Here is a 72,089-nt window from a genome sequence, read left to right as displayed (position 1 = left end):
TTATGGACATTCTGTGTTCAGTTTAGACATTTCTCAATGAGAACATGGCTAGAATAATGGTAATCCAATTCTTTTCTTTTTGGATATTGGGTGTGGCTCTTTGGAAAAAGAAACGACTAAAGGATTTTCTAAAGTCACTTAAAAGATTTAAATGCCCTAATTCCATTTAAAATTGATAGAAAATATATTTCCCAGTTGCATATGTTGCTTCTAAAATGCACCCTTTAGCTTATCATGAATCCACCAGCCGTTGCAACTGAATAAGTGCACAATGTAATTATGGAAAATCACCCTGATAAAAGTCACTGAGAGTATGTGCAAGATTCAATCTTAAATGCAAATGGACGCTATTAGGATATCTCTATGGTAAGAAAGAGATGGAGTCGAAATGGACTTACCGTGTTCACGGAGGAGATGAAGTGCAGGGAAGTGTTTAGAAGAGTCCTGAGATGTGAGCACTTTTATACAGTTTGTAGGACTGCCTGAAGGATCTGAGATGCCTTTTGAGAAGGAGGTCCTAATTAGTTACCAAACAAACTTGACTGCCTTGCTAAATCTTCCTTTTGATGGAGCTGTTTTCCTCAGGGTTTCAGATTGTTGGGCTAATCTCAAAGGGTGTGACATTGTTGCAGTCTTCATCTTTCTTTCATCTAAAAATTGTACAAGCCAACTGCATTCCTCATGTCATTCCACTGACTTTCTTGATGCTGCAATGAGAATGAATGTCAAGGTGTTTCAGAGCTGTGTCACTAGTACAACTGTCTGTCATGAACAGGAATCCAGTTTTTTCCTTTCTATTCATGCTGGTCGTGGCTGGGGCATTGGGCAGTGCATTTTGTACCCGGTAGGAAGGAGGGAGGCATTTTTGTGCACTGGGTCAGATCCAGTTTCCTTTGTAATCAATGGGAAGCATTCTATTTCTTTCAGGACCTTTTATCTGAAATTTCCCCTTTGTCAGGAGGATAGTACAATGCCTATGGACATTTTGAGTCCAACTTGAAACTTTCAAACTAGGATTTATCAGGGACTGTAATGGAGCATTGGCTTTTGTGATGACCCTCTGCCCAGGGGAGAATTTCTCCTTACAGGGATTTAAAATTAACCTAAAATTGGACCTCCACTTGTGGCACCAACTCTAAACAATTATCAAAAGAACATTAAAAAAAAAGCCAGAATGAGCCTCTGTAAGAGTTACTTTTGGGGTTAGTGACAGATGTGGAAGCCATGGTTGATAAGTGTCCAGTAGGATTCAAGAGATGGAGATTAGTGTTTGGCATGAGTAGTCCCAATTATTGGGGGATATTTCTGACTCTGCCAATCTCTCCCTGTCTGACCTTGACCTTCACCTTAATGTGCCTCCATTCACCTCTGTGTAAAACAGGTATAATTATATTTTGAAAGCACTTCACAAACACTTTATATGGCCAAAGAGACATACTGTATTATTATAGTAGCAATAACTTTTTACTGCAATTACATGTTCCAATATTCACTTTAAAAATGCATGTCAAGATCTCAGATGTCATTCCAGTACTCCGTTCGTCATTATGAGCTCCCTCCTCCTCAAATGGAGGCCCTTTGATTTTTTTGAATGTAGTTTTGTTTTCTCTTGTTCATATATTTTAAAGTTAAGGAATTGAATCTGAGCTAGTGTAGACCACCACAACTCCATCAACTTCAATTTGAAGAAAGGCACTTTACCGAGACGAGGTTAGAGAAAACCTTGCGTGGAGTGTATCTTTCTGTGCATACTCTGCACCTCCACCCCCAACTGTGTGAGTAAAATCAGACTGACCATGTCCACCAAGATGAATAACGCTAGATAAGTGATCTGAAAAGATCTAAGTGGCAGGTGCTTTCATATGATTTAGAAAGGACGTGAGATGCCCTTTTCTTTTGATGAGGACCTTATTAACTACGGAACCAATCTTGTTGCATGCATAACAACTTCAATGAATGTAAATGTTTTCCTCATTGTTTGTGGTTATTAGTGTAAAGCTACAATTAATGAAATTGTAATACCCAAATTATAATGCTGTATATCATGGCCTGGGTAGGGAGGACGTGAGAGACCTTGCCATGTATGTTTTGAGGTGACTCAAGCACTCGGGACTGGGCGTCTAACCCAAAGAGGACACCCTCAATATTATAATAATGAAACCCTTTGCACTTATAAAATAGTAATGAGTGTTTTTGCAATGCCTTGAAATTCATAATCCTGAGGAAGCCTCACATGTAGCATAATTGTTGTTATCCCTGTTTTATACGCAGAGACACAGAAGCACCTTGAGGTGAAGATTACACACTGAATCCACTTAAGGAATAAGTGAACATTAATTCCAAGATATGCTATAAAATGAAGCCTAACTATAACCTCAGCAAATTGACTGGTGCATGGAAAAGTTCCATCATCCCGGTAGATGGACAAGATGGAAAAATTCCTCTTGTAAAATATAGGCTTTGAAAGTTACTTTCATGGGTCCCCATGCCTTTTCTGTCCTCTACTCATTGCTGTGCATTGAAGGTGACTTTCATTGCAGAAAGAGGTCTTGCTCTAGAAAGCCATGAAGAGTGGTACCATGTGGGGTGACAAGCCCTCAGTCAGTAGCTACGCGCTGCAATGAGCCATGGATTAGGCCGTACCAAGACTGCAGAGGGTTTATCTGCCCACCACTGGCTGCTGTGACTAACTTGGGACCAATTGTCAGCTCTTTTCCTCAGGAGTGAGGAGTTTTAAGATGAAAGAGAGGTCCAGAGCTTATAGTGCATGTCCTACCATATGGATTTAAGAACAAACTAATCCTCAAAACACGGAGGGAAAAAATACATCCGTTGAAGGGGTTACACAAAGTTTGTTTCATAACTAATTAGACATACAGGAACAAAGGTTCTGTCTAATCCTCAAGGCTGTCTACAAAACTTTGTAAAAAAAAACACTCATGACTCAGAGGTCTTCAAATCACTTCTTTAACTCATTCTCTTCCATGAATTGGAGAAGTCATATTTGACTCACTCTCTCTACGATCTTTGAGATAATGTCTTAGCGTGTTAGTTTTAATTTAGGACGGAATCTTGCAAATACACTCTGGGATTCTTAACAGAGTTAAGGGGTTTGTTTGGTTCTTTTCCAATATCTTTTAGTCCATTCTAAAGCTGCAGGAATTTTTTTCTTGAGGCTGAGAAGTTCAGGCTTGAATTTTCAGAGCAAGACGTGCATTTGTAACACTAGATCTTATTGATTTCAGTTGGAACTTGGGCATTCAAATCCCATAGGTAGCTCTGAAAATTCTCACCTCCAATTTTTAATTTAGGGTTTAGGAAGAAATTCCCTACGTTTACTCCATAAATGACAAATTAATTGTTCTTGTTCCTTGTGAAGCAGTTGGCAAGTGACATTCATTGCGACAGGACTTCTTTGAGAAGTTAACAGATATTTTAGACAAAGGAAAGGCAGAGGATCTAATTTACCTCAATTTCAGTAAGGCATTTGATATAGCTCCACGTGGGGAATTATTAGTTAAATTGGAAAAGATGAGGTTCAATATGAAAATTGAAAGATGAATAAGGAACTGGTTAAAGGGGAGACTACAACGGGTCATACTGAAAGGTGAACTGTCAGGCTGGAAGGAGGTTACTAGTGGAGTTCCTCAGGGATCGGTTTTGGGGCCAATCTTATTTAATCTTTTTATTACTGACCTTGGCACAAAAAGTGGGAATGTGCTAATAAAGTTTGCGAATGACACAAAGCTGGGAGGTATTGCTAACACAGAGAAGGACTGAAATATCATACAGGAAGATCTGGATGACCTTGTAATCTGGAGTAATAGTAATAGGAAGAAATTTAATAGTGAAAAGTGCAAAGTCATGCATTTAGAGATTAATAACAAGAATTTTGGTTATAAATTGGGGACACATCAGTTAGAAGTAACAGAGGAGGAGAAGGACCTTGGAGTATTGGTTGATCACAGGATGACTATGAGCCTGCAATGTGATACGGCCGTTAAAAAAGCTAATGAGGTTTTAGGATGCATTAGGTAAGATATTTCCAGTAATGATAAGGAGATGTTAGTACTGTTATACAAGGCACTGGTGAGACCTCATCTGGAATACCGTGTGCAGTTCTGGTCTCCCACGTTTAAGAAGGATGAATTCAAACTGGAACAGATACAGAGAAGGACTATTCGGATGACCTGAGGAATGGAAGAAGACTCAAAGAGCTTGGCTTGTTTAGCCTAACCAAAAGAAGGCTGAGGGGAGATATGATTGTTCTTTGTAAATATATCAGAGCGATAAATATCTGGGAGGGAGAGGAATTATTTAAGCTTAATACCAATGTGGACACAAGAACAAATGGATATAAACAGTATGCTAGGAAATTTAGACTTGAAATTAGATGAAGGTTTCTAACCATTAGAGGGGTGAAGTTCTGGAACAGCCTTCCAAGGGGAATAGTGGGAGCAAAAGACATATCTGGCTTCAAAATTAATCTTGATAAGTTTATGGAGGGGATGGTATAATGGGATAGCCTAATTCTGGCAATTAATTGATCTTTGATTATTAGCAGGTAAGTAGGCCCAATGGTCTGTGATGAGATGTTAGATGGGGTGAGATCTGAATTACTACAGAGAATTGTTTCCTGGGTGCTGGCTAGTGAGTCTTGCCCACATGTTCAGGGTTTAACTGATCGCCATATTTGGGGTCACGAAGGAATTTTCCTCCAGGGCAGATTGGCAGAGGCCCTGGAGGTTTTTCACCTTCCTCTGCAGCATGGGGCATGGGTCACTTGCTGGAGGATTCTCTGCACATTAAGGTCTTTAAACCAAGATTTGAAGACTTCAATAACTCAGACATAGGTTAGGGGTTTGTTGCAGGAGTGAGTGGGTAAGATTCTGTAGCCTGCATTGTGCAGGAAGTCAGACTAGTCGACCGTAATGGTCCCTTCTAACCTTAAGCCTATGAATCTATGACACTGGATTGGTTGGACTAGTCATCTGTTCCAGCATGTTATACTGATACGTTCTAATGTGCAGAGGTAAGGAAAGCTGCAGCTCGTCATCTGGTCTGACTTATTGCAGCACCAGTGAAATCAGTGGAATAGCACAGATTTGCACCAGCTGAGGAAGTGGTGTTTAATATTTTGGTTTTATTTGAAAAAAGCCAAACACTTTCCTTTATCCATCAGCAAGTACTCATGATGCACTAAAGTTTACAGACCAAAGCACCACATTCTGATGCTGGACTGAACTTATTTCTATGTAGAGGCTATATGCTAATAAAGAACCTGGTATTGTTTATTGTATCCCAACCATTTTCTGTGTTATAATTTTTTAATGGACTGAAAATCCAACACATTAATGACAGAAATTTTATATAATTATACTAGTTAGAAAGAGGATTTTTTCGGACAAAGACAGTAACAAGGATTCACTAGGGCTGGTTCCGTTGGTCACTAAGGGTAAGTAGGGCAAGAAGACTAAAAGCAGAGTACGGGAGCAGAGTTGGAGACACGAAGAGAGGGGCTCGGTCTATCTGTGTTACTCTCTTTCTCTCTCTTGCCCTCTCTTTAGGTCTCTACATGACCTCAATTGTGTTTTGCCTTAGTTGAGACTCACCAAGGGGAAAAAGTAATTGAGAATGGTGGCAAACAGGACTTGTTTGTGAAACTCTACAGCTGCAATCAAGAAGGCAAATTGTGTGTAAAATACATCACCTTGGAGCTGGTGATAGGATATGGCCCTTCGTGAAACCATAGAGAGAGAGCATTTCTTTCTTACTTGCTTCTTGCTTTCGTCCTTGTTTTCTTTTCTTTTGAAAATTTCTACTCCTGTTTAGTTCAAATTCAAATATATGTTACATTATACTACAGGTCTTATGGTTAAAATTTCTCCTCCATTCATTATCTCTTCTAAGAATGAAAGGCTTCCATGTTGTTAGGCCAAAAGAGTGTGCTAGTTTTGGACATCTCCACAAGGGTAGGGCACTTGCAGCTAGGGTAAGGGTTCCTATGGGTAGGGCTTACCGCCCTAGGGTTAGGGTTACTAAGAGTAGGGCACTTAGAGCTAGGCTTAGGTTTCCTATGGGTAGGAAACCCCTCTCTAGGGTTTGGGTTCCTCTGCTTAGGGCATTTGGAGCTCGGGTTATGGTTCCTACTGTTAGTGTGGCCCACCCTAGGGTTAGGGTTCCTATGGGTAGGGCACTTGGGGCTAGGGTTAGGGTTCCTACGGGAAGGTCACTTTGAGCTAGGGTTAGGGTTCCTATGGGTAAGGTGCTCTGCTCTAGAATTAGGATTCTTATAGGTAAGGCGCTTGGAGTTAGGGTAATGGTTCCTACGGTTAGGGTGCCCCACTTTAGGGCTAGGGTTCCTCTGGGTAGGGCACCCCACCATAGGGATAGGGTTCCTAAGAGTAGGGCACTTGGAGCTAGGGTTCTTTTTCCTATGGGTAGGGCTTCCCGTCCTATGGTTAGGGTTCCTAAGGGTAATTGGAGCTAGGGTTAGGGTTTCTCTGGGTAGGTCTTCCTGTCCCAGGGTTAGGGTTCCTAAGGGTAGAGCACTTGGAGCTAGGGTTAGGGTTCCTATGGGTAGGACACCCCACCCTAGGGTTAGGATTCCTATGGGTAGGGCATTTGGAGCTATGGTTAGGTTTCCTATGGGTGGGGCTTCTCGCCCTAGGGTTAGGGTTCCTAATGGTAGGGCACTTGGAGATAGGGTTAGTGTTCCTATGGGTAGGACACCCCACCCTAGGGTTAGAATTCCTATGGGTAGTGCTTCCCGCCCTAAGGTTAGGGTTCCTAAGGGTAGGGCACTTAGAGCTAGGTTTAGGGTTCCTATGGGTAGGGCCCTTCGAGCTATGCGTATGGTTCCTGTGGGTAGGGCATCCCGCCCAAGGGTTAGTGTTCCTATGTTTAGTGCACTTGGAGCTAGGGTTAGAGTTCCTATGGTTATGGCACTTGGAGCTAGGGTTCTTTTTCCTATGGGTAGGGCTTCCCACCCTATGGTTAGGGTTCCTAAGGGTAGGGCAGTTGGAGCTAGGGTTAGGGTTCCTATGGGTAGGACACCCCACCCTAGGGTTAGAATTCCTACGGGGAGGGCTTCCCGCCCTAAGGTTAGGGTTCCTAAGGGTAGGGCACTTAGAGCTAGGTTTAGGGTTCTTATGGGTAGAGCACTTCGAGCTATGCTTATGGTTCCTATGGGTAGGGCACCCCGCCCAAGGGTTAGTGTTCCTACATTTAGTGCACTTGGAACTAGGGTTAGTGTTCCTATGGTTATGGCACTTGGAGCTAGGGTTCTTTTTCCTATGGGTAGGGCTTCCCGTCCTATGGTTAGGGTTCCTAAGGGTAATTGGAGCTAGGGTTAGGGTTTCTCTGGGTAGGTCTTCCTGTCCCAGGGTTAGGGTTCCTAAGGGTAGAGCACTTGGAGCTAGGATTAGGGTTCTTATGGGTAGGGCACTTGGAGCTAGGGTTAGGGTTCCTATGGGTAGGGCACCTGGAGCTAGGGTTAGGGTTCCCACGGGTAGGGCACTTGGAGCTAGGGTTAGGGTTCCTATGGTTAGGGCACTTGGATCTAGGCTGAGAGTTCCTATGAGTAGGGCTTCCCGCAATAGGGTAGGGTTTCTAAGGGTATGGCACTTGGAGCTAGGGTTAGGGTTCCTATGGGAGGGCACTTGGAGCTAGAGTTCAGATTACTTATGGGTAGGGCTTCTCACCCTAAGGGTAAGGGCTCTTAAGGGTAGGGCACTTGAAGCTTGGGTTAGGGTTCCTATAGGTTGCGCTTCCCACCCTTGGGTTAGGGTTCCTAAGGGTTGGGCACTTGGAGCTATGGCTAGGGTTCCTATGGGGAGGGCTTCTCACCCTAGGGTTAGGGGTCCTAAGGGTCGGCACTTTGAACTAGGGTTACGGTTCCTATGGGTAGGGCTTCCCTCCCTAGGATAAGGTTTCCACTGTTCCTGCATAACTTAGTAAACCTTGAAGCCTGTTATCAAGAAATATTGAGCACAGATGTCTCCCGTTATCTTTAATAGAATTTTTGAATAATCAGCAATCCAGAAATATGGGCCTGAGCCTCTCCTGTCAAGCATCTAAAATTAATGGCTCATTTAGAAAAACATTTTCTTAAATGTTTCCAGAACAAGGACCATTGTTATATACGCTGATTCAGCCCAGGTCCAATTGCGTTACAGCTTGAGCTGATCATGAAACACTATCACTGGAATTCAAATGATCAGGTTTTGGAAGGCCTTCCAATTTAACAATGAAGAAAGAAGAATTAAGTAGTTATTTTAAATGGGTAGATTGGCCGTATTAGGGCATTGTGAAAGGCTCATTCCTCAATGGGAAAGGTTTCTTCCTCAGCAGTTCAGGACTTTAATGCTGCAGCTTTAAATTGCTCTTGATCCTCGAGTATCTCAAAGGAGAGGGATGAGTTGGGACATGTCTCTTTGTGATGTGGACAGAACGGGGCTTGCAGAAAATAGAAGAACTGAGGAAAAGAGGAAATAGAGACTGAGATAGATTTACAGCAATTGTTCTAGTTTCAAGGATATCAACTCTTACGCTTCAGGGTATCCTCCAGTAATGTAGGTTAGATCTAATTGATGGGGGATAGTGAAAAACTTCCTTTATGGGAAAGTGACCCTATACCTCTCTTCTCCTTTGTTACTTGCAACTCCCAGTAAAACCTCTGGTACTGACCGCTGATAGGGGGGGATAGGATTGCTCTTTATAAATATATCAGAGGGATAAATATTAGGGAGGGAGAGGAATTATGTAAACTTAGTATCAATGTGGACACAAGAATAAATGGATATAAACTGGACACTAGGAAGTTTAGACTTGAAATTAGACGAAGGTTTCTAACCATTAGAGGAGTGCAGTTCTGGAACAGCCTTCCAAAGGGAGTAGTGGGGGCAAAAGACATATCTGGCTTTAAGACTAAGCTTGATAAGTTTATGGAGGGAGTGGTATGATGGGATAGCCTAATTTTGGCAATTCATTTGGCAATTGATCTTTGATTATCAGCAGGTAAGTATGCCCAGTGACCTGTGATGGGATGTTAGATGGGGAGGGATCTGAGTTACTACAGAGAATTCTTTCCTGGGTGCTGGCTGGTGAGTCTTGCCCACTGCTCAGGGTTTAACTGATCACCATATTTGCGGTCGGGAAGGAATTTTCCTCCAGGGCAGATTGGCAGAGGCCCTGGAGGTTTCTCACCTTCCTCTGCAGCATGGGGCATAGGTCACTTGCTGGAGGATTCTCTGCAGCTTGAGGTCTTCAAACTACAATCTGAGGACTTCAATAACTCAGACATAGGCTGAGGGTTTGCTACAGGAGTGGATGGGTGAGATTCTGTGGCCTGCATTGTGCAGGAGGTCAGACTAGATGATCATAATGGTCCCTTCTGACCTTAATGTCTATGAGTCTAGAGAGAGGCCTGATCATCTATAGAAATGTCTCTGTTCTTTTGTTCCAAAGAGTAGTCCGGAGGTATGGTCTGAAATTGAAGAGTAAAGTTGAATTGCCCTTAAATAAAACCTGTGCCCAGATGGTTGTATCACCCGTCACCAGATAAATTTTATGACATGTTCTTGGAAGAGACAGGCTGGTCTGGATAATTTTTTCCTTTTGTGTTATCCAATCAAAAATTTGATTATTGGAAAATATTCATCTTCTGGGGGCTGAAGGACACAAAAAAGTTGACAAAATGTGTAGATGAAAATGTCATTTTTAATTTGCAGTTCCTGCAACATCGTGCCACGATAGACCCTTAGGATGTCATATATATGGAGTGTAATGAGCAAGAGCAACCTCAAAAGCCATTAGACTCTTATACTATATAAACTTGTGGAATTAAAGTTGAGAAGAGCTATCTAGTGAACAGCCAAACCTTCAAAGCACTCTAGAAGCAAAGGCAGTCTGTCTCCAAAGATACTCTGCCATTCAACAGGTCGGGACTTGACTTAACCATGCATTAACCAAGCAATTTGCTGGCCAATTTTCTTTTCCTTCTGAAAACCTGGGTGATTCTCCTGCAAAGAGTCACACCTTCGCTTACCATGAACCAATGATTGGTCTTCTTGAAACCAAAGTAAAAATGTACATTCTTTAAGTGACAATATATAAAAATCATTTCGTGAAAAGACACTTTGCTCAACCAGGTAATGAAAGGAGGAACTCTGGCCCTGTGCAGAAGGTTTGCATAATCCTATGGATCTCTTCAAGGGCCGGATTCACTCCATGGCTTTCAAAGTTGCAACTTGACATGTGCCTGGTGCTGCCTGCTCCACAGAGATGAATTTTTAAACAAATAGGGAGAAACAAGGAGGACCACAAGACTGATATTATGATGCTGTATAGTTTTTAATGCGAATGAAATTTGCAATACAAAATTGCAGGAAGAAATAATACAGAGCAGAGTGGGCAGGTTCTCCATTACATGTCTGCCATAGCATAATTCAAAGCGAGATGTTTATGATACATATTGTTGGAAAGTATAGAACAAGTCGGGTCTATTCTCCTTTATTTCATGGATATTCGTGTGGGATTAACAGGGCCCACAGTATCCAACTCAATACTTACGGCCGTATCCCCCATAACTGCATAATCCCCCATAACCACCTAATCCCCTGTAACCGTAACCTCCCCCATAACCACACAGTCCCCCATAACCTCCCCCATAACCACACAGTCCCCCATAACCAGAATGGCTCCCATAACCACCTAATCCCCTGTAACCGTAACCTCCCCCATAACCACACAGTCCCCCATAACCAGAATGGCTCCCATAACCACCTAATCCCCTGTAACCATAACCTCCCCCATAACCTCCCCCATAACCACCCAGTCCACCATAACCACTTAATCCACCCAGAAGGCCTCCATAGCTGTTCCACCCCCCCGAACCGAAGGAGCCTCCATAGCCAGATCCGACCACAGGTGCTCCAACAGCTCCCACTTCACTCTGCTGAGGAAAACTGCTGAGAATTGGTCCTGGGAAGGTTACGACAACCGGTGGTGGTTTGATGAAAACTTCAGAGTCAGGGCACTGCCTAACGCACGGCTCATTGCAGCTGCCAGACACTGGACTGGGACGGGCCACTCCGCATTCTGGATAGCACAGGCTGGAGCAAGACATCTTTCTGTGATGGAGGTAAACCTGAAACACCCAACGGGAAACAGATTAAAGAGAAGGCACAAGTGTCAGTGGAAGAAAGGCTTCAAAGCTCGGTTACTATTGTAGTGAGATCTACAAGGTCCCGAGAGAGAGGAGGAGGGGGAATGGACTTAGTCCTTATGTTCATGGCTATTATTTCTTCTAGTTCCGCTTTCTACGCCTCTTCTCCTCTCCCACTAAACTTCCCTCCCAAACGGCCTATTTGAAGTCCTCTCAACGATTGTGTCTGAAAAGCACCAACTGGAATCAGTGTAATTATGTCTACCATGGACAGCTGGGATTCTGTCTTCATTTTAGACATTTCTCAATGAGAACATGGCTAGAATAATGGTAATCCAATTCTTTTCTTTTTGGATATTGGGTGGGGCTCTTTGGAAAGAGAAATGACTAAAGGATTTTCTAAAGTCACTTAAAAGATTTAAATGCCCTAATTCCATTTAAAATTGATAGAAAATATATTTCCCAGTTGCATATGTTGCTTCTAAAATGCACCCTTTAGCTTATCATGAATCCACCAGCCGTTGCAACTGAATAAGTGCACAATGTAATTATGGAAAATCACCCTGATAAAAGTCACTGAGAGTATGTGCAAGATTCAATCTTAAATGCAAATGGACGCTATTAGGATATCTCTATGGTAAGAAAGAGATGGAGTCGAAATGGACTTACCGTGTTCACGGAGGAGATGAAGTGCAGGGAAGTGTTTAGAAGAGTCCTGAGATGTGAGCACTTTTATACAGTTTGTAGGACTGCCTGAAGGATCTGAGATGCCTTTTGAGAAGGAGGTCCTAATTAGTTACCAAACAAACTTGACTGCCTTGCTAAATCTGCCTTTTGATGGAGCTCTTTTCCTCGGGGTTTCAGATTGTTGGGCTAATCTCAAAGGGTGTGACATTGTTGCAGTCTTCATCTTTCTTTCATCTAAAAATTGTACAAGCCAACTGCATTCCTCATGTCATTCCACTGACTTTCTTGATGCTGCAATGAGAATGAATGTCAAGGTGTTTCAGAGCTGTGTCACTTGTACAACTGTCTGTCATGAACAGGAATCCAGTTTTTTCCTTTCTGTTCATGCTGGTCGTGGCAGGGGCATTGGGCAGTGCATTTTGTACCCGGTAGGAAGGAGGGAGGCATTTTTGTGCACTGGGTCAGATCCAGTTTCCTTTGTAATCAATGGGAAGCATTCTATTTCTTTCAGGACCTTTTATCTGAAATTTCCCCTTTGTCAGGAGGATAGTACAATGCCTATGGACATTTTGAGTCCAACTTAAAACTTTCAAACTAGGATTTATCAGGGACTGTAATGGAGCATTGGCTTTTGTGATGACCCTCTGCCCAGAGGAGAATTTCTCCTTACAGGGATTTAAAATTAACCTAAAATTGGACCTCCACTTGTGGCACCAACTCTAAACAATTATCAAAAGAACATTAAAAAAAAAGCCAGAATGAGCCTCTGTAAGAGTTACTTTTGGGGTTAGTGACAGATGTGGAAGCCATTGTTGATAAGTGTCCAGAAGGATTCAAGAGATTGAGGTTAGTGTTTGGCATGAGTAGTCCCAATTATTGGGGGATATTTCTGACTCTGCCAATCTCTCCCTGTCTGACCTTGACCTTCACCTTAATGTGCCTCCATTCACCTCTGTGTAAAACAGGTATAATTATATTTTGAAAGCACTTCACAAACACTTTATATGGCCAAAGAGACATACTGTATTATTATAGTAGCAATAACTTTTTACTGCAATTAGATGTTCCAATATTCACTTTAAAAATGCATGTCAAGATCTCAGATGTCATTCCAGTACTCTGTTCGTCATTCTGACCTCCCTCCTCCTCAAATGGATGCCCTTTGATTTTTTTGAATGTAGTTTGTTTTCTCTTGTTCATATAGTTTAAAGTTAAGGAATTGAATCTGAGCTAGTGTAGACCACCACAACTCCATCAACTTCAATTTGGAGAAAGGCACTTTACCGAGACGAGGTTAGAGAAAACCTTGCGTGGAGTGTATCTTTCTGTGCATACTCTGCACCTCCACCCCCAACTGTGTGAGTAAAATCAGACTGACCATGTCCACCAAGATGAATAACGCTAGATGAGTGATCTGAAAAGATCTAAGTGGCAGGTGCTTTCATATGATTTAGAAAGGACGTGAGATGCCCTTTTCTTTTGATGAGGACCTTATTAACTACGGAACCAATCTTGTTGCATGCATAACAACTTCAATGAATGTAAATGTTTTCCTCATTGTTTGTGGTTATTAGTGTAAAGCTACAATTAATGAAATTGTAATACCCAAATTATAATGCTGTATATCATGGCCTGGGTAGGGAGGACGTGAGAGACCTTGCCATGTATGTTTTGAGGTGACTCAAGCACTCGGGACTGGGCGTCTAACCCAAAGAGGACACCCTCAATATTATAATAATGAAACCCTTTGCACTTATAAAATAGTAATGAGTGTTTTTGCAATGCCTTGAAATTCATAATCCTGAGGAAGCCTCACATGTAGTATAATTGTTGTTAACCCTGTTTTATACGCAGAGACACAGAAGCACCTTGAGGTGAAGATTACACACTGAATCCACTTAAGGAATAAGTGAACATTAATTCCAAGATATGCTATAAAATGAAGCCTAACTATAACCTCAGCAAATTGACTGGTGCATGGAAAAGTTCCATCATCCCGGTAGATGGACAAGATGGAAAAATTCCTCTTGTAAAATTTAGGCTTTGAAAGTTACTTTCATGGGTCCCCATGCCTTTTCTATCCTCTACTCATTGCTGTGTGTTGCAAGCTGACTTCCGTTGAAGCAAGAGGTCTTGCTCTATAAAGCCATGACGAGTGGTACCATGTGGGGTGACAAGCCCTCGGTCAGTACCTATGCGCTGCAATGAGCCATGGATTAGGCCGTACCAAGACTGCAGAGGGTTTATCTGCCCACCACTGGCTGCTGTGACTAACTTGGGACCAATTGTCAGCTCTTTTCCTCAGGAGTGAGGAGTTTTAAGATGAAAGAGAGGTCCAGAGCTTATAGTGCATGTCCTACCATATGAAGTTAAGAACAAACTAATCCTCAAAACACGGAGGGAAAAAATACATCCGTTGAAGGGGTTACACAAAATTTGTTTCATAACTAATTAGACATACAGGAACAAAGGTTCTGTCTAATCCTCAAGGCTGTCTACAAAACTTTGTAAAAACACACATGACTCAGAGGTCTTCAAGCCACTTCTTTAACTCATTCTCTTCCATGAATTGGAGAAGTCGTATTTGACTCACTCTCTCTACGATCTTTGAGATAATGTCTCAGCGTGTTAGTTTTAATTTAGGACGGAATCTTGCACATACGCTGTGGGATTCTTAACAGCGTTAAGGGGTTTGTTTGGTTCTTTTCCAATATCTTTTAGTCCATTCTAAAGCTGCAGGAATTTTTTTCTTGAGGCTGAGAAGTTCAGGCTTGAATTTTCAGAGCAAGACGTGCATTTGTAACACTAGATCTTATTGATTTCAGTTGGAACTTGGGCATTCATATCCCATAGGTAGCTCTGAAAATTCTCACCTCCAATTTTTAATTTAGGGTTTAGGAAGAAATTCCCTACGTTTACTCCATAAATGACAAATTAATTGTTCTTGTTCCTTGTGAAGCAGTTGGCAAGTGACATTCATTGCGACAGGACTTCTTTGAGAAGTTAACAGATATTTTAGACAAAGGAAAGGCAGAGGATCTAATTTACCTCAATTTCAGTAAGGCATTTGATATAGCTCCACGTGGGGAATTATTAGTTAAATTGGAAAAGATGGGGATCAATATGAATATTGAAAGGTGAATAAGGAATCGGTTAAAGGGGAGACTACAACGGGTCATACTGAAAGGTGAACTGTCAGGCTGGAAGGAGGTTACTAGTGGAGTTCCTCAGGGATCGGTTTTGGGGCCAATCTTATTTAATCTTTTTATTACTGACCTTGGCACAAAAAGTGGGAATGTGCTAATAAAGTTTGCGAATGACACAAAGCTGGGAGGTATTGCTAACACAGAGAAGGACTGAGATATCATACAGGAAGATCTGGATGACCTTGTAAACTGGAGTAATAGTAATAGGATGAAATTTAATAGTGAAAAGTGCAAAGTCATGCATTTAGGGATTAATAACAAGAATTTTGGTTATAAATTGGGGACACATCAGTTAGAAGTAACAGAGGAGGAGAAGGACCTTGGAGTGTTGGTTGATCACAGGATGACTATGAGCCGGCAATGTGATATGGCTGTTAAAAAAGCTAATGAGGTTTTAGGATGCATTAGGTGAGATATTTCCAGTAAAGATAAGGAGGTGTTAGTATTATTATACAAGGCACTGGTGAGACCTCATCTGGAATACCGTGTGCAGTTTTGGTCTCCCACGTTTAAGAAGGATGAATTCAAACTGGAACAGGTACAGAGAAGGGCTATTAGGATGACCTGAGGAATGGAAAACCTGTCTTATGAAAGGAGACTCAAAGAGCTTGGCTTGTTTAGCCTAACCAAAAGAAGGCTGAGGGGAGATATGATTGTTCTTTATAAATATATCAGAGGGATAAATATCAGGGAGGGAGAGGAATTATTTAAGCTTAGTACCAATGTGGACACAAGAACAAATGAATATAAACTGTATACTAGGAAGTTTAGACTTGAAATTAGATGAAGGTTTTTAACCATTAGAGGGGTGAAGTTCTGGAGCAGCCTTCCAAGGGGAGTAGTGGGGGCAAAAGACATATCCGGCTTCAAAACTAATCTTGATAAGTTTATGGAGGGGATGGTATGATGGGATAGCCTAATTCTGGCAATTAATTGATCTTTGATTATTAGCAGGTAAATAGGCCCAATGGTCTGTAATAGGATATTAGATGGGGTGGGATCTGAGTTACTACAGAGAATTCTTTCCTGGGTGCTGGCTGGTGAGTCTTGCGCACATGCTCAGGGTTTAACTGATCGCCATATTTGGGGTCACGAAGGAATTTTCCTCCAGGGCAGATTGGCAGAGGCACCACATTCTGATGCTGGACTGAACTTGTTTCTATGTAGAGGCTATATGCTAATAAAGAACCTGGTATTGTTTATTGTATCCCAACCATTTTCTGTGTTATAATTTTTTAATGGACTGAAAATCCAACACATTAACGACAGAAATTTTATATAATTATACTACTTAGAAAGAGGATTTTTTCGGACAAAGACAGTAACAAGAATTCACTAGGGCTGGTTCCGTTGGTCACTAAGGGTAAGTAGGGCAAGAAGACTAAAAGCAGAGTACGGGAGCAGAGTTGGAGATACGAAGAGAGGGGCTCGGTCTATCTGTGCTACTCTCTTTCTCTCTCTTGCCCTCTCTTTAGGTCTCTACATGACCTCAATTTTGTTTTGCCTTAGTTGAGACTCACCAAGGGGAAAAAGTAATTGAGAATGGTGGCAAACAGGGCTTGTTTGTGAAACTCTACAGCTGCAATCAAGAAGGCAAATTGTGTGTAAAATACATCACCTTGGAGCTGGTGATAGGATATGGCCCTTCGCGAAACCATAGAGAGAGAGCGTTTCTTTCTTACTTGCTTCTTGCTTTCGTCCTTGTTTTCTTTTCTTTTGAAAATTTCTACTCCTGTTTAGTTCAAATTCAAATATATGTTACATTATACTACAGGTCTTATGGTTAAAATTTCTCCTCCATTCATTATCTCTTCAAAGAATGAAAGGCTTCCATGTTGTTAGGCCAAAAGAGTGTGCTAGTTTTGGACATCTCCACAAGGGTAGGGCACTTGCAGCTAGGGTAAGGGTTCCTATGGGAAGGGCTTACCGCCCTAGGGTTAGGGTTACTAAGAGTAGGGCACTTAGAGCTAGGCTTAGGTTTCCTATGGGTAGGAAACCCCTCTCTAGGGCTTGGGTTCCTCTGCTTAGGGCATTTGGAGCTCGGGTTATGGTTCCTACTGTTAGTGTGGCCCACCCTAGGGTTAGGGTTCCTATGGGTAGGGCACTTGGGGCTAGGGTTAAGGTTCCTACGGGAAGGTCACTTTGAGCTAGGGTTAAGGTTCCTATGGGTAGGGTGCCCTGCTCTAGAATTAGGGTTCTTATAGGTAGGGCACTTGGAGTTAGGGTAATGGTTCCTACGGTTACGGTGCCCCACCTTAAGGTTAGGGTTCCTATGGGTAGGGCACTTGGAGTAGTGTTAAGGTTCCTACGGTTAGGGTGCCCCACCTTAGGGTTAGGGTTCCTATGGGTAGGGCACCCCACCATAGGGATAGGGTTCCTAAGAGTAGGGCACTTAGAGCTAGGGTTAGTGTTCCTAAGGGTAGGCACTTCGAGCTATGCTTGTGGTTCCAACGGGTAGGGCACCCCACCCAAGGGTTAGTGTTCCTATGGTTAGTGCACTTGGAGCTAGGGTTAGAGTTCCTATGGGTAGGGCACTTGGAGCTAGGGTTAGAGTTCCTGTGGGTAGGGCACTTGGAGCTAGGGTTCTTTTTCCTATGGGTAGGGCTTCCCGCCCTATGGTTAGGGTTCCTAAGGGTAGGCACTTTGAGCTAGGATTAGGGTTCCTAAGGGTTGGGCACTTGGAGCTATGGTTAGGGTTCCTATGGGTAGGGCTTCTCACCCTAAGGTTAGGGTTCCTAAGAGTCGGCACTTTGAACTGGGGTTACGGTTCCTATGGGTAGGGCTTCCCTCCCTAGGATAAGGTTTCCACTGTTCCTGCATAACCTAGTAAACCTTGAAGCCTGTTATCAAGAAATATTGAGCACAGATGTCTCCCGTTATCTTTAATAGAATTTTTGAGTAGTCAGCAATCCAGAAATGTGGGCCTGAGCCTCTCCTGTCAAGCATCTAAAATTAATGGCTCGTTTAGAAAAACATTTTCTTAAATGTTTCCAGAACAAGGAAATTGTTATATACGCTGATTCAGCCCAGGTCCAGTTGTGTTACAGCTTGAGCTGATCATGAAACACTATCACTGGAATTCAAATGATCAGGTTTTGGAAGGCCTTCCAATTTAACAGTGAAGAAAGAAGAATTAAGTAGATATTTTAAATGGGTAGATTGGCCGTATTAGGGCATTGTGAAAGGCTCATTCCTCAATGGGAAAGGTTTCTTCCTCAGCAGTTCAGGACTTTAATGCTGCAGCTTTAAATCGGTCTTGATCCTCGAGTATCTCAAAGGAGAGGGATGAGTTGGGACATGTCTCTTTGTGATGTGGACAGAACGGAGCTTGCAGAAAATAGAAGAACTGAGGAAAAGAGGAAATAGAGACTGAGATGGATTTACAGCAATTGTTCTAGTTTCAAGGATATCAACTCTTACGCTTCAGGGTATCCTCCAGTAATGTAGGTTAGATCTAATTGATGGGGGATAGTGAAAAACTTCCTTTATGGGAAAGTGACCCTATACCTCTCTTCTCCTTTGTTACTTGCAACTCCCAGTAAAACCTCTGGTACTGACCGCTGATAGGGGGGGATAGGATTGCTCTTTATAAATATATCAGAGGGATAAATATTAGGGAGGGAGAGGAATTATGTAAACTTAGTATCAATGTGGACACAAGAATAAATGGATATAAACTGGACACTAGGAAGTTTAGACTTGAAATTAGACGAAGGTTTCTAACCATTAGAGGAGTGCAGTTCTGGAACAGCCTTCCAAAGGGAGTAGTGGGGGCAAAAGACATATCTGGCTTTAAGACTAAGCTTGATAAGTTTATGGAGGGAGTGGTATGATGGGATAGCCTAATTTTGGCAATTCATTTGGCAATTGATCTTTGATTATCAGCAGGTAAGTATGCCCAGTGGCCTGTGATGGGATGTTAGATGGGGAGGGATCTGAGTTACTACAGAGAATTCTTTCCTGGGTGCTGGCTGGTGAGTCTTGCCCACTGCTCAGGGTTTAACTGATCACCATATTTGCGGTCGGGAAGGAATTTTCCTCCAGGGCAGATTGGCAGAGGCCCTGGAGGTTTCTCACCTTCCTCTGCAGCATGGGGCATAGGTCACTTGCTGGAGGATTCTCTGCAGCTTGAGGTCTTCAAACTACAATCTGAGGACTTCAATAACTCAGACATAGGCTGAGGGTTTGCTACAGGAGTGGATGGGTGAGATTCTGTGGCCTGCATTGTGCAGGAGGTCAGACTAGATGATCATAATGGTCCCTTCTGACCTTAATGTCTATGAGTCTAGAGAGAGGCCTGATCATCTATAGAAATGTCTCTGTTCTTTTGTTCCAAAGAGTAGTCCGGAGGTATGGTCTGAAATTGAAGAGTAGAGTTGAATTGCCCTTAAATAAAACCTGTGCCCAGATGGTTGTATCACCCCTCACCAGATAAATTTTATGACATGTTCTTGGAAGAGACAGGCTGGTCTGGATAATTTTTTCCTATTGTGTTATCCAATCAAAAATTTGATTATTGGAAAATATTCATCTTCTGGGGGCTGAAGGACACAAAAAAGTTGACAAAATGTGTAGATGAAAATGTCATTTTTAATTTGCAGTTCCTGCAACATCGTGCCACGATAGACCCTTAGGATGTCATATATATGGAGTGTAATGAGCAAGAGCAACCTCAAAAGCCATTAGACTCTTATACTACATAAACTTGTGGAATTAAAGTTGAGAAGAGCTATCTAGTGAACAGCCAAACCTTCAAAGCACTCTAGAAGCAAAGGCAGTCTGTCTCCAAAGATACTCTGCCATTCAACAGGTCGGGACTTGACTTAACCATGCATTAACCAAGCAATTTGCTGGCCAATTTTCTTTTCCTTCTGAAAACCTGGGTGATTCTCCTGCAAAGAGTCACACCTTCGCTTACCATGAACCAATGATTGGTCTTCTTGAAACCAAAGTAAAAATGTACATTCTTTAAGTGACAATATATAAAAATCATTTCGTGAAAAGACACTTTGCTCAACCAGGTAATGAAAGGAGGAACTCTGGCCCTGTGCAGAAGGTTTGCATAATCCTATGGATCTCTTCAAGGGCCGGATTCACTCCATGGCTTTCAAAGTTGCAACTTGACATGTGCCTGGTGCTGCCTGCTCCACAGAGATGAATTTTTAAACAAATAGGGAGAAACAAGGAGGACCACAAGACTGATATTATGATGCTGTATAGTTTTTAATGCGAATGAAATTTGCAGTACAAAATTGCAGGAAGGAATAATACAGAGCAGAGTAGGCAAGTTCTCCATTACTTGTCTGCCATAGCATAATTCACAGCGAGATGTTTATGATACATATTGTTGGAAAGTATAGAACAAGTCGGGTCTATTCTCCTTTATTTCATGGATATTCGTGTGGGATTAACAGGGCCCACAGTATCCAACTCAATACTTACGGCCGTATCCCCCATAACTGCATAATCCCCCATAACCACTTAATCCCCTGTAACCGTAACCTCCCCCATAACCACACAGTCCCCCATAACCTCCCCCATAACCACACAGTCCCCCATAACCAGAATGGCTCCCATAACCACCTAATCCCCTGTAACCGTAACCTCCCCCATAACCACACAGTCCCCCATAACCTCCCCCATAACCACACAGTCCCCCATAACCACCCAATCCCCCATAACCAGAATGGCTCCCATAACCACCTAATCCCCTGTAACCATAACCTCCCCCATAACCACCCAGTCCCCCATAACCTCCCCCATAACCACCCAGTCCACCATAACCACTTAATCCCCCATAAAGGCCTCCATAGCCGTACAATCCCCCCAAACCGAAGGAGCCTCCATAGCCAGATCCGACCACAGGTGCTCCAACAGCTCCCACTTCACTCTGCTGAGGGAAAGTGCTGAGAATTGGTCCTGGGAGGGTTAGGACAACCGGTGGTGGTTTGATGAAAACTTCAGAGTCAGGGCACTGCCTAACGCACGGCTCATTGCAGCTGCCAGACACTGGACTGGGACGGGCCACTCCGCATTCTGGATAGCACAGGCTGGAGCAAGACATCTTTCTGTGATGGAGGTAAACCTGAAACACCCAACGGGAAACAGATTAAAGAGAAGGCACAAGTGTCAGTGGAAGAAAGGCTTCAAAGCTCGGTTACTATTGTAGTGAGATCTACAAGGTCCCGAGAGAGAGGAGGAGGGGGAATGGACTTAGTCCTTATGTTCATGGCTATTATTTCTTCTAGTTCCGCTTTCTACGCCTCTTCTCCTCTCCCACTAAACTTCCCTCCCAAACGGCCTATTTGAAGTCCTCTCAACGATTGTGTCTGAAAAGCACCAACTGGAATCAGTGTAATTATGTCTACCATGGACAGCTGGGATTCTGTGTTCAGTTTAGACATTTCTCAATGAGAACATGGCTAGAATAATGGTAATCCAATTCTTTTCTTTTTGGATATTGGGTGGGGCTCTTTGGAGAAAGAAACGACTAAAGGATTTTCTAAAGTCACTTAAAAGATTTAAATGCCCTAATTCCATTTAAAATTGATAGAAAATATATTTCCCAGTTGCATATGTTGCTTCTAAAATGCACCCTTTAGCTTATCATGAATCCACCAGCCGTTGCAACTGAATTAGTGCACAATGTAATTATGGAAAATCACCCTGATAAAAGTCACTGAGAGTATGTGCAAGATTCAATCTTAAATGCAAATGGACGCTATTAGGATATCTCTATGGTAAGAAAGAGATGGAGTCGAAATGGACTTACCGTGTACACGGAGGAGATGAAGTGCAGGGAAGTGTTTAGAAGAGTCCTGAGATGTGAGCACTTTTATACAGTTTGTAGGACTGCCTGAAGGATCTGAGATGCCTTTTGAGAAGGAGTCCTAATTAGTTACCAAACAAACTTGACTGCCTTGCTAAATCTGCCTTTTGATGGAGCTGCTTTCCTCGGGGTTTCAGATTGTTGGGCTAATCTCAAAGGGTGTGACATTGTTGCAGTCTTCATCTTTCTTTCATCTAAAAATTGTACAAGCCAACTGCACTGCTCATGTCATTCCACTGACTTTCTTGATGCTGCAATGAGAATGAATGTCAAGGTGTTTCAGAGCTTTGTCACTAGTACAAATGTTTGTCATGAACAGGAATCCAGCTTTTTCCTTTCTATTCATGCTGGTCGTGGCTGGGGCATTGGGCAGTGCATTTTGTACCCGGTAGGAAGGAGGGAGGCATTTTTGTGCACTGGGTCAGATCCAGTTTCCTTTGTAATCAATGGGAAGCATTCTATTTCTTTCAGGGCCTTTTTATCTGAAATTTCCTCTTTGTCAGGAGGATAGTACAATGCCTATGGACATTTTGAGTCCAACTTGAAACTTTCAAACTAGGATTTATCAGGGACTGTAATGGAGCATTGGCTTTTGTGATGACCCTCTGCCCAGGGGAGAATTGCTCCTTACAGGGATTCAAAATTAACCTAAAATTGGACCTCCACTTGTGGCACCAACTCTAAAACAATTATCAAAAGAACATTAAAAAAAACCAGAATGAACCTCTGTAAGAGTTACTTTTGGGGTTAGTGACAGATGTGGAAGCCATAGTTGATAAGTGTCCAGTAGGATTTAAGAGATTGAGGTTAGTGTTTGGCATGAGTAGTCCCAATTACTGGGGGATATTTCTGACTCTGCCAATCTCTCCCTGTCTGACCTTGACCTTCACCTTAATGTGCCTCCATTCACCTCTGTGTAAAACAGGTATAATTATATTTTGAAAGCACTTCACAAACACTTTATATGGCCAAAGAGACATACTGTATTATTATAGTAGCAATAACTTTTTACTGCAATTAGATGTTCCAATATTCACTTTAAAAATGCATGTCAAGTTCTCAGATATCATTCCAGTACTCCGTTCGTCATTCTGAGCTCCCTCCTCCTCAAATGGAGGCCCTTTGATTTTTTTGAATGTAGCTTTGTTTTCTCTTGTTTATATATTTTAAAGTTAAGGAATTGAATCTGAGCTAGTGTAGACCACCACAACTCCATCAACTTCAGTTTGAAGAAAGGCACTTTACCGAGACGAGGTTAGAGAAAACCTTGCGTGGAGTGTATCTTTCTGTGCATACTCTGCACCTCCACCCCCAACTGTGTGAGTAAAATCAGACTGACCATGTCCACCAAGATGAATAATGCTAGATGAGTGATCTGAAAAGATCTAAGTGGCAGGTGCTTTCATATGATTTAGAAAGGACTTGAGATGCCCTTTTCTTTTGAAGAGGACCTTATTAACTACGGAACCAATCTTGTGGCATGCATAACAACTTCAATGAATGTAAAAGTTTTCCTCATTGTTTGTGGTTATTAGTGTAAAGCTACAATTAATGAAATTGTAATACCCAAATTATAATGCTGTATATCATGGCCTGGGTAGGGAGGACGTGAGAGACCTTGCCATGTATGTTTTGAGGTGACTCAAGCACTCGGGACTGGGCGTCTAACCCAAAGAGGACACCCTCAATATTGTAATAATGAAACCCTTTGCACTTATAAAATAGTATGGAGTGTTTTTGCAATGCCTTGAAATTCATAATCCTGCGGAAGCCTCACATGTAGCATAATTGTTGTTATCCCTGTTTTATACGCAGAGACACAGAAGCACCTTGAGGTGAAGATTACACACTGAATCCACTTAAGGAATAAGTGAACATTAATTCCAAGATATGCTATAAAATGAAGCCTAGCTATAACCTCAGCAAATTGACTGGTGCATGGAAAAGTTCCATCATCCCGGTAGATGGACAAGATGGAAAAATTCCTCTTGGAAAATATAGGCTTTGAAAGTTACTTTCATGGGTCCCCATGCCTTTTCTATCCTCTACTCATTGCTGTGTGTTGCAAGCTGACTTCCGTTGAAGCAAGAGGTCTTGCTCTATAAAGCCATGACGAGTGGTACCATGTGGGGTGACAAGCCCTCAGTCAGTAGCTACGCGCTGCAATGAGCCATGGATTAGGCCGTACCAAGACTGCAGAGGGTTTATCTGCCCACCACTGGCTGCTGTGACTAACTTGGGACCAATTGTCAGCTCTTTTCCTCAGGAGTGAGGAGTTTTAAGATGAAAGAGAGGTCCAGAGCTTATAGTGCATGTCCTACCATATGGATTTAAGAACAAACTAATCCTCAAAACAAGGAGGGAAAAAATACATCCGTTGAAGGGGTTACACAAAGTTTGTTTCATAACTAATTAGACATACAGGAACAAAGGTTCTGTCTAATCCTCAAGGCTGTCTACAAAACTTTGTAAAAACACTCATGACTCAGAGGTCTTCAAGCCACTTCTTTAACTCATTCTCTTCCATGAACTGGAGAAGTCGTATTTGACTCACTCTCTCTACGATCTTTGAGATAATGTCTTAGCGTGTTAGTTTTAATTTAGGACGGAATCTTGCACATACACTCTGGGATTCTTAACAGCGTTAAGGGTTTTGTTTGATTCTTTTCCAATATCTTTTAGTCCATTCTAAAGCTGCAGGAATATTTTTCTTGAGGCTGAGAAGTTCAGGCTTGAATTTTCAGAGCAAGACGTGCATTTGTAACACTAGATCTTATTGATTTCAGTTGGAACTTGGGCATTCATATCCCATAGGTAGCTCTGAAAATTCTCACCTCCAATTTTTAATTTAGGGTTTAGGAAGAAATTCCCTACGTTTACTCCATAAATGACAAATTAATTGTTCTTGTTCCTTGTGAAGCAGTTGGCAAGTGACATTCATTGCGACAGGACTTCTTTGAGAAGTTAACAGATTTTTTAGACAAAGGAAACGCAGCGGATCTAATTTACCTCAATTTCAGTAAGGCATTTGATATAGCTCCACATGGGGAATTATTAGTTAAATTGGAAAAGATGGGGATCAATATGAATATTGAAAGGTGAATAAGGAATCGGTTAAAGGGGAGACTACAACGGGTCATACTGAAAGGTGAACTGTCAGGCTGGAAGGAGGTTACTAGTGGAGTTCCTCAGGGATCGGTTTTGGGACCAATCTTATTTAATCTTTTTATTACTGATCTCGGCACATAAAGTGGGAATGTGCTAATAAAGTTTGCAAATGACACAAAGCTGGGAGGTATTGCTAACACAGAGAAGGACTGAGATATCATACAGGAAGATCTGGATGACCTTGTAAACTGGAGTAATAGTAATAGGATGAAATTTAATAGTGAAAAGTGCAAAGTCATGCATTTAGGGATTAATAACAAGAATTTTGGTTATAAATTGGGGACACATCAGTTAGAAGTAACAGAGGAGGAGAAGGACCTTGGAGTGTTGGTTGATCACAGGATGACTATGAGCCTGCAATGTGATACGGCTGTTAAAAAAGCTAATGAGGTTTTAGGATGCATTAGGTGAGATATTTCCAGTAAAGATAAGGAGGTGTTAGTATTGTTATACAAGGCACTGGTGAGACCTCATCTGGAATACCGTGTGCAGTTTTGGTCTCCCACGTTTAAGAAGGATGAATTCAAACTGGAACAGGTACAGAGAAGGGCTATTAGGATGACCTGAGGAATGGAAAACCTGTCTTATGAAAGGAGACTCAAAGAGCTTGGCTTGTTTAGCCTAACCAAAAGAAGGCTGAGGGGAGATATGATTGTTCTTTATAAATATATCAGAGGGATAAATATCAGGGAGGGAGAGGAATTATTTAAGCTTAGTACCAATGTGGACACAAGAACAAATGAATATAAACTGTATGCTAGGAAGTTTAGGCTTGAAATTAGACGAAGGTTTCTAACCATTAGAGGGGTGAAGTTCTGGAACAGCCTTCCAAGGGGAGTAGTGGGGGCAAAAGACATATCTAGCTTCAAAACTAATCTTGATAAGTTTATGGAGGGGATGGTATGATGGGATAGCCTATTTCTGGCAATTAATTGATCTTTGATTATCAGCAGGTAAGTATGCCCAGTGACCTGTGATGGGATGTTAGATGGGGAGGGATCTGAGTTACTCCAGAGAATTCTTTCCTGGGTGCTGGGAGGTGAGTCTTGCCCACATGCTCAGGGTTTAACTGATCGCCATATTTGGGGTCACGAAGGAATTTTCCTCCAGGGCAGATTGGCAGAGGCACCACATTCTGATGCTGGACTGAACTTGTTTCTATGTAGAGGCTATATGCTAATAAAGAACCTGGTATTGTTTATTGTATCCCAACCATTTTCTGTGTTATAATTTTTTAATGGACTGAAAATCCAACACATTAACGACAGATATTTTATATAATTATACTAGTTAGAAAGAGGATTTTTTCGGACAAAGACAGTAACAAGGATTCACTAGGGCTGGTTCCGTTGGTCACTAAGGGTAAGTAGGGCAAGAAGACTAAAAACAGAGTACGGGAGCAGAGTTGGAGACATGAAGAGATGGGCTCTGTCTATCTGTGTTACTCCCTTTCTCTCTCTTGCCCTCTCTTTAGGTCTCTACATGACCTCAGTTGTGTTTTGCCTTAGTTGAGACTCACCAAGGGGAAAAAGTAATTGAGAATGGTGGCAAACAGGACTTGTTTGTGAAACTCTACAGCTGCAATCAAGAAGGCGAATTGTGTGTAAAATACATCACCTTGGAGCTGGCGATAGGATATGGCCCTTCGTGAAACCATAGAGAGAGAGCATTTCTTTCTTACTTGCTTCTTGCTTTCATCCTTGTTTTCTTTTCTTTTGAAAATTTCTACTCCTGTTTAGTTCAAATTCAAATATATGTTACATTATACTACAGGTCTTATGGTTAAAATTTCTCCTCCATTCATTATCTCTTCTAAGAATGAAAGGCTTCCATGTTGTTAGGCCAAAAGAGTGTGCTAGTTTTGGACATCTCCACAAGGATAGGGCACTTGCAGCTAGGGTAAGGGTTCCTATGGGTAGGGCTAACCGCCCTAGGGTTAGGGTTACTAAGAGTAGGGCACTTAGAGCTAGGCTTAGGTTTCCTATGGGTAGAAAACCCCTCTCTAGGGTTTGGGTTACTCTGCTTAGGGCATTTGGAGTTCGGGTTATGGTTCCTACTGTTAGTGAGGCCCACCCTAGGGTTAGGGTTCCTATGGGTAGGGCACTTGGGGCTAGGATTAGAGTTCCTACGTGAAGGTCACTTTGAGCTAGGGTTAGGGTTCCTATGGGTAGAGTGCCCTGCTCCGGAATTAGGGTTCTTATAGGTAGGGCACTTGGAGTTAGGGTAATGGTTCCTACGGTTAGGGTGCCCCACCTTAAGGTTAGGGTTCCTATGGGTAGGGCACTTGGAGTAGTGTTAAGGTTCCTATGGTTAGGGTGCCCCACCTTAGGGTTAAAGTTCCTCTGGGTAGGGCACCCCACCATAGGGATAGGGTTCCTAAGAGTAGAGCACTTAGAGCTAGGGCTAGTGTTCCGAAGGGTAGACACTTCGAGCTATGCTTGTGGTTCCAATGGGTAGGGCACCCCACCCAAGGGATAGTGTTCCTATGGTTAGTGCACTTAGAGCTAGGGTTAGAGTTCCTAAGGGTAGGGCAGTTGGAGCTAGGGTTAGGGTTCCTATGGGTAGGACACCCCACCCTAGGGTTTGGATTCCTATGGGGAGGGCATTTGGAGCTATGGTTAGGTTTCCTATGGGTAGGGCTTCCCGCCCTAAGGTTAGGGTTTCCTAAGGGTAGGGCACTTTGAGCTAGGTTTAGGGTTCCTATGGGTAGGGCATCCCGCCCTAGGGTTAGTGTTCCTAAGAGTAGGGCACTTCGAGCTATGCTTGTGGTTCCTATGGGTAGGGCACTTGGAGCTAGGGTTAGACTTCCTGTGGGTAGGGCACTTGGTGCTAGGGTTCTTTCTCCTATGGGTAGGGCTTCCCATCCTATGGTTAGGGTTCCTAAGGGTAATTGGAGCTAGGGTTAGGGTTTCTCTGGGTAGGTCTTCCTGTCCCAGGGTTAGAGTTCCTACGGGTAGAGCACTTGGAGCTAGGGTTAGGGTTCCTATGGGTAGGACACCCCACCCTAGGGTTGGGATTCCTATGGGTAGGGCATTTGGAGCTATGGTTAGATTTCCTATGGGTAGGGCTTCCCACTCTAGGGTTAAGGTTCCTAACGGTAGGGCACTTGGAGATAGGGTTACTGTTCCTATGGGTAGAGCTTCCTGCCCTAGGGTTAAGGTTCCTAAGGGTAGGGCACTTGGAGCTAGGATTAGGGTTCTTATGGGAGGGCACTTGGAGCTAGGGTTAAGATTCCTATGGGTAGGGCACTTGCAGGTAGGGTTAGGGTTCCCATGGGTAGGGCACCTGGAGCTAGGGTTAGGGTTCCCATGGGTAGGGCACTTGGAGCTAGGATTAAGGTTCCCACGGGTAGGGCACTTGGAGCTAGGGTTAGGGTTCCCATGGGTAGGGCACTTGGAGCTAGGGTTAGGGTTCCTATGGTTAGGGCACTTGGATCTAGGCTGAGAGTTCCTATGGGTAGGGCTTCCCGCACTAGGGTAGGGTTTCTAAGGGTAGGGCACTTGGAGCTAGGGTTAGGGTTTCTATGGGAGGGCACTTGGAGCTAGAGTTCAGGTTACTATGGGTAGGTCTTCTCACCCTAAGGGTTAGGGTTCTTAAGGGTAGGGCACTTGAAGTTGGGTTAGGGTTCCTATAGGTAGCGCTTCCCACCCTTGGGTTAGGGTTCCTAAGGGTAGGCACTTTGAGCTAGGGTTAGGGTTCCTAAGGGTTGGGCACTTGGAGCTATGATTAGGGTTCCTATGGGTAGGGCTTCCCTCCCTAGGATAAGGTTTCCACTGTTCCTGCATAACCTAGTAAATCTTGAAGCCTGTTATCAAGAAATATTGAGCACAGATGTCTCCCGTTATCTTTAATAGAATTTTTGAGTAGTCAGCAATCCAGAAATATGGGCCTGAGCTTCTCCTGTCAAGCATCTAAAATTAATGGCTCGTTTAGAAAGACATTTTCTTAAATGTTACCAGAACAAGGACCATTGTTATATACGCTGATTTAGCCCAGGTCCAATTGTGTTACAGCTTGAGCTGATCATGAAACACTATCACTGGAATTCAAATGATCAGGTTTTGCAAGGCCTTCCAATTTAACAGTAGATATTTTAAATGGGTAGATTGGCCGTATTAGGGCATTGTGAAAGTCTCATTCCTCAATGGGAAAGGTTTCTTCCTCAGCAGTTCAGGACTTTAATGCTGCAGCTTTAAATTGGTCTTGATCCTCGAGTATCTCAAAGGAGAGGGATGAGTTGGGACATGTCTTTTTGTGATGTGGACAGAATGGTGCTTGCAGAAAATAGAAGAACTGAGGAAAAGAGGAAATAGAGACTGAGATGGATTTACAGCATTTGTTCTAGTTTCAAGGATATCAACTCTTACGCTTCAGGGTATCCTCCAGTAATGTAGGTTAGATCTTTATGAGCAAGCGATCCTATACCTCTGATCTCTTGGTTACTTGCAACTCCCAGTAAATTAAAACCTGTGGCCAGATGGATATATCTCCCCTCACCAGCTAAATGTTATGGCAAGTTCTTGGAAGAGACAGGCTGGTCTGGATAATTTTTTCCTTTTGTGTCATCCAATCAAAAATTTGATTATAGGAAAATATTCATCTTCTGGGAGCTGAATATTGACAACACGTGTAGATGAAAATGTAATTTTTAATTTGCAGTTCCTGCAATATCGTGCCACAATAGACCCTGGGGATGTTATGTATATGGAGTGTAATGAGCAAGAGCAACCTCAAAAGCCATTAGATTCTTGTACTAAATTAATGCTCTGTGCATTAATTCATATCACACATTAGGTTCCTAACTGCTGCAGATTCCTTTGGTGTTGTCTAATTTGCTTTATTGGCTGAACAAATTCAGCCAGATGTGTTTGCAACATCCTTGTGAAATCCTTTATTGGTCTTGTCATTTCACCAGAGTGGAGATAGCTGCTGACCAGCTGACGAACACATCAAGGCAAAGAATGAGAAGAAGATCAATTTAATTGACTTATTACAGTGCAATGATGGGTGGGAAATAAAACAGAGAATAATAATAAATAAATAAAACACAGCATAATAGAGGCAGAGGACTAGGCAGCTTCTCCATTACATATCTGGCATAACATAATGCAGAGTGCGACGATTATGTTACATATCGGTGGAAAGGATAGAATATGTAGGGCCTATTCTCTTTTATTTCATTGATATTCCTGTTGGGATTAACATGGCCCACAGTATCCACTGCAATACCTATAGCCATATGCCCCATAACCACATAATCCTCCATAACCATAACCTCCCCTGTAACTACACAGTCCCCCATAACCTCTCCAATAACCACCTAATCCCCCTAAACCATACAATCCTCTGTAGCAGCCTTCAGAGCCATACAGTCTCCCCAAACCAAATGAGCCCTCAAAGGCAGGTCTGACCACAGGTGCTCCAAAGGCTCCCACTTCACTCTGCTAAGAGAAAGTGCTAAGAATTGGTCCTGGGAGGGTCGTAACAAAAGGTGATTGTCTGATCAGCACTTTGGAATCAGGGCACTGCCTAACGCATGGCTCATTGCAGCTGCCAGAAACTGGACTGTGCGGGGCAGCCCTGCATTCTGGATAGCACAGGGTGGAGCAAGACATCTTTCTGTGATGGAGGTAAACCTGAAACACCCAAAAGGGCACAGAATAAAGAGAAGGTACCAGTGTCAGTGGAAGTAAGTTCTCAAAGCTCGGTTACTATTCTAGTGAGGTTTATGTGCAGCCCAAGAGAGAGGAGGAGTGGACTTAGTCCCTATTTTCATGGTTATTATTTATTCCTATTTCTGCTTTCTATGTCTTTTGTCCTCTTGCACTAAACTTCCCTCCCAACTGGCCCCTTTGAAAACTTCTCAATAACATTGTCTGAAAAACACAGACTTGAATAAGTGTAACTATTTCTTTGATGGACATCGTGGATTCTTTGTCCATTATAGACATTTCTCAAAGAGAACATGGCTGGAATTATAGTAATCGCATCCTTTGCTTTGAGGAATTAACCTCTGTCTGGCAAATAGTTCTGTCCAGTATTAGACCGTAGCTCTTTGGTGTTCCAAACCTTTGGAATCAGCATTACTTGTTGATGAATGAATAGAAATTTTTCTTCCCTCCAAATGAATCACTAAGGACAAAATCCTCAGATGAGGCAAATTGATTCAGGTCCACTGACTTCCATGGAGCAACACTAAATTACACAATCTGAAGAGAAGCATCTCAAATGAGTATTTCTGTTCATAAACATAGGAAGTGCTAGACTAGATCACACTAATTGTCAGCTTCATCCATTCTTCTGTCTCCAATACTGAATAATAAGAGCTGCTTCACAGTAAAGTAGAAGACTACAGAATTGGCCCTGTGTGGACTAAGCAGGAGAAGATTGTTCCTAAAATAGCTAACTGGAAAATTGATAAGGGACTTTTTAAATTATGCCCTAATTCTATTTCCAATTATTATGAAATATATTTCCCAATTACATATGCTGATCCTTATCTCCCCCCTTTAGCTTAAGATTGTGAACTCACCAACACCTGCAAATGAATAAGTGCACAAGGTAATTATGACTAAACTTTCTCATCTCTGATAAATATCACAGAAAGGTTGTATAAGATTCAATCTTAAATTAAAATGGAACCTACTGACACATCTCTATGGTTAGCAAGAGACGGAATCAAATCGGTTTTACCCAGTTCAACAAGGAGATGAAGTCTAGAGAAGAGCCTGTAATTGTGAGTGCTTTTATACAGTGTATTGGACTGCCTGGAGGATCTGTGATGCCTTTTGTGGAGGAGGTCCTAATTAGTTACCAAACAAATTTGACTGTCTTGCTAAATCCTTGTTTTGCTGGAGCTCTTTTCCTCAGGGTTTGTGATTATTGGGCTAATCTCAGCCTCAAAGGGTGTGATGTTGCATTTGTCAGCTTTCTTTCATCTGAAAATTAAATGAGCCAACAGCATTCCTTGTGTCCTCTGACTTCCTTGGTGCTGCAGTAAGAATGGATGTCAAGATGACTCAAAGTGTATCAATAGTACAATTGGCTGCCATTAAGAGGAATCTGGTTTGGTCCTTTCAATTCATGCTGGTTGTAGTTATGGGCATTGGGCAGTGCATTTTGTACCTGGTAGGAGGGAGGGAGCCATTTTTCTGCATTCTCACCACCTCCATCCCCAACGGGTCAGATTTAATTCCCTTTGTAATCGATGGGATTCATTCCATTGCCTTCAGTATGTTTCTTGTCGGGAGTTTGTCTGAAATTCCCCCTTTGGCAGGGAGATAGTATGATGTCTATGGACAACTTTAGTCCATCTTGGAACTTTCAAACTAGGCCTTAGCGGGGACAGTAGTGGAGCATGGGCCTTTGTGATGGCCATCCGCCAAGGCGAGAAGTTCACCTTACGGACCTCCACTTGTGGCACCAATTCTAAACAATTATCAAAACAAAATTAAAAAAATCCAGAATGAGCCTTTCAAAGAGTTACTCTCAGGCTAGTGATGTATTTGGAAAGGTAAGTGTCCAGAAGGGTTCAGGAGATTGAAGTTAGTGTTTGTAATGAGTAGTCCCAACTACTGCAGATTTTTTCTGACTCTGCCAATCACTCTCTGTCTGACCTTGACCCTAATATACCTCTGTATCAAACAGATATAATTATAAATTTCATGGTGAATGATCTGAGGCATCCTCTGATGTAAGCATTTCAAAGCACTTCACAAACACTCATTAAGCTTTATACGGCCGAAGAGATGTATTATTATAGCAGTAATAGCTTTTTACTGGGATTAGATGTTCCAAAATGAAAGATTAGTTTCACTTTAAAACTGGATGTCATTCCAGTACTCAGTTCATGTTTCTGAGCCACAAAATTGGAGCTCTTTGATTTTCTTCCAAAGTAGCTTTGTTTCTTTTGTATATATATTCTTAAGTTAGAGAGGTTGATGTTGAGCTAGTGTAGACCAGCACAGTTCCATCAACTTCAATTTGAAGGAAGGCACTTTACCCAGCCCATTTATTTTAGAGAATAAGTTGCTGGGCATGTATCTGTCTGTCCATACTCTGCACTTCCACCTCAAACTGCTTATGTAGTTGTCAGTTGCAGGTGCTTGTAGAGTCACGATTTTAAACTAAAGGGGGGATGTTAGGGGCATCATATGTAATTGGGAAACATATTTCCTATGATTTGGAAATAGAATTAGGACATGTAAATCTCTTAAATAACTTTAGAAAATCCCTTAGCCATTTTTCAGTCATCTGTATTAGGAAGAAACTTCCCCAGGTTAGTCCATACAGGGCCAATTCAGTGCTCTTCTACTTTATTCTGAAACACCTATTACTTCTCACTACTGGAGACAGGTGAATGGATTAAGCTGACAACTGGTATGATCCAGTCTACCAATTCCTATGTTCTTATGAGCAGAAATACCCATCTGAGCTGCTTCTCCTTAGTGTAATTTAGAGCTCAGTTGACCTGAACCCAGCTGAGGATCTTGTTGTTAGCGATTTAGTTGCAGAAAACAAAAGTTTCTGTTCATTCATCAGCAAGTATTGGTGACTCACAAGGTTTGGAAAGCCAAAGAGCCACACTCTGATGAACTTGTTTGCCATGCAGAGGTTAATTCCTCAAAGCAAAGGATGTGATTACTATTATCACCATCAGGTTCTCTGTGACAAATGTCTAGAATGGACACACAATCCCAGCTGTCCATCAAAGAAATAGCTACACTTATTCAAGTCTGTGTTTTTCAGATAATGTCATTGAAAGGAGTTTTAGGGGGCCAGTTGGGATGGAAATTTCGTACGAGTGGACAAGTGGTGTAGAAGGAGGAAATAAGATCAAATACATTGTTACAAAACTGGGGACTACGTCCATTCCTACTCCCTCTCTCATGCCCCATGTAGACCTCACTACAATAGTAACTGAGATTTGAAACCTTTCTTCCACTGACACTTGTACCTTCTCTTTAATCTATTCCCTGTTGGGTGTTTCAGGTTTACCTCCATCACAGAAAGATGTCTTGCTCCAGCCTGTGCTATCCAGAATGCGGGGTGACCCATCCCAGTCCAGTTTCTGGTAGCTGCAACGAGCCGTGCGTTAGGCAGTGCCCTGACTCTGAAGTGATCATCAAACCATCACCGGTTGCTGTAACCCTCCCAGGACCAATTCTCAGCACTCTCCCTCAGCAGAGTGAAGTTGGAGCCATTGGAGCACCTATGGTTGTACCCGGCTATGGGGGCTCATTCGGTGTGGGAGGATTGTACGGCTATGGAGGCTGTTACAGAGGATTGTATGGTTACGGGGGATTAGGTGGTTATGGGGGCCATTATGGTTATGGTGGATTGTGTGGTTATGGTGGACTGTGTGGTTATGGGGGAGGTTATGGGGGACTCTGTGGTTAAGGGGGAGGTTACAGTTATGGAGGATTAGGTGGTTATGGGGGATTATGCGGTTACGGAGGATATGGCCATAGGTATCACAATGGATACTGTGGGCCATGTTAATCTTAACAGGAATATCCTAGGAATAAAGGAGAATAGGCCCTACATGTTCTATCCTTTCCACCAATTGTACCTTAAGCATCTCACTTTGAATTTTGGTACGACTGATATATAAAAGAGAAGCTGCATAGTTCTCTGCCTTTGTTATGCTTTGTTTAATTTCCAACCAACTGGGTCTTTAAATGGTTCTGCTCTGTATTATTTCTTCCTGTAACTGTGTACTACAAAAATCATTTGCTTTAAAAACTATAATGCTTCATAATAGCAGTCTTCTGGTTCTCCTTGTTCCTCCCTTCTTGTTTAAAAATCTCAGCAGATTACATTCATTCCTGTGGAGAAGGCAGCACCAGGCACATCTCAAGTTACAGCTTTGAAAGCCATGGAGTGAATCCATCCCTTGACATGGTCTATAGCATTATGCAAGCCCTCCACACAGAGCAGAAGTTGTTTCTTGCATTACCTGGTTAAGCAAAAAGTCTTTTCCTGAAAAGATTTATACAGATTGTCACTTTAAGAATGTACAATTTCCTTTGGTTTCAAGAAGAACAATCAGATGGTTCATGGTTCATAACAGGGTTCAAAAAAGAACTAGATAAATTCATGGAGGATAGGTCCATCAATGGGTATGAGCCAGGATGGACAGGGATGGTGTCCCTAGCCTCTTTTTGCCAGAAGCTGGGAATGAGTGACAGGGGATGGATCACTTGATGATGACCTGTTCTGTTTATTCCCTCTGGAGCACCTGACACTAGCCAGGGCTGTCTCCAGCTTTTTTGCTACCCCAAGTGGCAGAAAAAAGAAAAAGAAAAAAAATCTATCTGCGGCGCTTTGGTGGCAGTTCGATCAAGCTGCTTCAGTCTTTGGTAGCAGCAATTTGGCAGCAGATCCTTCGTTCCCTCTCTTCCTCTTCGGTGGCACTTTGGCGACAGCTCAACGAGGAGGAGAGGGACCCGGACGTGCCGCCCCAATCATGAACGCACTGCCAATCCCTTTCAATTGGCCGCCCAGGAACCTGCTTCCTTCACTGGTGCCTGGAGCCAGCCCTGGCACTGGCCACTGTCAGAAGACAGGATACTGGGCTAGACAGACCTTTAGTCTGATCCAGTAGTGCCATTCTTATGTTCTTATGGTAAGCATCTGTGTGAGTCATTGCATGATAACAGCCCAGTTTTTCATAAGGAAAAGAAAATTGGCCAGCAAATTGCTTGGTTACTACACGGTTGACTATTGCCCCACCTCCTGGAATGGGTAAAGAAACTTTCAAGACAGGCTGCCTTTGCTTCTAAACCACTTTGAAAGTTCAGCTGTTCACTAGAGAGCTCTTCTCAACCTGAACTCCACAAGTAACCTCACTGTTCTATGGAGCTTGCCTTCCCCAGGCTCTCGGTGTTTGAGCTGTGATTATTCATACAAACACTGGGAAATCTTTACTAACCTGGCCATTTGATATAGGTGTGTTATCTTTAGGCCTTTTGGCCAAATAAGTCCCTGTTTCCATCGCTATCGCTACTCCAGGTGCTAAGGATGAATGTTCAAAACAATGTATCTCTGGAATGTCCATTTGCAATCATTTTGAATAATAAACTCTCAAACAGAAACTCTGCTGAAACTTAATTTTGGAGTCAGCAGCCCTCTTTCAGAATAATTATCCTTTTTCCAAGACATTCATTTCTTCTCCTCTGCTGGGACTTCCAGTGACATGCTGTGCCTAACATCCATCTAGAAAGCAGTCTTTTATAACAACCTGTTCGGGGTATAAATTCAACCAAGTCTGCTCCTTGACACCAAATCTGCACTCACTTTGCCATGCTGGAAATGAGCTGACAAAGCAATGGGCAAAGGAGCAGATACAGTTCAGCTTCATATTGAGATTTTGAATTTCAATGCTCCATTAAAACTCAATTAAATTAATCTTCTTCTCACACTTTGCCTTGATGTGCTCATCAGCTGGACAGCAGCTATCTCTATTCCTTGGTAAAATGACTAGACCAATAGTTGATTTCATAGGGATGTTGCAAACGCATCTGAGAGAGTCCATTCTGCTTATATAGACAAATTAGACTAAAGATATCTAGAGCAGTTAGGAATCTCATGTGTGATATGAATTAATGCACAGACCATTAATTCAGTAAAAGAAGCTAATGGTTTTCGAGGTTGCGGCTGCTCACTGCATTCCACATTGCCACTCTTAGATAACGTCCGCTGGGTCTATCAATACATTTTTCTTCAAAATTTTAGTGGCTCTCAGTTCTCAGAAGATGAATATTTTCCACTAATCAAATTTTTGATTTGATGACACAAAAGGAAAAATTATCCAGACCAGCCTGGCTCTTCAAGAACATTCCATAGTACTCACATAGTGAAGGGAGATTTAGCCATCTGGCAACAGTTTTATTTAAGAGCAATACAGCTCTACTCTTCAATATCAGACCATACTAATGGACTCCTACTTGGAATGAAAGAACATAGGCATTGCTCCAGCAGATCAGGTGATTGGTCTTTTTGAAATCAAAGGAAATATTTACATTCTTAAAGTGAAAATCTGTGTAAGTCTTAGTAGGAAAAGGCTTTTTGCTACATAGATAATGCAAGGAAGGACTCCTTCCCTGTGCAGAGGGCCTGTATAATGCTATGAACCACTTAAAGGGCTTTATTCTCCTATCACTCCACGCCTTCAGAAGTTGCAACTTGAGAAGTGCCTGGTGCTGCCTGCTCTACAGGGGTGAATTTTATCCAGCATGATTTTTAAACAAGGAGGGAGGAAAAAAGAAAACCAGAAGACAGATATTATAATGCAGCATAGTTTTTAATGAGAATGAAATTTGCAATGCACAGTTAAAGAAAGAAATAATACAGAGAAGAAAAGATATATTTCAAGTAATTCCAAAAGGGCTATGACTGATCACTCGCTTCCTTGGGATGCATTTGAGGCAAGATGTTCTCGTTCCTATGCTGCAGGTGCAGAGTTGGACAAACAAATTAAAGTGATAATAAATACAACTGATACCTATCTTAATTTCCCTGTTTCTCTCACACTGAGGGGTTAGTGCAAGCAGCCTGAGTGTCATTCAGAATGAGTCCACATGTGACTAAGAGAATAAGCACGTGGTTGGGAAAGCACTGGCAGAAAGAGTTTATAAGCATAATATCAGAAATCGGTCTCTGAGACAAAGGGGCTGAGCAGACACAGCTTGCATTGAATTTAAGTGGAGTCGTGCCTGCCCAGCACTTCTGAAATCTCTGCCTGAATCTAGAGTTTGTTGTTCATTTCCTGGCCTTTTATTTTACCATTGATATTCCTGCAGGTTTAACATGGTGTACAGCTTCCACTCAGGTACCTATGGCAAGGTATCCCAGAACCTCATGCTTCCCCGTAACAGTAAGTTTTCCCATAACCTCCCCCGTAACCACACATGGTTCCACATCCCCAATGGGTCAGATCCAATTCCCTTTGAAATCAATTGGAATCATTCCATTGCCTTCAGTGTGTTTCCTGTCATGACCTTAAGTCTCAAATTTGACTTTTGGCAGGGAATTAATACAAGCATGACCCTGTGCCCAAGGGTGAATTTCACCCTATGGTAATTAAAACTTGACCTAACATTGAATCTCCTTTTGTGTCACAAATTCCGTGTCTCCTCTGTGTCACCAAAGGGCTGCCTAGACCAGATTTCCTCATGGGTCAAGGGAAGGGACTCTAGGGAGTGAAAGGAAGCAGCGATCTTTTGTAGAAAGGTTTTATGCACGAACTGATAAGAAATGGAAGTCTTGAAAGATAATGAAGCTGATTAAGCCCTGGAAGATTCTCAGGAAAAATGGAAGTTATAGCTACTTGGTGTAAGAGGAGATGGCTGTGGGATGTGATTTGACATAGATTCTGACCAGCCGTAGGGCATGTTGCAGAAAACATTCCTGCAAGAACAAGAATGTTGTTTTCATTGTCAAATCTATCCCTAGGAGTGTATTCTATATCTGGGGAAGAAGGCAGAAATGTCCTCCTTTTATTCTGAGACCCTGAACCTAAATCAAATGTGCTGATTTACAACAAGTCTTAACATCCTTACTATCCTTGTTTTATTGGCCTAGAACAATAGGCACATTGACGTGAAGGTCACACGAGTGTCACTTGCAGAAACAGAAATAAAACCTAATACTTCTGACTCCTCCTAACCACAGGCTAAATTCAAAATTCATCCCTGTTACACTTTATTACAAGGCAAGTTTGATAAAATGTCTTGTTAAAAAATGCAAAGAATCCTGTGGCACCTTATAGACTAACAGACATTTTGGAGCATGAGCTTTCGTGGGTGAATACCCACTTCCTCAGATGCATGCTTTTACAGATCCAGACTAACACGGCTACCCTCTGATACTTGTTAAAAAATGTGTGCGTCCTTGCATCTAACCATCGACAATAAAAAATGACTAACATTTTATCCACTTTAATTGTGTTTTCTTTATAGAGGGACAATACTTCTCCAATGGAATTACACATCTGTCATATTTATATCTTTTCCATGAGTACGGTAGCATTGTAAATCACAGTACATAATTCAAGTATCAAAAACTTGCTTTAAGGCATGTCACCCATTGGGACAAAATCACCAACTTCACTGTGTGTGCTGCTTTTTCTTTCCTTGGAAACACATCTCTCTCATGCGTCATAGTGACCCAATAGTAATGCATTCTTTCAGATTTGTGAAACAAGGTACAGGGTGGGCTGTCTCTTTCACATAACCTTCTGTATATTTAAAGCTTGTTCACATGCAATGTAGGAAAAATGGAGTTATGCAAATTTTGTTTTGTAACTAATTAGGCCTTCAAGAGCGCAGGGCCTCCAGGCAGTCCCCCAGGCAGTCCACAAAACTATATAAAAACATTCATGACTTGGAGGTCTCCTAACCACTTCTCTAACTTATTCTCCTCTGTGAAATGGATAAATCCTATTAGACTCGCTCTCTCCAGAACATTTCAGAGGATATCTTGTGATCCTTTTAATTTAGCACTGAACTTTAGATACACGTACTTGTGATTCTTAACAATGGGAAGAGATTTGTTTTTCTCAATTTTTTTCCCATTACCAAGTTGCAGGCATTGGTTTCTTCATGGTTGGATTTTCAGAGCAAGAGATGCATTTGGGATAGTAGTTCCTGTTGATTTTAATTGGAATCTGGGCATTCAAATCCCTTCATCCATCCCAACATGCATCTGTTGAAGTGGGTATTCACCCACAAAAGCTCATGTTCCAAAACGTGTTAGTCTATAAGGTGCCACAGGATTCTTTGCTGCTTTTACAGATCCAGACTAACACGGCTACCCCTCTGATACCAGATCCTTTCAATAGCTCTAAAAATTGTAGCCCCCATTTTTTAATGTAGGGTTTTGAAAGAGACTACCTAAGTTTCCTCCGTAGAGGCCTAATTCATTCTTCTTCTGCTGTATTGTGAAGCAGTGGTAAGTGACACTCATTGAGACAGGATACTGCACTGGATGGGCCACTCATCTCTTTCAATACGCCAATTGCTACCTTCTTGCATGCAGGAGTAATTAGAGGTGCAGGTCCTCATCTGGTCTCACTTAGTGTAGCTCCAGTGAAGTCAGTGGAACGTGGCACATTTACATCAGCTAAGGAAGTGGTATTCAGTATTTTGTTTTGATTTTAAATAAATCCAAACACTATTATTTATTCATCAGCTAGTGTTGGTGATACACTAAGGTTTACAAACTAAAGCACTACATTCTCATCCTGAACTGAACTTGTTTGTAAGTAAAGGTTACATGCTCACATGGACACTAGCATTATTAATGCTATCCCAGCCATGTTCTGTGTTATAATTTCTAATGGACTGAAAATCCCAGGCATTAATCATGGAATTTTTAGATATTTATACTGCTTATAAAAAGGATATTTTAGAAGAAAGAGAGTAACAAGGATTCAAAATAACTGGTTAGGTCCCTCTTCCTCTCTCTCTCCTCCTCTCTCTCTCTCTCTCTTTAGGACTCTAAAGAGAATCCCCAGTTCCAATATAAACTTTTTGTTCAGATTTTTATTCCACAGACCCAAGTATCATAAGTTTACTGCCTTGCCTGCGGTGTGTTTCAAATTGATCTCCACTGCAGAAAGAAGTCTTGTTTCAGGAACATGAGATGTGACAGTCCACAAAGCATGTATGGACAACTTCCACAAGCCTTACATGAGGTTGTGCCCTGAGCCCACAGTGCTGATCCAACCACCACATGCTGTCATGACCTTCTCAGGACCAATTCTCTGTTCTTCCCCTCTGGAAAGCATAGTGGGATCTTCAGCAGCAGCTGACATTGGAGGTGATGATCGGGGCACATGTGATGATAGCGCCTTATAATATTACAGAGGCTTATATAGTTGAGAGGTCCCTGTTGTTCTGGGACATGACACAGTTATCAGGGTCCATCTAGTTAGGAGAGATTCTGTGGTTACAAGGGACCATATGATTGTGAAAAATTATTTGGGCATGGGGTCCATATGGTTGTGGGAGGAATAAAGGGTTGGGGGGATGGTGATGGGGCTATGGGTACCTTAATGGAAACAGTGGGCTACGTTAAACCCAGTGGGCATCTCCAAAGAAAAAGGAAGAACCGGGAAATGAACAACAGGGTACCGATTGAGGTTTTAGCACATAGGCCTTGCTTTGAGAAATGTTGAATATATCAAAATCTTTGTGAAATATTGAAGGAGCTGCATTTAATCAGCACCTCTGCAAACATGCCGAATGTTTCCCAAATTTTACATGATGGGTCTTCTAATGCCTTCCTGGCTATGTGCTTCCTCTATTATCAACACAGTGGGCCTGATCCCCAACTGCACTGTGGGTTTTTACATGTCTCTATAAAGTTCAAATGGAGCAGGAGCCTTAAGGTGTATTTTATCTACATTTATATTGCCTTAAATGCCTTTTTCCAATCCTAGAGGAGTCTCAAAAGGCTTTAGTGTCAATGAAAATCAGGCTAGGTTATCTACTATCCATGAATATGGAGCGTTTCTCTCTGTCTTTTAACTTTCTAACAGCAGCTGCAGAATGGAGAAGCTTTTGGATCGTCATCTTTTATTGTGTTTTCTTTACATTGTGACTGACCAGAGTGATACAAGTAATTAAAAACAGACTTGATTGTGAAACTCTACAACTCTACAACTGCACTAAAGAACTAAGACAACTGTGTCAGAAATACATCACTGTGGATCTGGGATAGGATGTGGCTCTTCATGAAACCATGGAAACGTAGTCTTGCTACTCTGCTTACTTGCTTACTTTATTCTTTTTTTTTTTGACAATTTTCTACTCCCCTTTATTTCAAATTCAAATATATATTGCACTCTACTATTTGTCTAAGATTTATCTCTCTTATGCTGCAGCTCCAAATTCGTTGTTGATCCTGGTGTATGTCTAAGGAGACTGATGAGTTGAGAAATGTCTCTTGGTGACGCAGAGAGAATTGTGCTTGCAGTACTCTAGAGCAAATACCAACTAAGATGGACGAACTGCAATTCTTCAGGTTTGGCAAGGATATAAACTCTTGTGCTTCAGATATAAACTCTTTTTTCTTTTGTGTTGTCAAATCAAAAATTTGATCCGTGGATAAAATTCATCTTTTGGGAACTGAGACCCACAAACATGTTGAAGAAAAACAGTAGAAAATGCAATCTTCTAATGTGCAGTTCCTGCAGTATCAAGCTATGGCAGACCCAGCAGTTTTTATATAAAAGTGCTAATATGGAGTGCAGTGAGCATCAGCTTCCTAAAAAACCATTAGATTCTTGAACTGAAGTAATGGTCAGTGTACTAATCTCTTCGTATCACAGAAGGGATTCCTGACCGCTGCAGATGACTTTGGTGTAGTGTAATTTGTCTTTAGGAGTGGTCAATATCCTTTTCCTTCCAAAAATCTGGGTCGCTGTCCAGCAAAGACTCACACAGACACTTTCCACAAAACATGCAATTACTCTTTTTGAAATCAAAGGAAATATTTACATTGTTAAAGTGAAAATCTGTGTAAGTGTTAGCAGGAAAAGGCTTTTTGCTATACAGATAATGCAAGGAAGAACTCCGCCCCTGTGCAGAGGGCCTGCATAATGCTATGACCACTTAAAGGGCTTAACTCTCCTATCTCTCCATGTCTTCAGAAGTTGCAACTTGAGAGGTATCTGGTGCTCCTTGCTCTATAGGGATGAATTTTATCCAGCACGATTTTTGAACAAGGAAGAAGGAACAAGAAAAACGAGAAGACCAATATTATGATGCAGCATTGTTTTTAATATGAATGAAATTTGCAATACACAGTTAAAGAAAGAAATAACACAGAGCAGAAAGAATCTATTTCAGCTATTTCCGAAAGGGCAGTTACGGATCATCCGCTTCCGTGGGATGCATTTGAGGCAAGATGTTCTCGTTCCTATGCTGCAGGTGCAGAGTTGGACAAACAAATTAAAGTGATAATAAATACAACTGATGCCTGTCTTAATTTCCCTGTTTCCCTCACACTGCGGGGTTAGTGTAAGCAGCCTGAGTGTCAGTCAGAATGTGTCCACACGTGACTAAGAGAATAAGCACGTGGTTGGGAAAGCATTGTCAGAAAGAGTTTATAAGCATAATATCAGAAATCGGTCTCTGAGAGAAAGGGGCTGAGCAGACACAGCTCGTATTGAATTCAAGTGGAGCCGTGCCTGCCCAGCACTTCTGAAATCTCTGTCTGAATCTAGAGCTTGTTCATTTCCTGGTCTTTTCTTTTACCATTGACATTCCTGCAGGTTTAACATGGTGTATAGCTTCCACTCAGGTACCTATGGCAAGATACCCCAGAACCGCATGCTCCCCCATAACCATAACCTCCCCCGTAACCACACAATCCTCTGTAACCTCCCCCGTAACCACACAGTCCACCATAACGGCCCCCGTAACCACTCAATCCCCCATAACCATAACCTCCCCCATAACCACACAATCCTCCGTAACCTCCCCCGTAACCAGAAAGGCCCCCATAACCAGAACGGCCCCCGAAACCATACAATCCTCCATAATTGCCTCCATAGCCGAACAATCCCCCCAAACCATAGGAGCCTCCATAGCCAGGTCCGACCACAGGTGCTCCAGCAGCTCCCACTTCACTATGCTGAGGGAAAGTGCTGAGAATTGATCCTGGTAGGGTCACGACAACCGGTGATGGTTGGATGAGCACTTCAGAGTCAGGGCACTGCCTAACGCACGGCTCGTTGCAGCTGCCAGACACTGGACTGGGACGGGCCACTCCGCATTCTGGATAGGACAGGCTGGAGCAAGACATCTTTCTGTGACGGAGGTAAACCTGAAACACCCAACAGGGAATAGAGTACAGAAAAGGTACCAGTGTCAGTGGAAGAAAGGACTCAAAACCCGGTTACTATTGCAGTGAGATTGCTGTAGGGCACAAGAGAGAGAGGAGGAGTGAACTTAGACTCTCTTTTCGTGGCTATGTTTTTGTTCCTATTTCCTCTTTCTTTGCTTCTTATCCACTCACACTAAACTTCCTTCCCAACTGCCTCCTTTGAAACCCTCTCAATGACCTGTCTGAAAAACAGGAATCTGGAATAAGTGTCTTTATTTCTTTGAAGGACCCCTGGTATGCTGTGTCCATTATAGACATTTCTCAAAGAGAACATGGCTGGGATACTGCTATCATTTCTTTTTCTTTGAGGATTCAACCTCTGCATGCAAACCAGTTGAGTCCAGTGTCAGAGTGTGGCTCTTGGGTTTTCTAAACCTCAGGAGTCACCAATACTTGCTGATGAATAAACAGAAACTTTTCTTTTCTCCAAATAAATCACTAAGACAAGATCCTCTGCTCTGGTAAACTGGGTTCAGATCTGCTGGCTTCCATGGAGTGACCCTAAATTACACCATCTGAGGAGAAGTATCTCCAATGGGTATTTCTGCTCATAAGGAGGTTGGAATACCTAGACTGGATCACACTATTTGTCAGTTTAATAATTCTCCTGCCTCCAATACTAAGGAATAACAGCTGCTTCACAATAAAGTAAAAGACCCCTAAATTGGCCAGGTATGGACTTCCTAATCTAGCCAAGAGAAATATGGCTATGAAATTTTGTAAAGTTACTTTAAAGATTTAAATTCCCTAATTCAATTTCCAGTTAATAGGAAATATGTTTCTCAATTGCATATGGTGCTCCTAAAATCCACACCTTTGGCTTTAAATCATGGATCCACCACAACCTGCTACTGAAGATACACAAGATAATTATGGAACAACACTCTCATCCCTCATAAAAATCACAGACAGTGCGTGCAAGATTCAAGTCTTAAATGGAAATGGATCCTACTGTAACATCTCTTGGGTTAGAAAGAAATTGAGTCAAATTGGACTTACCCAGTTGACCGAGGAGCTGAAGTCTGGAGAAGTGTTTAGAAGAACCCTGAGTCGTAAGAGCTTTTATATAGTTTCTAGGACTGTCTGGAGGATCTGCATTGCATTTTATAGAGGAAGTCCCAATTAGTTACCAAACAATCTTGATGGCCTTGTTAAATCCTCCTTTTGATGGAGCTGTTTTCTCAGGGTTTGGGAGTATTGGGCTAAGCTCAGCCTCAAATAGAGTGACGTGCAAGTTGCAATCTGCGTTCCTAGTATTATTCCAATGACTTTCTTGGTGGTGCAATGAGAATGCATGTCAAGGTGATTCTGAACTGCATCAGGAGCACAATTGGCTGTCATGAGCAGAAATCCACTCTGGTCCTTTCAATTTATGCGGATCATAGTTAGGGGCATTGGATAGTTCATTTAAAACTTGCTAGGAAGCAAGGAGCCATTTTTCTGCATTCTCAAAAACTCCATCCCCAGTGGGTGAGATCCAATTCCCTTTGAAAACAATCAGAATCATTTCTTTGCCTTCAGTGTTTTTCCTGTCATGACTTTAAGTCTCAAACTCACCTTTTGGCAGAGGGATAGTAAAATGCCTATGGACAACTTTAGCCCCAGTTTAAAATTTCAAACCATGTTTTAGCAGGGACTTCAGTGGAGCGTGGGCCTTTGTGATGGCCCTCTGCCCAGAGGTGAATTTCACCTTAGGGTGATTAAACCTTGGTCTAACATTGGACCTCCACTTGTATCACCAATGCTACCTCAAAGGGTTTCCTAAACCAGATTTGCTCATGGGTTGATGGAAGGGATAGTGGGGAGTTAGAGGAAGCAGTGCTCTGAACCTCTTTCAATTTGAAGCAACTTTGCCGATTTACACCAAGAGAGCACCTTCATTGTTCTATAAATACACCAAATGCAAAATTACATTAGAAAGAAAGTGAAATATCCCCAAATTCTGTGACTTTGAATCGTGACCTGATTAAAGGAATGACATGAGAAACCTTGGCCTCTTTTTTTTTTAAGTGACTCTATTACTCATTGCAGAGGTGCCTAACCCCAGGAACAATTTATTAATCTTCTAATACAACCCTTTTTATGTGTGAAAAAAACTAATGAATGTTTACGAGGTGCTTTGAAGCCTTGAGTTCTGAGAATGATGAAGAACTTCCAGCCTTAACATGCTCATTATCCTTGTTTTATCTGCATAGAACACTAGGCACATGGAGCTGAAGGTCACACGGGTGTCAGTTGCAGAAAAACCCAATAGCTCTGATTCCCACTACCACAGATCAAGCTCAAGGTTCAACAAATTCAACAATTTAACTCAAACCTTTTCTAGAAAAGAGCACTGCTTCCTCTAACTCCCCACTATCCCTTCCATCAACCCATGAGCAAATCTGGTTTAGGAAACCCTTTGAGGTAGCATTGGTGATACAAGTGGAGGTCCAATGTTAGACCAAGGTTTAATCACCCTAAGGTGAAATTCACCTCTGGGCAGAGGGCCATCACAAAGGCCCACGCTCCACTGAAGTCCCTGCTAAAACATAGTTTGAAATTTTAAACTGGGGCTAAAGTTGTCCATAGGCATTTTACTATCCCTCTGCCAAAAGGTGAGTTTGAGACTTAAAGTCATGACAGGAAAAACACTGAAGGCAAAGAAATGATTCTGATTGTTTTCAAAGGGAATTGGATCTCACCCACTGGGGATGGAGTTTTTGAGAATGCAGAAAAATGGCTCCTTGCTTCCTAGCAAGTTTTAAATGAACTATCCAATGCCCCTAACTATGATCCGCATAAATTGAAAGGACCAGAGTGGATTTCTGCTCATGACAGCCAATTGTGCTCCTGATGCAGTTCAGAATCACCTTGACATGCATTCTCATTGCACCACCAAGAAAGTCATTGGAATAATACTAGGAACGCAGATTGCAACTTGCACGTCACTCTATTTGAGGCTGAGCTTAGCCCAATACTCCTAAACCCTGAGAAAACAGCTCCATCAAAAGGAGGATTTCACAAGACCATCAAGTCTGTGTGGTAACTAATTGGGACTTCCTGTACAAAACGCATCACAGATCCTGCAGGCAGTCCTAGAAACTGTATAAAAGTGCTCATGACTCAGGGTTCTTCTAAACACTTCTCCAGACTTCAGCTCCTCGGTCAACTGGGTAAGTCCAATTTGACTCAATTTCTTTCTAACCCAAGAGATGTTACAGTAGGATCCATTTCCATTTAAGACTTGAATCTTGCACACACTGTCTGTGATTTTTATGAGGGATGAGAGTGTTGTTCCATAATTATCTTGTGTATCTTCAGTAGCAGGTTGTGGTGGATCCATGATTTAAAGCCAAAGGTGTGGATTTTAGGAGCACCATATGCAATTGAGAAACATATTTCCTATTAACTGGAAATTGAATTAGGGAATTTAAATCTTTAAAGTAACTTTACAAAATTTCATAGCCATATTTCTCTTGGCTAGATTAGGAAGTCCATACCTGGCCAATTTAGGGGTCTTTTACTTTATTGTGAAGCAGCTGTTATTCCTTAGTATTGGAGGCAGGAGAGTTATTAAACTGACAAATAGTGTGATCCAGTCTAGGTATTCCAACCTCCTTATGAGCAGAAATACCCATTGGAGATACTTCTCCTCAGATGGTGTAATTTAGGGTCACTCAATGGAAGCCAGCAGACCTGAACCCAGTTTACCAGAGCAGAGGATTTTGTCTTAGTGATTTATTTGGAAAAAAGAAAAGTTTCTGTTTATTCATCAGCAAGTATTGGTGACTCCTGAGGTTTAGAAAACCCAAGAGCCACACTCTGACACTGGACTCAACTGGTTTGCATGCAGAGGTTGAATCCTCAAAAGAAAGGAAAAGATCATCAGTATCCCAGCCATGTTCTCTTTGAGAAATGTCTATAATGGACACAGCAGACCAGGGGTCCTTCAAAGAAATAAGGACACTTATTCCAGGTGGTGTTTTTCAGACAGGTCATTGAGAGGGTTTCAAAGGAGGCAGTTGGGAAGGAAGTTTAGTGTGAGTGGATAAGAAGCAAAGAAAGAGGAAATATGAACAAAAACATAGCCACCAATAGAGAGTCTAAGCCCACTCCTCCTCTCTCTCTTGTGCCCTACAGCAATGTCACTGCAATAGTAACTGGGTTCTGAGTCCTTTCTTCCACTGACACTGGTACCTTTTCTGTACTCTATTCCCTGCTGGGTGTTTCAGGTTTACCTCCATCACAGAAAGATGTCTTGCTCCAGCCTGTGCTATCCAGAATGCGGAGTGGCCCGTCCCAGTCCAGTGTCTGGCAGCTGCAATGAGCCGTGCGTTAGGCAGTGCCCTGACTCTGAAGTGACCATCCAGCCACCATTGGTTGTCGTGACCATCCCAGGACCAATTCTCAGCACTTTCCCTCAGCATAGTGAAGTGGGAGCTGCTGGAGCACCTGTGGTCGGACCTGGCTATGGAGGCTCCTATGGTTTGGGGGGATTGTTCGGCTATGGAGGCAATTATGGAGGATTGTATGGTTTCGGGGGCCGTTCTGGTTATGGGGGCCTTTCTGGTTACGGGGGAGGTTACGGAGGATTGTGTGGTTATGGGGGAGGTTATGGTTATGGGGGATTGAGTGGTTACGGGGGCCGTTATGGTGGACTGTGTGGTTACGGGGGAGGTTACAGAGGATTGTGTGGTTACGGGGGAGGTTACGGTTATGGGGGAGCATGCGGTTCTGGGGTATCTTGCCATAGGTACCTGAGTGGAAGCTGTACACCATGTTAAACCTGCAGGAATGTCAATGGTAAAAGAAAAGACCAGGAAATGAACAACAAGCTCTAGATTCAGACAGAGATTTCAGAAGTGCTGGGCAGGCATGCCTCCACTTGAATTCAATACGAGCTGTGTCTGCTCAGCCCCTTTCTCTCAGAGACCGATTTCTGATATTATGCTTATAAACTCTTTCTGACAATGCTTTCCCAACCACGTGCTTATTCTCTTAGTCACATGTGGACACATTCTGAATGACACTCAGGCTGCTTACGCTAACCCCGCAGTGTGAGGGAAACAGGGAAATTAAGACTGGCATCAGTTGTATTTATTATCACTTTAATTTGTTTGTCCAACTCTGCACCTGCAGCATAGGAACGAGAACATCTTGCCTCAAATGCATCCCAAGGAAGTAGGTGATCCGTCACCGCCCTTTCGGAAATAGCTGAAATAGATTCTTTCTGCTCTGTGTTATTTCTTTCTTTAACTGTGTATTGCAAATTTCATTCATATTAAAAACAATGCTGCATCTTAATATTGGTCTTCTCGTTTTTCTTGTTCCTTCTTCCTTGTTCAAAAATCGTGCTGGATAAAATTCATCCCTATAGAGCAAGCAGCACCAGATACCTCTCAAGTTGCAGCTTCTGAAGACATGGAGAGATAGGAGAGTTAAGCCCTTTAAGTGGTTCACAGCATTATGCAGGCCCTCTGCACAGGGGCGGAGTTCTTCCTTGCTTTATCTGTATAGCAAAAAGCCTTTTCCTGCTAACACTTACACAGATTTTCACTTTAACAATGTCAATATTTCCTTTGATTTCAAAAAGAGTAATTGCATGTTTTGTGGAAAGTGTCTGTGTGAGTGTTTGCTGGACAGCGACCCAGATTTTTGGAAGGAAAAGGAAATTGACCACTCCTAAAGACAAATTACACTACACCAAAGTCATCTGCAGCGGTCAGGAATCCCTTCTGTGATACGAAGAGATTAGTACACTGACCATTACTTCAGTTCAAGAATCTAATGGTTTTTTAGGAAGCTGATGCTCACTGCACTCCATATTAGCACTTTTATATAAAAACTGCTGGGTCTGCCATAGCTTGATATTGCAGGAACTGCACATTAGAAGATTGCATTTTCTACTGTTTTTCTTCAACATGTTTGTGGGTCTCAGTTCCCAAAAGATGAATTTTATCCACGGATCAAATTTTTGATTTGACAACACAAAAGAAAAAAGAGTTTATATCTGAAGCACAAGAGTTTATATCCTTGCCAAACCTGAAGAATTGCAGTTCGTCCATCTTAGTTGGTATTTGCTCTAGAGTACTGCAAGCACAATTCTCTCTGCGTCACCAAGAGACATTTCTCAACTCATCAGTCTCCTTAGACATACACCAGGATCAACAACGAATTTGGAGCTGCAGCATTAGAAAGATAAATCTTAGACAAATAGTAGAGTGTAATATATATTTGAATTTGAAATAAAGGGGAGTAGAAAATTGTCAAAAATAAAAAAGAATAAAGTAAGCAAGTAAGCAGAGTAGCAAGACTACGTTTCCATGGTTTCATGAAGAGCCACATCCTATCCCAGATCCACAGTGATGTATTTCTGACACAGTTGTCTTAGTTCTTTAGTGCAGTTGTAGAGTTGTAGAGTTTCACAATCAAGTCTGTTTTTAATTACTTGTATCACTCTGGTCAGTCACAATGTAAAGAAAACACAATAAAAGATGACGATCCAAAAGCTTCTCCATTCTGCAGCTGCTGTTAGAAAGTTAAAAGGCAGAAAGAAACGCTCCATATTCATGGATAGGAGATAACCTAGCCTGATTTTCATTGACACTAAAGCCTTTTGAGACTGCTCTAGGATTGGAAAGAGGCATTAAAGTCAATTAGTACACTGACCATTACTTCAATACAAGAGTCTAATTTTTTTTTAGGAAGCTGTTCCTCAAAGTGCTCCATATTACCATTTTTATAAAGAATCCAAGTCTGTTAATTTCTTTTCCATGATTATGATAACATTGTAAATTCCAGTATATAATTCAAGCTTCAAAAACTTGCTTTAAGGCAGTGGTTCCCAAATTTGTTCCGCTGCTTGTGCAGGGAAAGCCCTTAGTGGGCCGGGCTGGTTTGTTTACCTGCCGTGTCAGCAGGTTTGGCCGATCACAGCTCTGAATGGCCACGGTTCACTGCTCCAGGCCAATGGGAACTGCTGGAAGCAGCAGCCAGTATGTCCCTTGGTCCACGCCACTTCCAGAGCTCCCATTGGCCTTGAGCAGCAAACCGCAGTCATTGGGAGCCGCAATCGGCTGAACCTGCAGACGCAACAGGTAAACAAACCAGCCTGGCCCTCCAGGGGCTTTCACTGCACAAGTGGGGGAACCACTTCTTTAAGACTTGTCACCCTTTGGGACAAAGACGCCAACTGCACTGTGTGTGCTACTTTTTCTCTCCTTGGAAACACATCTCTCTCATAGAAAGATTCATAGATTCTAGGGTCAGAAGGGACCAATGTGATCATCTAGTCCAACCCCCTGCACAAAGCAGGCCACAGAGCCCTACCCATCCACTTCTATAACAAACCCCTAACCTATGCCTGAGTTATTGAAGTCTTCAAATTGTGGTTTGAAGACCTCAAGCTGCAGAGAATCCACCAGCAAGTGACCCATGCCCCAAGCTGCAGGGGAAGGCGAAAAACCTCCAGGGCCTTTGCCAATCTGCCCTGGAGGAAAATTCCCTCCCAACCCAAAATATGGAGATCAGCTAAACCCTGATCATGTGGGCAAGACTCACCAGCCAGCACTCAGAAAAGAATTCTCTGCAGTAACTCAGATCCCATCCCATCCAACATCCCATCACCAACCACTGGGCATACTTATCTGGCGATAATCAAAGATCAATTGCCAAAATTAGGCTCTCCCATCATACCATCCCTTCCATAAACTTATCAAGCTTAATCTTAAAGCCAGATATGTCTTCTGCCCCCACTACTCCCCTCTCATGGGTCATAGTCATCCAATAGCAATGAATTCTTTCAGATTTGTGAAATAAAGTACAGGGTATGTCATCTCTTTAACACAGCCTTCTTTATACATGAGGATAATAATTGTCCAAAGAAATTACAAGTGTGCACATTTCAAGTTTGTTCATGTGTTGTACAGGAATAAAACTCTCCATATTGAATTCAAACGTGGTACCAGATAATTTAATTCAATTCAATTTGGTAACAGATAATTTAAATCTGCTCAAATATAAATACCCACCACTGGGCCAACACCTTCAAATAGAGACAGTTATAGTGGAGCGCAAAGCCCTTGATTGTTGATTATGGTTCACATTTAGATCAGAAGACGTTTCACTAAAAAATTCCCCAAAAAATCATCAGAACAAAATAAGAACAATTCCAGAATGAGCCTCTCTAAGAGTTACTCTCGGCTGAGTGACATAGTTGGAGGCAATGAGCAGCAAGTGTCCAGTCTGGTTCAAGAGATGTAGTTAATTTTTGGCATGAATAGTCCCAACTATTGGTCTGTTTTTTTTTGACTCTGCCAATCACTCCCTGTCTGACCTTAGTTCACCTCTGTGCCAATAAGATATCTTTAGCTCTTTCGAAATTCATCGTCTGAGGCTTCCTCTGATCTAAGCATTTCTAAGCACTTCATAACCTCTCATCAAATTTTATACAGTCAAAGAGATGTATTATTATAGTAGCAATAACATTTACTGGGTTTAGATGTTCCAATATTAATGATTAGATTCACTTTAAAAACGTATGTCAAGGTCTCAGATATCATTCCAGTACTCAGTTTGTAATTTGCAGCCTGAAATTGGGGATCTTTGATTTTCATTCAAGGTAGCTTTGCATTTCCCTTTTATATCTATTTTACAGTTTAAGGGTGGATGTTGAGCCAGTGTGTACCAGCACAGCTTCAAATTGAAGAAAGCCATTTTTATCCAGGCTAGCTTAGAGAAAACCTTGTGTGGAGTGCATCTGTCTGAGCATACTCGGCACTTTCAGCCGCAACTGCTCAGGTGCAATGTACAGTGAAGTCAATGGGAAACATCAGCTACTGCAACTCCATTCATGAGCAGCCAAGAGAATTGGGTCCTGTAAGAGAATTCAGCTTGTAAAGAAGAGGAAGAAGCACAGAACAGACAGAGTTAAGGAGTACTTCTTCAGTAGTCCACTTTCTGTGAGAGGAGATTGGATTAATTCCAAGTTTGACCAACCTAGGGCATTCTGCAGAACGCTTTTCAGCTGTAATTAGAATGTTCTGTAAAGTAGAAAATACACCCCCAATGCCATTTCTTCTAACCTCAGCTGTGTCAATGCCTTCCCTCAACTAAAGTGTATGGAATGGCACTGATGTACCCTGGCTCAGCATCTGCCCCTTGAGCTTTACAAAGGAATGTTTTTTAAGGAAAGGGAAATGAAAAGCACACTGAGGTAACAGATACATTGGGAGCACGTGGCATAGTCAGAAATAAAACCCAATAATAGGCCACATACTCACCTTGGCTTCTCTATTACATTGAACAGTTGCCATTCTAGGCTTCCAAATAGGCCACTGCAGCAACAATGAAGTCAGTAGAATAAAAGCAGGAATGTAGCTGGTCCATAAAGTTTTAAGATGAGAGTTTATGGTGCAAGGTGCATCTCACACCATGTGGAGTTAGGAACAAGCTAATCATCAGAACCACAGCTGGAAAAAATACATCAATTGAAGGAGTTACATAAAGTTTGTTTTGTAACTAATTAAGCCTTCAGAAACGCAGGGCCTCTGAAGTCCCCCAGGCAGTCTACAAAACTCTATAAAAACACTCAAGATTCCAAAGTCTTCCAATCACTTCTCTGACTTATTCTCCTCTGTGAAATGAATAAGTCTCTGTATGTATAAATATCTCCTGTCTGTGTGTTCCATTCTATGCATCTGAAGAAGTGAGCTGTAGCCCACGAAATCTCATGCTGAAATAAATTTGTTAGTCTCTAAGGTGCCACAAGTACTCCTGTTCTTTTTATCTGAGGAAGCATTCAGATGATGCGTTCGTGATCCTTTTAATTTAGCCCTGAATCTTAGACATATGCATTTGTGTGAACAGCTTCAACAAGCCTTACATAAGGTAGTGCCTTGAACCCACAGTGCTGATCCAACCACCATGCTCTGCAATACCAAGCTATGGTGCACCCGGGGGTGGGGGGATTCCCATAAAAGTGGTAATATGGAATGCAGTGAGGAACAGCTTCCTAAAAAAACATTAGATTCTTGGATTGAAGTAATGGTCAGTGTACTAATCTCTTTGTATCACAGAAGGGATTCCTGACTGCTGCAGATGACTTTGGTGTAGTGTAATTTCTCTTTAAGGGTGGTCAATTTCCTTTTCCTTCCAAAAATCTGGGTGGCTATTCAGCAAAGATTAACACAGACACTTTCCATGAACCATGTGATTGGTCTTTTTGAAATCAAAGGAAATATTTACATTTTTAAAGTGAAAATCTGTGTAAGTATTAGCAGGAAAAGGCTTTTTGCTACAAAGTTAATGCAAGGAAAAACTCCACCCCTGTGCAGAGGGCCTGCATAATGCTATGAACCACTTAAAGGGCTTTATTCTCCTATCACTCCATGCTTCAAATGTTTCAACTTCAGAAGTGCCTGGTGCTGCCTGCTCTACAGGGATGAATTTTATCCAGCACACTTTTTAAACAAGGAGGGAGCAACAAGGAAAACGAGAAGACCAATATTATGATGCAGTATTGTTTTTAATATGAATGAAATTTGCAATACACAGTTAAAGAAAGAAATAACACAGAGCAGAAAGAATCTATTTCAGCTATTTCCAAAAGGGCAGTGACGGATCACCCGCTTCCTTGGGATGCATTTGAGGCAAGATGTTCTCGTTCCTATGCTGCAAGTGCAGAGTTGGACAAACAAATTAAAGTGATAATAATACAACTGATGCCTGTCTTAATTTCCTTGTTTCCCTCACTCTGCGGGGTTAGTGTAAGCAGCCTGAGTGTCATTCAGAATGTGTCCACGTGTGACTAAAAGAATAAGCACGTGGTTGGGAAAGTATTGTCAGAAAGAGTTTATAAGCATAATATCAGAAATCGGTCTCTGAGAGAAAGGGGCTGAGCAGACACAGCTTGCATTGAATTTAAGTGGAGTCGTGCCTGCCCAGCACTTCTGAAATCTCTGTCTGAATCTAGAGCTTGTTGTTCATTTCCTGGTCTTTTCTTTTACCATTGACATTCCTGCAGATTTAACATGGTGTACAGCTTCCACTCAGGTACCTATGGCAAGATACCCCAGAACCGCATGCTCCCCCATCACCGTAACCTCCCCCGTAACCACACAGTCCACCATAACGGCCCGCGTAACCACTCAATCCCCCATAACCATAACGGCCCCCGGAACCATACAATCCTCCATAAGGGCCTCCATAGCCATACAATCCCCCTAAACCGAATGAGCCTCCATAGCCAGATCCGACCACAGGTGCTCCAACAGCTCCCACTTCACTCTGCTGAGGGAAAGTGCTGAGAATTGGTCCTGGGATGGTCACGACAACCGGTGATGGTTGGATGAGCACTTCAGAGTCAGGGCACTGCCTAACACACGGCTCGTTGCAGCTGCCGGAAACTGGACTGGGACGGGCCACCCCGCATTCTGGATAGGACAGGCTGGAGCAAGACATCTTTCTGTGATGGAGGTAAACCTGAAACACCCAACAGGGAATAGAGTACAGAAAAGGTACCAGTGTCAGTGGAAGAAAGGACTCAGAACCCGGTTACTATTGCAGTGAGATTGCTGTAGGGCACAAGAGAGAGAGGAGGAGTGGACTTAGACTCTCTATTCGTGGCTATGTTTTTGTTCCTATTTCCTCTTTCTTTGCTTCTTATCCACTCACACTAAACTTCCTTCCCAACTGTCTCCTTTGAAACCTTCTCAATGACCTGTCTGAAAAACACCACCTGGAATAAGTGTCCTTATTTCTTTGAAGGACCCCTGGTATGCTGTGTCCATTATAGACATTTCTCAAAGAGAACATGGCTGGGATAATGTTGATCTTTTCCTTTCCTTTGAGGGTTCAACCTCTGCATGCAAACCAGTTGAATCCAGCGTCAGAGTGTGGCTCTTTGGTTTCCTAGACCTTGGGAGTCATCAATACTTGCTAATGAAGGAACAGAAACTTTTCCTTTCTCCAAATAATCACTAAGGACAAGATCCTCAGACTTTGTACTCTGGTAAAATGGCTTCCATGGAGCCACAATCAATTACATCAACTGAGGGAAAGCATTTTCAATGGGTATTTCTGTTCATAACAATGTAGGAATTGCTAGACTGGACCACACCAGTTGTCACCTTAATAATTCTCCTGGCTCCAATAGTGAGGAGTAACAGCTACTTCAGAACAAAGAAGACCCTTGAATTGCCCATTTATGGATGAAGGTGGAGAAGTTTCTTCCTCATCTATCCAAGAGAAAAATGGATAAGGGACGTTCTAATGTTACTTTAAAGATTTGAATGCCCTAATTCTATATCCAGTTAATAGGAAATATGTTTCCCGGTTGCATATGGTGCTCCTAAAATCACCAACTTTGGCTTCAAATAACTACACCAGATAATTATGGAAGAACACCCTATTCCCTGTTAAAAATCACAGAGAGAACATGCAAGATTGAGTCTTTAATGAAAATGGACCCTACTGTGACAGCTCTTGGACTAGAAAGAGAGTGAGTCAAATTGGACTTACCTAGTTCACTGAAGAGATGAAGTCCAAAGAAGCGTTTAGAAGAAACCTGAGCCGTGAATACTTTTATACAGTTTCTAGGACTGCCTGGAGGATTTGTGATGCGTTTCTTACAGGAGGTCCCAATTAGTTACCACACACCTTGATTACCTCGGTAAATCCTCCTTTTGACCATGCTTTTTCTCAGGGTGTGGGATTATTTGGCTAATCCTAATAATGTGCTTTGCAGTTTGCATTCCTGTGTCATTCCAGTGACTTTCTTGGTGGTGCAAGAAGAATGCATGTCAAGGTGATTCAGAGCTGCACCAGTAGCACAACTGGCTGTACTGAACAGATATCCCCTTTGATCCTTTCAGTTCATACAGGTCATAGTTAGGGGCAATGGACATTTCATTATAAACTTGCTAGAAAGCAGAGATCTATTTTTCTGCATTCTCATGACCCCCATTCCCTGCTCAGATCCAATTCCCTTTGTAATCAATCAGAAATATTCGATAGCCTTCAGTCTCAAATTCACCCTTTGGCAGGGGGATAGAACAATGCCTATGGACAACTTTAGTTCTACTTTAAACTTTCAAACTATGTCTTAGCAAGGACTTAAGTATAGTATGAGCCTTTGTAATGACCCTCTGCCTGGGAGCGAATTTCACACTACGGTTATTGAAATTTGACCTAGCATTGGACCTCCACTTGTGTCACCCGTGCTGTCTCAGAGGGATGCCTAGAGTTGATTTACTGATGGGTCAAGGGAAGGGACAGTAAGGAGTGAAAGGAAGCAGTGCTCTTCTACAGAATGGTTTTGAGTTAAGCTGTGAAACTTGTACTCTATCAGAAACCATCTCTCTGTGACTGAGCTGACAAGAAACTGAGGTCTTGCAAGATAATGCAGCTGACCAAGCCTGGAAGAAGCCCAGGAGAGGTTGAAATCATGGATTCTTGGTAAAGGAGGAGAGTGCTGTGCAATGAGGTATGACATAAAATCTCACCAGCTATAGGCCGTGTTGCAGAAAACAATCCTGCAAGAACTGGAATGTTGTTTTAAGTAAACTGTATCTCTAGGAGTGCCTTCTGTATCCAGGGAAGAAGGCAGAAATATCTTCCTTTGATTTTAGGCCCTGAATCACTTTGAATTTGAAGCAACTGTGCTGATTTACCTCAAGGGAGCATCTTCCTTTTCATATTAAAATAATTTAAAAATACCAAATGCAAAATTACATTAGAATGAAAATGAAATATCCCCAAATTCTGTGGCTTCAAATCATGACCTGATTAAAAGAATGAGAGGAGAGATCTTGGCCTCTATTTTTTTAAGTGAGTCTATTAGTCAATGCAGAGGCATTTAATCCTAAAACAATTTAATAATATTCTAAGAATATAACTCTTTGCATTTATGAAACGCCAATGAGTGTTCTTAGGTGCTTTGAAATCTTGAGTTCTAAGAACACTGAACAATTTCCAGTCTTAACATCCTTACTATCCTTGTTTTATAGGTATAGAAAAAGGAAGCACATTGAGGTGAAGGGTGCATGGGTGTGAGTTGCAGAAACAGAAATACAACTCAATATTTCTGACTCCTCCTACCACAGGCTAAGCATGTACTTCATCCCTGTTACACTCTTTTAGAAGATAAGGTTAATAATATGTCTTGTTAAAAATGTTTGCATGCTTGGATTTAAGCATCAACGATACAAAAAAACCTGGCTAATTTTGGTCCACTTTACCTGTATCTCCTTTATACATTAATACAATATTTCTACAAGTCAGTTAATTTATTTTCCACGAGTATGATAACATTGTAAATCCCAGTATATAATTCAAGCTTCAAAAACTTGTTCCAGGGCATGTCACCCATTGGGACAAAGTTACCAACTGCACTGTGTGTGCTACTTTTTCTTTCCTTGGAAACGCATCTCTCTCTGGGTCATAGTCACTCAATAGCAATGAATTCTTTCAGATTTGTGAAATGAAGTACAGGGTATGTCATCTCTTTAACACAGCCTTCTTTATACACGAGGATAATAATTGTCCAAAGAAATTACAAGTGTGCACATTTCAAGTTTGTTCATGTGCTGTACAGGAATAAAACTCTCCATATTGAATTCAAATGTGGTACCAGATAATTCAATTCATTTCAATTTGGTACCAGTTAATTTAAATCTTTTCAAATGTAAATACCCACCACTGGGCCAATACTTTCAAATAAAGGGAGTTATAATGGAGTGCAAAACCCTCAATTGTTGATTATGATTCTCACTTAGACAAGAAGATGTTTCACCAAAAAATTCCCCAAAAAATCATCAGAACAAAATAAGAAAAATTCCAGAATGAACCTCTCTAAGAGTTACTCTCAGGTGAGTGACATAGTTGGAGGCAATGAACGGTAAGTGTCCAGTGTGGTTCAAGAGATGGCAATTTTTGCCATGAATACATAAGAGCATAAGAACGGCAGTACTGGGTCAGCCCAGTATTCTCTTTATCAACACTGGCCAATGCCAGGTGCCCCTGAAGGAGTGAACCTAACAGGCAATGATCAAGTGATCTCTCTCCTGCCATCCATCTCCATCCTCTGACAAACAGAGGCTAGGGACACCATTCCTTACCCAGCCTGGCTAATAGCCATTTATGGACTTCACCACCATGAATTTATCCAGTCCTCTTTTAAACGCTAGCCTAGCCTTCACAACCTCCTCAGGTAAGGAATTCCACAAGTTGACTGTGTGCTGTGTGAAGAAGAACTTCCTTTTATTTGTTTTAAACCTGCTTCATATTAATTTCATTTGGTGACCCCTAGTTCTTAAATTATGGGAATAAGTAAATAACTTTTCCTCATCTACTTTCTCCACATCACTCATGATTTTATATACCTCTTTCATATCCCCCCTTATTCTCCTCTTTTCCAGGCTGAAAAGTCCTAACCTCTTTAATCTCTCCTCATATGGGATCCGTTCCAAACCCCTAATCATTTTAGTTGCCCTTCTCTGAACCTTTTCTAGTGCCAGTATTTCTTTTTTGAGATGAGGAGACCACATCTGTACACAGTATTCAAGATGTGGGAGTACCATCAATTTATATAAGGGCAATAATATATTCTGCATCTTATTCTCTATCCCCTTTTTAATGATTCCTAACTTCCTGTTTGCTTTTTTGATCACCTCTGCACACTGCATGGACATCTTCAGAGAAGTACCCATGATGACTCCAAGATCTTTTTCCTGATTTGTTGTAGCTAAATTAGCCCCCATCATATTGTATGTATACTTGGGGTTATTTTTTCCAATGTGCATTACTTCACATTTATCCACATTAAATTTAATTTGCCATTTTGTTGCCCAATCACTTCGTTTTGGGAGATCTTTTTGAAGTTCATCACAGTCTGCTTTGGCCTTAACTATTTTGAGCAGCTTAGTATCATCTGCAAACTTTGCCACCTCACTGTTTACCCCTTTCTCCAGATCATTTATGAATAAGTTGAATAAGATTGGTCCTAGGACTGACCCTTGGGGAACACCACTAGTTACCCTTCTCCATTCTGAGAATTTACCATTAATTCCTATCCTTTGTTCCCTGTCTTTTAACCAGTTCTCAGTCTATGAAAGGACCTTTCCTCTTATCCAATGACAACTTAATTTACATAAGAGCCTTTGCTGAGGGACCTTGTCAAAGGCTTTCTGGAAATCTAAGTACACTATCTCCACTGGATCCCCCTTGTCCACACATTTGTTTACCCCTTCAAAGACCTCTAATAGATTAGTAAGACACAATTTCCCTTTACAGAAACCATGTTGATTTTTTCCCAACAATTTATGTTCTTCTATGTGTCTGACAATTTTATCCTTTACTATTGTTTCAACTAATTTGTCCAGGACTTACTGGTCTGTAATTACCGGGATCACCTCTAGAGCCCTTTTTAAATATTGGCATTACATTAGCTATTTCTAACTATGGTGTATTTTTTCCACTCTGCCAATCAATCCCTGTCTGACCTTCATTCATCTCTATGGCAAACAGGTCTAATAATAACTTTCAAAATGTATTGTCTGAGGCTTCCTTTGATCTTTGATTTTCATTCAAGGTACCTTTGCATTTCCCTTTTATATCTATTTTACAGTTTAAGGGTGGATGTTGAGCCAGTGTGTACCAGCACAGCTTCAAACTGAAGAAAGCCATTTTTATCCAGGCTAGCTTAGAGAAAACCTTGTGTGGAGTGCATCTGTCTGAGCATACTCGGCACTTTCAGCCGCAACTGCTCAGGTGCAATGTACAGTGAAGTCAATGGGAAACATCAGCTACTGCATCTCCGTTCATGAGCAGCCAAGAGAATTGGGTCCTGTAAGAGAATTCAGCTTGTAAAGAAGAGGAAGAAGCACAGAACAGACAGAGTTAAGGAGTACTTCTTCAGTAGTCCACTTTCTGTAAGAGGAGATTGGATTAATTCCAAGTTTGACCAACCTAGGGCATTCTGCCAGACCTTTCTTCACAGAAAGCTTTTCAGCTATAATTAGAATGAGTTTGAAAATGGAAACTACACCCCCAACACAATTTCTTCTAACCTGAGCAGTGCCAAAGGCTTCTCTAAATTTTAAGGCAAATGAAAAACTTTTTTGAATTAAAATCAAAGAGCCCCAAATTCAGAAGCTAGGAGTCATGAGCTGACTATTGGAATGACATCAGAAACCTTACCATACATTTGTAAAATTAATCTAATCCACAATTTGGGGGCATCTAATCCCAGGACAAATATTGTCCTATTAAAATAATACAACACTGTGGATACATACAACATTAATGAGCCTGAAGTGCTTTGTAGTTTTTTGATTTGAGGAAGGCTATGATCATTGAGCATAATATCAATATTAGATCAGATTTATGTGGAGGTAAACGAGCAATTGAGGTGTGGGATAGACAGGGAGCAAGTGGCAGAGTCTGAAATAAAATCCAGTAACAGTGATTAAGTAATGCCACATGCTCACTGTGGCTCATCAACTACATTGGACATTTTACTATTCTAGGCTTCCATTCTAGGCTTCCAAATATCCCATTGAGGCATCTTTGAAGTCAGTAGAATGAAAGCAGGAATGTAGATGGCCCATAAAGTTGTAAGATGAAAGAGAATTGCAGGGTGTAATGTGCATGTCACACCATGTGAAGTTATGAACAAACTCATCATGAAAAACACGGAGGATAAAAACAACATCAATTAAAAGAGTTACACAAAGCTCGATTTGTAACTATTTAGAGCTTCAGGAACACAGGGCCTCTCAAGTCCTCCAGTGAGTCTACAAAACTGTATAAAAACACTCAGGGTTCAACGATCTTCTAATCACTTGTCTCCTAGGTGTATTAAACAAGTCCTATTTAACGCACTCTCTCTGTAACCATTCTGATGACTTGTCAGTGACCCTAGTGAAAGCCACAAAAATGTTGAAGAAAAATGTAGTGGAAAATGTAATTTTTCTATCTGCAGTTCTTGCAAGATCAAGCCATGGTACATCCAGAGTATATTATAAAAGAATGTTAATATGGAGTGCAGTGAGTCATAGTTACTTCAAAAAGCCATTAGATTCTTGCACTGTATTAATAGTCTGCACATTATTCTCTTCAGATCACACATAAGATTCCTTACTCCTGAAGGTGACTTTGGTATAGTGTAATTTGTCTACATAGGTGGAATGAACTCTGTTAGGTGGGTTTACAACATCCTTCTGAAATTAATTTTTGGTCATGTCATTTGACCGAGAATTGGAGATTCCTGACAACCAGTGGATGAACACATCAAGACAAAGAATGAGAAGAATATTAATTTAACTGCATGTTACTGGTGCAGTGAAATCCAATATCTCAGTATGAAGCTAAAGTATTTCTGCCCTGTTGCCCTAGATTTTTTCAGCATCGCATAGTGAGTGCTGCAAAGTTGGTGTCAAGGGGCAGCCTGGTTGAATTTATACCCCAATTAGCTTGTCATAAAAGACTGTTTTCTAGATGAATGCCAAGGGCTACACGTCACTTGAGGTCCCAGCAGAGGAGAAGGGAAGAATGTTCCAGAAAAAGGAGAATTCTTCTGAAAGAGGGCTACTGTCTCCATAATTATATTTCAGCAGACTTTCTGTTTGAGAATTTATACTTCAAAATGCTCTCAAATGAGATGCCAGAGATCCATTGGCCTGAACATTGAGAGAAATCAGAAAGCATACTGGGAGGGGAGGAGGGTTGGGTTGGGGTGGTGGAGGAGGAGGGAAGGACAAGTTGAGAAACCAAATCAAAAGTTTGCATATCCCAGCTTTCTGATGCTTGGGCGATCCTCTGGGGTTGAGTATGTGGGTCCCCATAGCCTCCCCCCTTGTGCTCTTGAGCATCTGGATGAGGAGGCTATGGAACCTGGGGAGGAGGGAGGGTGGTTATACAGGGGCTGCAGTGGCAGTCTGTGGTCTTGTTGCCTTTCGCACATTAGATCCACCATACAGCGGAGCATGTCAGTTTTCTCCCCCATGAGCTTGACCATAGTGTCCTGCCTGCTCTCATTGAGCACATCCCTCCTCTGTAATGCTTCACGGGACTCCGCAATTGTTTGTCTCCATACATTCAGCTGGGCCCTATCAGTGTGGGAGGACTGCATGAGCTCGGTGAACATGTCTTCCTGAGTTCGTTTTTTCCTCCGTCTAATCTGGACCAGCCTTTGGGATGGAGTAGATAGGGGCTGCATTGAAATATTTGCCCCTGCAGGAGGAGAAAAATGGAGGGTAGTATTTTAAAATTTACATTTCAGAGAATAAAGGGGACACTTTGGTATGAGTAAGCCATCACACACGGTCAGGCAACAGAATTCAGCTTGCAGGCAGCCTAGGGGCACGTGGGGTTCTGCTTCTTCTACATTCGTTTCAATGTTTTCAAACTGCTTGGGACCCCTTTCCCATAGCAAGCAATGCCTGGTGGTTTGCCATAAAGGAGGGCCTGCAGGCCTCTGGGATGACCACTTCACACAATACCCATCCGTCTCCCTGCCCCCCACACCCACCACATGGCTCCGATGAGGCGCTGAGCAGGGATGAGCCCTTTAAACTATACACAAACAGCCCAGCGCGTCTGGGTTTCCCTCCCACCCCCACCGCGTAGCTCTGATCAGGCTTTCACTCACCAGAAGTACGTTCTCCAGGGTCATGGTCCAGGAGCCCACATTGGGAGTCGGGGGAGACTATTGGCTCCAGCGTTAAGCATAGTTTTTGGCTAGGGGGGGAAACAGATTCCCCACTTGCTGCCTATGCACTCTCCTCCTCCTCCTCCTCTTCGTCATCCAATGACTCTTCCTCCTCGCTCCATGCAACTTCCCCCTTGCAGGTGTCCACGGACATTGGTGGCGTAGTGGTGGCATCACCCCCCATAATTGCATGAAGCTCACGGTAGAAGCAGAATGTATGGGGTTGTGACCCAGAGCGCCCATTCGCCTCCCTGGCTTTTTGGTATGCTTGCCTGAGCTTCTTGATTTTTGTACGACGCTGCTCTGTGTCCCTGGAGTAGCCTCTTTCCATTGTGGCCCTGGAGACTTTAGCATACATATTTGCGTTCCTTTTTTTGGAACATAGTTCTGCCATAACAGACTCATCTCCCCAGCATGCAATGAGATCCAGTACCTCCCTTTCGAACCATGCTGGAGCTCGTCTGAGAATCCGGGACTCCGTGAGCTCTTGTGATGGTGGACTCTGCATGGTCGCCTGTGGTGTTGGACTGTGCTGACGGTCACCTGTGCTGATGGTGACCAAACAGGAAATGAAATTCAAAAGTTCCTGGGGCTTTTCCTGCCCACCTGGATGGTGCATTGGAGTTGAGAGTGTTGTCCAGAATGGTCACAAGGGAGCATTCTCGGATAGGTCCCAGAGGCCAATAATGTTGAATTGCATCCACAATACCTTTAACCTGGGATTGCGATCTTGATTTAAGCACTACACCACTTGCCGAGGTGGAATACAGAAATCGAGTTAAAGAGCCCTTTAAATCGAAAATACCAGTTTTGTCATGTGAATGAAATCTTTTTTTTTCACATTAACTCAGCTAATTCTGAAATAAGAGATTAGTGTAGACCAGGCCTATGACTTTATTTGAAAAACACCGACTGGAATAAGTGTAACTATTTCATTGAGGGAACCCTGGGATTTGCTGTCCATTACAGACATTTCTCAAAGGGAACATGGCTGGGATGATGGTGATCATTTCTTTTCCTTTGAGGCTTTAACCTCTGCATGGCAAACTAGTTCTGTCCGGCTCTTTGGTTTTCCAAACCTTGTGTCACCAATACTCGCTGATGAATGAACAGAAACTTTTGTTTTCTCCAAATAAATCAATAAGGACTAGATCCTTATCTGGGGTTAACTGGTTCAGGTCCACTGCCTTCCATGGGGCAACCCTAAATTACACTATCAGAGGAGAAGCATCTTCAGTGGATATTTCTGATGATAAGAATGTAGGAATTGCTAGACTGGATCACACCAGTTGTCAGTTCAATCCATTCTTCTTGTCTTTCAACCAGTTGTATATCTCATAGTAAAGTCATCTAGATGACATCTCCCTAGTTTGCTTATGAGACTATCATGTTGGACTGTTGAAAGCCTTACCAAAATCAAGATGTATTATGTGCATTGCTTCTCCCCTATTCACTAGACCAACAGCTGCCATATGCTGGCCTCCACCGAATGGCTACTGAATGTGGGTTGGGAGAGAACCTGCTAGGGATATAGCCCCAGCTAAGGCACCACTCATAGGAGCTCGGATTGGAGGATTGACAGGCTCCACCAATTGGTCCAACTACTCTGTTTAAGTCAGGAGGGGAAACAAGAAGTCTGTCCAAGTAACAAATTAGTTTTCTATTGTGGCTGCATCAGATCCTGCTTGTGCCTGCCTCCTGCACCCAATCTGGTTCCAGGTCTGCTCCTGGCTCCTATCTTACCTCCACCTTAATCCTGTTCCCATTGTGCTTGACCCTTGCCTCTCCTCCTGCCCTTATGCCTCAGCTCCAATCTTCAGTGACCAGTCCTGACTGTGACTACAGGCCCTGACTTCTGACCCTGATTCTGGCTTGACCCTTGGCTCTGTCATTTGGCATCTGACCTTGGCTCTGACCCTCAGCTTCAATTCCTGACTCTGAATCTGACTTGACCCCAGCTCTGGTAACTGGCCACTGACTCTGGTGCTGACCATTGGCTTCATTACCCAACCTATATGCCTGTTCTGCCCATTAGACATGACCATAACAAAGTGGATTGGTTGACACCGCGTTAGAAGAACATAAGGTGGGGTTCACTGGCAGTGAAACATATGACTGATATGGGGTATGTAGGGTGGCCCACCCCTTTTACATATGGCCAAAGTCTAGAGATGCTTAAGATTTCTGAAACTTAAATCTGAAATACTTTCAATTAAAAATGTTAAGAGATTGGATTACCTTGGGGGGAAGACACCAGGTTGCTCTCTAACCTCAGGACGAGTAGGAGGAATGGTTTACGCGCTGACATTGCCCATCTAGAACATACTGACTGGCTATTATGAGGCACTGGTCCTGCTAGCGAAGGCAGGGGCTGGACTCGATGACCTTTCAGGGTCCTTTCCAGTTCCAGGAGATCGGTATATCTCCTATTGTTATTATTATTATTATTATTAACCTATGGCTGAATATGTGTAGATCTTCTCAATAAAAATGAATGCCAACCATCTTATTTGGGTTAGTTGGTACAAAGAAAGTACCACAGGGGTAATCCTGCCTTTATGATTTATAGGCGCTTGCCAGATCTGATTCTTTTCTCAGAACAGGGCTTGAGTGGGACTTAAGGAATGCACATGCCCTGTCTCCCTGCAAAATGTCTATCAGGGATGGTCTAGACAGTATTTGGTCCTGCCATGAGGGCAGGGGACTGGACTCGATGACCTCTCGAGGTCCCTTCCAGTCCTAGAGTCTATGAGTCTATGAGTCTATAAAAGAGTACATTTTTATCCACAGGACCAGATTCACAAAGGTGTAGCACTTCCAGTGATTTCAATAGGTGTTAGGCACTATGTATCTCTGGGAATCTGGGCCACAGTGACTGGTAAATAAGGAATGGAGCCGAAAGGAAAGCCGGAAGGCTGATATTATGATGCAGAATCACTTTAATGTGAACAAAGAAGGGGAGCAGACAGGAACAGACAGAAAGAACGCTGACAAGAAAGAATCTATTTCCAGGGTTTCAAGATGGCCTACAACAAATCACCTGCTCCAAGGTGATGCATTTCACACCAAGTGTTCTTTTTTCAGTGCATCTGTAGAGTTTGACAATCACATCTTGTTTGCAACCATTTTAATGTATTTGTTTCATCCCAGTCAGGGTCAAATGAGAAAAAGCACAATATGAGCAGAGGACTAAGCTGCTTTTCCATTATACATAATCTGTAGCAACATGGAAGCAAGAAGCAAATGGTACATATTCATGAAAAGGCTAGGACACACAGGGACTTATTTTGATTGAAACTAATATACCTTTGCATGACTGTCAAAGGAACCTTCAAGTAAATGTAAATGTTATTTGTCCCATCCTAACAGAGCCTGCTTCATATACACGATCGAAGTGACCTAAAAGAGCCTTCAAGGAACTGAGATTCAGGCCTTCAGATAATTACAGAAGAATCAGAGAATATGAGAAGTATCAGACATAAAGTGTAACTTGGAAAATACAGATCTGGAGAAAATTTACAGAACTGCTAAGCAATTACAGCTCCTATGGGAATTGTGGGGGATCTGCATTCCTGAAAGCCATTGCCTATATGCTCAGCAGTGAATTGTACCCTGCTTTTCATTTCCGAGTCTATTGGTCCTCGGCAAAACACGGCCAGCATCTTCCATAGCCGTAACCACCCCCCCATTGCTGTGGGTAGGAGTAGCAGGAGCCGTAATTATGGCCCCACCCATAACCGTATGGCCTGTAGCTACCCCATGGCCGATAGCAGTCGTAATGGCCCCTATAACCACCCCAGCCCCCACTCCAAGAGGGATCCCAGCCCCAAGGGTGAGAAATCTTTTGGTGGTGGAAAGTCATCTTTCTGCCTTGGAGGTAAACCTGAAACACACAGCAGGGAAAAGAGTCAGCATCATGCATTGGAAGCAACCAAATGAAAAGAACAAAGCTCAGTTGCTATTGTAACGGGGGTCAGCAAAATACAGTCAGAGTAGGAAAATGATGAACTAGACCTTCAGTTCCTGGCTACATTTTGCATCCCATTTCCTCTGCTTGCTCCACTTACTCTATCTCCTTCCTAACCAACCTCTTGGATCTGTCAATCCTCTTCCCCAAAACCACTGACTGGAGTAAGTAAACATACAATATAGAATACTTCTGTCATGAGTGACGGGGATATTTATTCCCCTCTACAAAATGGTGATACAAAGTATTGCAGGGTAAAATGTGTTATTGATCGTTTCCTTGCCCATACAAATAATGCCAATACAAATTGTAAGAACATGAACTGCGTCCTTGTGAGGATTTGACTTCCACATGCAAACCACTTCTCTTCCCAATTAGAGTGTGGCACTTTGGTTTCTAAAGTTTGTGAGTTAGCAATATTTCCTAATGAATGAATGGAAAATATTATTTTCTTAATACAGAACACTAACGAGCAAAGCCTGAGCTGGGTTAAATCAGCTCAGTTACTCTGACTTCAAAGGAGTTACACTGACTTACCCCAGCCTAAAATTCTTAGTTGCACACACTTTAGAACATAGGAGTTCTCATACTAGATCAGACCACTGGTCCTCGTAGTCTATTATCCTTTCTCAAAGAGTGTTGAGTACCAACTGCTTCCAAATAAATTACAAGAACCTAGAATTGGTCCTTTCTAGAATAACTATGGGAGTTTCTTCCTAAAACACCTGAGTTAAAGCTGGGGTGTGAGATTTTTCAAAACTACCAAAGAGATTCCAATTCCCTATTTCTAGTTAAGAGTAATAGGAACTGGGTATCAGAGGCACACACGTTGCTCTGCAAATCTCACTCTTAACTTTTAAACTATGAATCCACAAATGCCTGCAACTTAAGAACTTCAAAAACATGGAAAAACTCCTTAGCAATGCTAAGAATCAGAGTCTATGTGCAACACTGAATCCTAAATCACTAACATAACACCTCTACTGTCATAGAGAGAGATTCAAATCAAACTTCCCTTCTTCACCAAGAAGAGTAAGTCAGAAGAAGTGGTTAGAAGAGATTTGACTCATGAGAGGTTTTATACTGTTCCTCAGACTGCCTGGAGGCTCTGAGACACAATTGGGGCCTGAAATCTTTATTAGTTACAAAAGAAATTGTGTTGCATGTCATACTTTCAATTGATATAATTATTTTCCTCAGGGTTTGTGATTATTAATCTGTTCTCAGCCACACCTGGTACAACATGCCTACTATATGCTGCAGATTTCTTTAACATTAAAAGTTATAGGCAAACTACATTCCTGTTATCATTCTCCTGACTTCATTAGAGTTACAATGGGAATGAATTTGAAAAAAAGTCAGAACTGGATCTATGCATCAGTATCACATACAGGAATCCAATCTGGTCATTTAAATTAAATCTGGTATTGGTTAGAGTCATTCTAGCATTTTCCTAAGAATCAGGAAGCTTTTTTCTGTGTATTCAACTCATCTGCCCATAATGTATCTGATTCATTTTAGGCTAAAACAAATGGTAGTTAATCCATTGACTTCATGAATGGGTTGTTCATGAGACCCTATGACGAAATTCACCCCTGGCAGAGAGGCAATACAAGGCCTGTAAACACATGCGTCCCACTTAAGTATTCAGAAGTAAGTCTTCTCAGAGACTTAAGTTTGAATATGCTTTTATGCTGGCTGTCTGTCCTGCGGTTAATTTCACTCCATGGTGATTAGAAATACAACTCTCAGTAGAGCTCCCCTTATGTCTCCAATGCTGTGCGATTAGGGTGATCACCATGGGAGGACCACACAGAGCTGCTTACTGAAGCATTGCTCATTGTTCACGTGGGGGTTGGTACTATAAAGACTTTGAGTTATAATCTTGAACCTGTTCGGCCTCAGCCACCACGTCTCCATCCATAAGCTGCTAAGAAACTTGAAGTTTTATGAGGAAATGCAGTTGTGATAATCCAGAAGAAGCACAGGAGAAACAGAGAAAAGGCAGCATTGGCCAAGCAGGCAATGGCTGTGGAATGAGATGAGGCTAATGCAGACTTTGACCAACCATAGGACATGCTTGCAGATACTTCTCTTGTAGAAGGTATTCCAGCTATACTACTTAAAATGTTATATGCGCTCCAAAAATGTTCCCTCTAAACAGGGAAAGAGGAAGACCATTTATTTGCTTTTCAAGTGTCACTGTAGCCAACAGAGGTGTAATGGTTTGCACCAGCTGAGGATTTCTTCCATAAATTATACAATGGAATTTTAATACAAAAGAGAAACATATAACTTCTCTTTAATGAAAATCTAGTAGCCCCATTTCTGAGGTTAGAAACCATGATCTGATTAAAGCCTCAAAATAAGAGAACTTGAAATGCACTTTTAAAGTGACCCTATTACTCAGAACATGGGTGTCTTCCAAGAACAAAAAATTAACATTACAATCAAACACTTTGGATATGCAAACCTCAGTGGGTGTTTGGTGAAGTGCTTTGGTATCATGAGTTCTGAGAAAGCCTCACAACATAATTCAGAAGTGTTATCCTATTTTATATGCAGATAGACAGTGGCACATTTTGTTGAAGGTCATATACGGAGTCAGGTGCAGAGACAGAAATAAAAGCCAATAGTCCTGACAGCTCTTACTACATGTTACTCTCTGGGATGAACACCATTGGACTGCATTACAAGACAACATTAGTGAAGTGTGTTGTCTTCTTAATAATATTTAATATTTTTATAGTATGAAAATCAAATAGCCCCAAGTTCTCAGGCTAGAAATCATGCATAAGAATAAGAAAACTTGACATGCATTTTTAAAGTGACCCCTATTACTCAAAACATGTCTGTCTTCCAAGAATGAATGTTATCGTTATTATCATACAACACTTTGGACTTGTAAAATTGTAATGAGTATATGTGAAATACTTTGGTATCTTGGTTTGAAGTAAATGGGATGAAATTCAATAAGGTCAAATGCAAAATACTCCACTTAGGAAGGAACAATCAGTTGCACATATACAAAATGGGAAATGTCTGCCTAGGAAGAAGTACTGTGGAAAGGGATCTGTGGGTTATAGTGGACCACAAGCTAAATATGAGTCATCAGTGTAACAAAAAAAACGCAAACATCATTCTGGGAGTATTCACAGGAGTGTTGTAAGCAAGACATGAGAAGTAATTCTCTCACTCTACTGCATGCTGATAAGGCCTCAGATGGAGTATTGTGTCCAGTTCTGGGCACTGCATTTCAGGAAAGATGTGAACAAATTGGAGAATGTCCAGAGAAGAGCAACAAAAATTATAAAAGATCTAGAAAGCATGGCCTATGAGGGAAGATTGAAAAAACTGGGTTTGTTTAGTCTGAAGAAGAGAAGACTGAGGGGGTACATGATAACAGTTTTCAAGTACATAAAAGGTTGTTACAAGGAGGAGGATGAAAAATTGGTTTCGTTAGCCTCTGAGGATAGGACAAGAAGCAATGCGCATAAATTGCACCAAGGGAGGTTTAGTTTGGACATTCGGAAAGTATAGTTAAGCACTGGAACAAATTTCTTCCACAAAGGGAGGTTGTGGTATCAATGCCATAGGAGAGTTTTTAAGAACAGATTAGACAAACACTTGTCAAGAATGGTCTAGTTCTTACTTAGTCCTGGCTTGAGTGCAGGGCACTGGACTAGACGACATCTCGAGGTCTCTTCCCATCCTACGCTTCTATCATTCTATTAATTCTGAGGAAGGCCCCCAACATCCAGCAGGAGTGTTGTTATCCTCATTATTATATGTAAATAAACAGAGGCACATTGTGTTGAAGGTGACACAAGGAGTCAGTTGCAGAAATAGAACTAAAAGACAATAATCCTGACAGTTTGTACCACATGTTACTCTCTGAGATGAACACCATTAAACTGCATTACACGGTAACATTAGAAATGTGTGTTGTCTTATTAATAACGTTTAGTATTTTTGGTATCTTAATAGGCAACTTTATTTTGGACAATTATTTTCATGTAGGAAGAAGGCCACGATAAACATGATCTCAACATGGTCTAGTTTGTCATTTAACCTCAGTTTGGGAAGTGATTCCTTCAGAAACTAGCCAAACAAAAGACAAAAACAAAACAAATCCATGAATGTATCATTGTGTGAATTAATCTTTTGCTCTTTTTCAGTGTTATGGTAGCTCTTATGGACCCAAGATATTAGAGACACAAGGTGGGTGAAGTCATAGCTTTTGTAGGTGAAAGAGAAAAGCTTTTTAGTTTACACAGAGCTATCCTTCTGTGTGAGCTTGAAAGCTTACAGAAGTTATCCAATAAAAGTTATTACCTTCCCCACCTTATCTCTTGCTATTGACATATTTGGAAGCCAAAAATGTGAAGGGTCTAGGACGGTTCAGGATCAGTGAGAGGTATATAGCAGATGTAGTAAAAAATACTGCCTCTTATTTTGGACTTTGCTACTTGTTCTCTGTG

General features: G+C 42.0%; 4 protein-coding genes across 4 annotated transcripts; 1 reads left to right on the top strand and 3 right to left on the bottom strand.

Annotated features, from left to right (window-relative positions):
- Positions 1 to 10,418: 10,418 nt before the first annotated feature.
- On the bottom strand, positions 10,419 to 11,128 carry LOC115639419 (claw keratin-like). Its single transcript, XM_030542129.1, has one exon. The coding sequence runs from the start codon at positions 11,126 to 11,128 to the stop codon at positions 10,562 to 10,564; it is 567 nt and encodes a 188-aa protein (XP_030397989.1). The 3' UTR covers positions 10,419 to 10,561.
- A 9,363-nt stretch (positions 11,129 to 20,491) lies between these two features.
- On the bottom strand, positions 20,492 to 21,124 carry LOC115639610 (claw keratin-like). Its single transcript, XM_030542594.1, has one exon. The coding sequence runs from the start codon at positions 21,122 to 21,124 to the stop codon at positions 20,492 to 20,494; it is 633 nt and encodes a 210-aa protein (XP_030398454.1).
- Positions 21,125 to 34,069: 12,945 nt separating this feature from the next.
- LOC115639609 (shematrin-like protein 2) lies at positions 34,070 to 48,717 on the top strand. Its single transcript, XM_030542592.1, is given in 3 exon segments — positions 34,070 to 34,544; positions 47,084 to 47,106; positions 48,166 to 48,717. Coding segments are annotated over 3 exon segments (1,050 nt in total).
- On the bottom strand, positions 43,340 to 43,870 carry LOC115639361 (claw keratin-like). Its single transcript, XM_030542042.1, has one exon. The coding sequence runs from the start codon at positions 43,868 to 43,870 to the stop codon at positions 43,340 to 43,342; it is 531 nt and encodes a 176-aa protein (XP_030397902.1).
- Positions 48,718 to 72,089: the final 23,372 nt, after the last annotated feature.

The sequence above is a fragment of the Gopherus evgoodei genome, chromosome 24 (assembly GCF_007399415.2).
Source record: "Gopherus evgoodei ecotype Sinaloan lineage chromosome 24, rGopEvg1_v1.p, whole genome shotgun sequence".
Taxonomy (NCBI): domain Eukaryota; kingdom Metazoa; phylum Chordata; order Testudines; family Testudinidae; genus Gopherus; species Gopherus evgoodei.
Note: the sequence above shows the minus strand (reverse complement) of the source record. Positions and strands in the feature narration are given on the sequence as shown.

Coding starts and splice junctions, on each gene's coding strand:
- LOC115639419 (XM_030542129.1), bottom strand. CDS start 11,128: ATGTCTTGCTCCAGCCTGTGCTATCCAGAATGCGGAGTGGCCCGTCCC.
- LOC115639610 (XM_030542594.1), bottom strand. CDS start 21,124: ATGTCTTGCTCCAGCCTGTGCTATCCAGAATGCGGAGTGGCCCGTCCC.
- LOC115639361 (XM_030542042.1), bottom strand. CDS start 43,870: ATGTCTTGCTCCAGCCTGTCCTATCCAGAATGCGGAGTGGCCCGTCCC.